This window comes from Odocoileus virginianus, chromosome 20 (assembly GCF_023699985.2).
Source record: "Odocoileus virginianus isolate 20LAN1187 ecotype Illinois chromosome 20, Ovbor_1.2, whole genome shotgun sequence".
Taxonomy (NCBI): Eukaryota; Metazoa; Chordata; class Mammalia; order Artiodactyla; family Cervidae; genus Odocoileus; species Odocoileus virginianus.
Genome location: NC_069693.1, coordinates 46,108,216 through 46,176,486, shown reverse-complemented (window position 1 = coordinate 46,176,486; position 68,271 = coordinate 46,108,216). Strand labels below are relative to the sequence as shown.

Here is a 68,271-nt window from a genome sequence, read left to right as displayed (position 1 = left end):
GCCACCCGACAGAGCTCCAGAGAGCCACATGTCAAATTAAGCCAGAAGCACAGCTCACTCCGGGAGTTGGGGCAGCAGCCTGGGGTCCTCTCTGACTTTCACAAGTTCCTTTTTTCCATCTGCAGAGAGGTGAGGTGCCTAAATTAACTTATTTCCTGACTTTCATGTGTGTCCTGGGTAGGGGGCAATAAACAGTTAACCTCCCTGTCGATGAGATGTTCCTACACCAAAAAAAGACAGAAAGGGAGCAGTTCAGACAGCGAGACTGGTACAGTGGTAAGGCCAGAAGTCTGGTAACAGGTACCCTCACTGAGCCCTGTCTTAGCTGGGGTGGGGCGGCCCAGCGCAGGTGTGCAGGGTGACCAGAGAGGTATGGAGAAAGGCCAGGACCAGCACCAAGACCTTGACCCAGCAGGCCGTCTGCAGTCATGGGAGATGCTCACACCCAGGCAGCATCTGTCTTGGAGCTCAGCCACAAGGTCAATGAGAGGGCACCCTTCCTCCAGTGAGGCCCCGTCTTCTCATCAGCCCCCATCTGTCCCTCGGCTCTCTCTGGGGACAGAGTCCCACCATGGCCCAGCTTTCAGGATGCCCTTTCTCCCTGCCCAGTGTACTCCCTCACTCCCACCTCCTTCCATCCTGGAGGTCATACTCAGGCCACCTCTGGACACACAGACCTCCTCCCAAACAAGTGTCCATGGAAAATCTGCTTTAATGGGCATCACGGTGGCCAAGAGGTAAATAATCTCAGAGGGAATGGGGCTGGGCTCAAGACGCTGTGCCTTTGTCCTAAGGAGCTTTGTGGGCAGGAGCTCAGGGACTCACCCGTGGGGGACAGGTGACCCCCTGAAGGTCTTCCTGGCCTCAGTTTCCTCATACATTAAAACCGACACAATTGGAGGCCCCCCTTGACAGGGTCATTGCCAGGGTAAAAGGGCTGCAGATAGGAGGCTGGCCCAGGGCCCAGAGCCCTCACCCATCAGTAAGGACCCCCAGGGAGTGTGGGGGGATGGCAGCCATGGACGGCGGGGTGTGGGGAGGGGGAGCAGCCCAGCAGTGGCTCACTTGGGGCTGCAGTAATCCAGACCAGGCTTGTCATGTGACCATGGCCACACGCACTCACACCAGCTCTCTCTCCTTATTGGTGGACAGCAGGGTGGGCAGCTATGTGTCCTAATGGAAGGCTGGGCATCAGTTCGTCCAGCTTAGCTGCCACCTTCTGGCAGGTAAACAGGCCAGGTCCTGGCCAAATCACGTGGTACAAGGCAGGCCACCCCCAGGGTCCTTGACCTGAGGGCTGGTGCAAGGATCCTGGGTCCTGGCCATCTACACGTGGCCCTCAGTCCAGGCTCCACTGGTTCTTGGCGTCAAAGCAGAGGTGACTGTCGTTGGTCTGCATCCCTTGAAACCACTTACCACATGGAGCAACTGCAGGGAATTGGCAGGGAGGAAACAGGCCTGAGATTCTGAGAGTCGGGCCAGGCGACTCTCCCACCAACTGGCCCAGAAACCCATCCGGTTCCCCTGTGAAGGGCTCTTTCTGCCCCCTGCCACCTGAATTGTCAATGCCTTTGGCTGCAGCGTTCCACCCAGAAAAGTGGTGAAGCCTGAGAGGAGGAAGCCTGGGGCCTATCTGTCCCACGCTGTGAAATCCCCTCCATCCCTGGATGTAGAAGGTAGTGGTCAGCAAAACGGGCTCCTTGAGGGCAGAGCTTGGATGCCTCAGGGCAAGAGGGCTCAGGAAGGCTTCCTGTTTATGGCTCAGTGGCCACAAGAAACAGCACTCTGCTTTGTTCATACCCTGAGACAGCCCCGCTCTCACATTGTGGCCCAGGGACAGAGCTCACAGGGGAGGAGGTGGGAGGCTCAGAGAGCCATTGGCAAAGGGGTGTCTGCCCATCTCCTGGCCCTGCCAGCCATCAGCAGACAGGATCCAGCTGGGGAGCAAACCGAGGGAGGGGGGAGGGGCTGGGCTGGGGGAGGGCAGCCTTCAGACCATGCTGAATCCAGGCCCCTGCTGCAGGAGTGGGGGCCCTGCTGCCTGAGGGCCAGCGGCCTCGCTCCTGCTGGTCTCTGCCTTCTGGGGGGTCTCTCGGACTGCACTGTAGCTGGCAGTGCTAAGGCTGGCCATGCGCCTCTGTGGCCCCTCCGCCCTGCACTGACACAGCTGCCGGAAGGCCGCCTGGAACTTCTGGGACATGAGGCTGTAAATGATGGGGTTGACGGCACTATTGGCATACACGCAGGTGCGGCAGAAGAGGAGCACCCGGGGGTCCAGGAAGGGCTCAGACACGAAGGAGTTGAGAAGCAGCAGCGAGCGGTAGGGCATCCACAGGACGGTAAAGGGCAGCACGACCACCACCAGCATCTTGGTGACCTGTGGGCGGGAGGGCTGGGTGGGCGACCGCCATCACCCTTCACGCCGTGGGGCCAGCAAGGCCGGTGGCCAAGCTGAGGCTGTGGCTCCTGCCTCAGGATGTCTTTGCTGAGCACATGATGAGAACATAATTGCAATATCACTGAAATTACTACAGTGTGCCCATTGGGCTCTACGCTAAACGTTTCCCGTTCAGGAGCCCAGGGCCAGCATTCAAAGCTGTGCTGGTCGACACACCGATGGAATAGCCCCACCTCAGGTGCCCACTGGTGCACCCCATCCCCCAGACCTCTCAGACCCCTAGGAAGTAAAGACCGGATGCCTGGAGCGGCACCTCAGGCATCTGTTGAGGGGTGCTGCAGGGAAGCCTGGGTGGATGCCGTTGCTGCTGGCACTCAGGTTACATTCCCTGCAGCGGGCCTTCCAGTGGTGCCATTGTCACCTCCACCTGGAGGAGGAGGAAGGGAATTCCCCAGCAGTCTGGTGGTTAAAACTCAGGGGCTTTCACTGCCATGGCCCAGGTTCAATTCCTGGTTGGGGAGCTAAGATCCCACAAGCCTCGAGGCAAAAAAAAAAAAAAAATAAGAGGAAGCAGAGGCTCAGAATGAGAGATCACACTGCCCAGGCACCATGAACCAGCTTCTCCTGCAGCCCGTCTGTGCACAGTCATGTCCCCATTCTGCACCCCATTCTGTTCTTTCAGCTCAGGAGTGAGTCACCAGGGGGCTGAGGACAGGAACATGCTGGGCTCCAACTTCCCGCTGCCAGCCCAGGGTCACGGCATCTCTGGGAGGGAGGAGGGTCAGTGGGAGGGGAACGGGCAGATGTCCTGGCCACACAGAGGAACAGCCATCACTGATCCATGCAGAGAACTTCCTGGGGATCCCAGAGCTGAGGGGAGGTCTTGGGGGTCCCCTCATCTGCTCTATCTTGGCCTCTGCCTGCTGCTGCCTCCAGAGTGCAGGGGGCAGGGGGTGGGAGTGGGAGTGCTGAAGCCAGCAAGCCTAAGCTGGGTGACCTTGGCCAGCCCCCTTCACCTCTCTGAGCCTCTGTCTCCACTTGTGGCATCAGGAGAATTGCAGTGTCCTTCAGGAATTGGTCTATGGGGAGGTGGGGGGTGAGGGATCCCCATGAAATCATTACTCCTTTGCCCCAGGAAGTGTGACGCCTGTGTGTCCATAGCTTTGTGCTGGGGCCATGCTACAGCCCACGTGAAAGCAGGCCTCGACTGCTCACGCCTCTGGTTCTCCATTTCGCTCTGTCTCCCCGTCTGTCTCTTTATGTCTCTCTCCCTGTCTCTTTCTGTGTGTATCTCTGTCTCTCCTTCTCTCTGTGTGTCTCCCTCTCTGTCTCTGTGCCTCTGTCTCTTCCCCAGTCCCTCCCTCTCTCTGTCTCCCCCTCTGCTTCTCCCCCACTCACATTTCAGCTGCTCATCCACAGGGACCCTCTCTGCTCAGCCCTCCCCCCGCCTCAGCCTCTCCACGCGCCCATCGTGGTTACACGTGGGAGCCTGTACAAGCCTGTCTTGGGCTGCAAACATGTACGGATCTCCTGAACCCTGAGATGTGGTCCCCCGTCTCAGAAGCCCCAGAGTTGCCCCAGTCAGGGCTGAGTGCTTCCAGGGCCCTCGGAGTGTCCACCCCATTCCCCCCATCCCTCCTGACCATTCGTGCACCAGGCCCTCCCTCTGTTTCTCCCCACCTGGACCACTTCCTGGGTATCTGCTTGGTCTGCCCTGCTGCCAATCTCAGATCTTAATTCAGTCGTCACCTCAATGAGGCCTTCTTGAACTTTCCCCTAAACTCTCTCTCTTCTGGGCAGTATTCTGCAGAACAAGTGTTTACTTGTCTTACCATCAGCCCCAAAGGCAGGATGTTTATCTTGTTCTGTTCTCCCCAGCTTCCAGCACCTAGAACCTCACCGAACACACAGTCGGTGCCCAGAGACACCTGCTGAGTGAGTGGGTGAACAGGGGTGGAGCCAGCACCCCCCGCCCCATCCATTCACCCCTTTGCCGAAACCCCCTGTCTCTGTACAAACTGCCCCCTCCCACCCCCCAGCCTCAGGAGACCTTGTACCTGCTTCCTGGATGAAGGGAAGCCTCTGGTCTCGCAGCAGCTGGCCCCCGCACCCCCGCCAGGCTCACGAGGCTGTCTCCCCAGGGCTCTTGCCTCCAGCTGGGCCTCACTGTCCCTGTGCTGGTCCCCAAGCTGTGGCAGGTGTGCCAGGGTGCTCCGGAACAAGACCCTTGCGATAAGTCCGGAGAGCACCGTGGCTGCCAGTAGGGGCGCAAGGAAGAAGACAGTGAAGTCTAGCAAGTAGATAGGTAGGTACAGGCTGCAGGCCACCTGGTAGCCGCACTGGAGGCCCCGGCTCCCACCAGCATCCAGGTCCACCAGGAAGAACCACAGCAGGCAGTACACGGACATGGTCCCCCAGACACCCACCACGACTCGCTTGGCCTGCACCATGGTGCACACGGTCTGTGCCCACATCGGGTGGCAGATGGCAATGTACCTGCAGGCCACAGGGCAGTCCTGTGACCCACCTGCCCTCCTGGGCTATTGGGCTGCAGTGGGGACACCTGACGCACTCGGCCAATCAGATTCCCCAATGAGGAACCAAATGCGATGTGATGGTTTAACTGGCCCTTTCACTATGGACCTGGGAGGTTGTGGAGATCTGGGGAGTGGAGTGGCCACGTTGAGGCAGCCTCGGGGGCTGGCAGAGCAAGGCGCCAATCTCAAGAGGGGAGAGCGGGCCGAGTCAGAACATACAGCCCCTTAAGTTCTGGCCAGGCCCACGAGGCAGAGGTGCCCCTTCAAAGACCTTGACCTCTGTGAAAGTTCCAGTGGGCTTCCTACTGCCCACTACCAAAGGTCTCGGGCTAAGGGGTCAAGGACACTGTGACCCCAGATGGCACAGCGGGCAAGAGGCAGGACTGGGCCAGCGTATGTAAGTCAGAGGCCTCGGTTCTGTCCCCAATCTGTGTGGCCCTGGACAAGATGCTGAGTCTCTGGGCCAATGTGCCAAAGGCCACGCAGCTGAGAAGAAGCAGAGCTGATACTGAACCCAGTCAGCGGGCTTCAGCATCTACATCCTGAGAGGTGGGATTGCCTCTCAGGTGTTAACTTCAGAGCTGGAACAGGCCCAGGAGACTGTCCTGTCCAGCTCCCACATTCCCAAGGGGAACACCATGCCTGAGGAGTGCCAGGCTGCCTTGGCATCCTGCAGCAAGTCAGAGGCAGAGGTGAGATGAGAAACCCACTTCCAGGCACCTGCCCCCTCTCCACCGGGCTCCTCCAGGGTCTCACCCAGCACCCCTCTTCATTAACGGAGAGCAGCCTCAGTTTACCAAGGATCACAGCCAGGAAGTCCTGAGCTGTTGGGGGGGGGGGGGACTGGAGATGCACATACCTCTCCACTGTGAACGCCAGGATGGAGCAGGAGGAGGCATTGATGCCCAGATACTGCAAATAGGTGATGCCCAGGCAGCTGGCGTGGCCATACACCCACTGCCCAGCCAAGCTCTCAGAGACAGTGGGCATCCCTGCAGCCACCAGCACTGTGAGGTCTGCCAGGGCCAGGCTGACCACGTAGCAGTTGGTGAGCATTTGCATGTCCCGGGTGGTCAGCACCACCAGGACCACCATGGCATTGCCCACGATGCCCACCATGCACACAAAGAGCACCAGGAAGATGGAGACCCCCTTGTCTGCAGGGCCCGGGACAGCCTCACTGGGAGCCAGGGGCACGGTGCTGGGGCTGCCTGGCCCGCTCCCACTCTCCATGGTGGCTGCTCAGGCACTAGGGGGCAAGGGGATTCCAGAAGGTGTCCACACCGTTGGCTGGGGCCTCATGCCACTGGACAAACACTTGCCTCTCCCGAGAGCCCAGCCCCGGGGACTCATGGGGACCCAGCACAGGTGACGTGACTGGTTGGCCAAGAGAAGGACACAACGGGGACGCTCCTTCCAGTCTGTGCCATAAAGGTAGTCAGCGAGTCACCGGCTCTGCCAGTCTCAGTCTCCTGGTGCATAAATACAGATGGTCGTGCTTAAGACATGAGACGGCAAGGAGACTGAACCCAGAAGGACACATGTCGCACCTTGACTCAGTGCCTCCTGGATGCTTGGCGGCCCGCAGTCCTTTCACTAGGAAGCCACATGGCCTCTCCAAGTCCCGGCCAGCTCATCTGTGAAACTGCTTCTCAGGGATGCAGTGAGATCCCCACAAAACCAAGAGACACAGAGGGTTCTGGGCTGGGAGACTGGCTCTGTCCCACATCTGTTCCTAATGTTAACATTAAGGCTTTAATTCCCCTGGGCCTCAGTCTCCACACCTGGAGACCCTAACAGTAGCTCAGTCCCAGGGGGCTGTGCAGAACGAAAGGGACAGGCACACCAGGGTGTCAGGGGCCCCACACGGACTCCACTCCCCCAGCTCTGGAAACACCAGTCAGCCACCCACCTCGACCCATCACAGGGCGATGGAGCAGTGAAGTCATGGCTGGGACTCAGGCCGACAGGTGAGGTCCTGGTGCCCACACGGCCCTACAGCACACCTACACACGCACACCACACACTACCCACTCCTCCACCCTTTAATTCTGTGGGTGTCACTGGCCAGAAGGGCCCCCGCCAGCTCCCTCAGAGTCCCGTCTGGGCCCCTGGTGGCCGAGCGACCCAGGACCAGAGTGGAGCCCTCCTTGCACAGCAGCACACAGAAACCCAGGTACACAAGCTAGACACACACAACACACACGAAACAAAATCCCCCTGTACAGCACGCCCAACACACACCGACCCAGAGCCCAACATACATACGTGTCCCCACTTTGGCGCGGACATAGACACACACTCAACTTCGCACACACAGGTACCAACCACACAGGGACCCAAATGCATGCGTGGGTACATAACTGCACATCACAACTTGCCCACAACCCGGGCATCTGTGTTACAACTACAGATGCACACTGTCCACGTTCATACACCCAGGTGCTCAGAGACACAAAACGCCACATGCCTGTGCGCCCAGGCTCCTGCAGCCACTCCCCAGACACGGAGCCCCTCACCCTCCTGAACACGAGCCTCCCTTCACTCTACCTGGAGGAGACCTTGTTGCCCCTGGAACCCAGCGGCCGGCACGATCCCAAAGGCTGCATTTCCCTCCAGCTGGCAGAAGCCAGCAGCCACCAGTCCGGGGGAGAGGGGGGTGGAAGAGAACCCAGAGCTCTCCCAGAAGTCCCTCTTCCCCCATGGGCAAGGCCCCCTGCAGCTCACCCATCTCTGCCACCTCGGCATCCCAGGGTCCCCTACCTCCCCACTTCCATCTCTTCCTCCCCTGCACACAAGACTTTTGCCAAAGAACATTCCCCCAGGCGGCCAGCAGGGACCACTCTCCCCTAGCCCAGGTGAGCCCCCAGGAGAAACTTGCAGTGCTGAGAACTTACCAGGTCAGGAGCCTCCGGGCCTTTCTCCTCCTCCTCCTCCTCCCAGGGAAAGAGGGAGGGGAGAGACGGTCCCGCGGTCCAGCGGCACAGGCTTCTGTTCTGCAGGTTGCAGTGCTACACAGATGTGCTGAGTGCTCACAGACACGCATGAGGCCCTGCCAACTTCTCCCGCCCCCTGTCGTCCCCCCTTGTCCCCCTTAGTCCCCCCTCGTAGGGCTGAAGTCAGCTGACGTGGCTTCCCCAGCAGGGAGACCCCTGAGAAGAAATCCCAGGACCCCAGCTTCCCCCAGAGCACAGGCTGGCCAGGCTGGGAAGGACCCCATTAAGCCTGCTGAGCCTCTGGAGCCCTGCAGGACGAGGCAGAGACCCAGGAGGGTGGGGGTGGACCAGTCCTTTACTCCCTGGGGGCCCCCCACTTCCATCTGCAGAGGAGGGAGCACAGAGTTGAGTGCCTCCTGCAGGGTGTGCCTGCGGGGAGACTGGGACTGCGGTTGGGGCGTGAATGTTTCAGGTGAAGGATTGGGACTGGGCCTGGGCCTGGGGGCTCCAGGGAGCAGGGGACCCCATGCTTCCTGCTGGGCTGGGGCTGCCGCTGTGTTCCCCATGGCCAACACACCTCCTCTTGGCTAGCTTTCAGGAAGAGACCCCAAAGGGGCCCCACAGCTGGCTCAGAAATGAGGAATCCTGCTATGGCCTCCAAATGGCCATGGGCCTGGCTCCTCTGAGGCGTTTAAAGTGCAGATTTCATCCCCAGGTCCATCCTCAGGCTGTGAGTCGCAGCCCACACCCCCAGGAACCCAGGAGGAGCCTGGGAAGGGTGCAGATTCCTGGTCACCAGGTCCAGCATCCAGGAGCCAGGCCCTTGAATTTCGTCTCCCAGAAAGTCCAATGACAACAAGTGTCTTATCTCTTTTTTTTTTTTAACATTTTGATTTTGGAATGTAATATACTCATATAAACATGCTTGAAATACAAAAGGACACGTGAATGAATAAAGTGGGCGTGCGGATACCATCGCCCTGCCCTGGCTTACATCCTGGTTACTGTCTGCTGCTGCGACCACCAGGTGCTTTCTGTAACCAGCACAGCGGACTGTGTCCTGCTCATTCCACTGACACTGGCAGGTGGGCATCTGCCTGATTATGACTGTCCGGATCATCCATTCACCCCTGCTGTATGGCTCTCCACCACAGGCTGGGCTGCAAAATGTCCACACAGGATGGACTGTTGGTGGACTTCTATGTCGTTTCTAGTTTGGGGGATCACAGATGCCACTGCTGTGAACTCTCCTGTACGTGAGTCCTGGATGAGTACATTTTGGGAAAGGGCGGCGGAAGAGATGGCATATTCCCTGCCCTGGAAGGGGCACCCCAGCTCCCCCAGGGCTTCCTGAAATGCTGGGAAGCCACACGGAGGGCTCCATGGTGCCTGGTGGACAGAGGATTTCTCTGCCTCTCCTTGTGACCACCCTCAGCCCAACCCCCACCCCCTCCTCCAAACTGGCCCTCCCAGGGAATTCCTTCCCAAGAGAGCTCTCGACTGCTGTCCTCCTGGCTGGTGCTGAAATCACCTGGCTGGACTAGAATCTGTCTTCAGCTTCACGCGGGGCCCTCTCTCTATATCACTCCTCCTGCCCATTGGTGTGGGGGTCCGGCTCCTCTTTTGGACAGGAAAGTCACCAAAGAGACAGAGGCATCGCCAGCTAGCACCTACGTAGAGAGCACCTCACTTTCCCTGAGTGCTCACCCACTAGCTTGCCTGTGGACAGACCACATTCCTCAGTTTCCTGTGTCCATACCCTCCATGTGCCCCAGGAGTCCTGCAGCCAGCAACCCCCTCCCCAGCAGCACAGAAACTCTCTGTGTCTTCTCCAGGTACAGGGTGGTCACAGAGCTCTTGTTCATAATAAGAGAACTCCCTGACAACTTAGATGTCCAGAGTGGTAAGGACCTGATGCTGTTAAAACTGATGCCTTGGAGAAAAACTAATTGGCACATGATCCATTGAATTAATGAGGCTTCCCGGGTGGCTCAGATGATAAAGAATCCTCTTGCAATGCAGGAGACCCAGGTTCGATTCCTGGGTTGGGAAGATCCCCTGGAGAAGGGAATGGCTACCTACTCCAGAATTCTTGCCTGCAGAATTCCATGGACAGAGGATCCTGGTGGGGTACGCTCTATGGGGTCACAAAGAGCTGGACATGAGTGAATAACTAACACTTTCACTTTTCCGTTGAGTTAGAGGGCAGGCTGCAAATAGCAGGCGAGCATTCCCTCCTGTTTGAAGAATGTATTCATGTCTAATAGCCGCCGTCCACCAGGAGCTTGGCATGTGCCAAGCATGGGGCATGGCCCTAGGCATCTTGTGTAACCATCACAACTATCCCTTCATGGTGACAACTTCATTGTTGCTGTTTTCTGGAAGAGAAAGCAGAGCCTCACAGATGCAAGTCGACTGCTCAAAGCCACACAGCTGATCAAAGGCAGAGCGGAGGTGTGAGCCCAGATCTCTCCTTCTACAAAGTCGGTGTCCTCAGCCTCAGGGTGGATGGTCACCACTGTGCCTGTGCTGTGACTCCAGAAATGCCTGGAGAAAGGGAACACCCGGTGCTTGGGAGCCTACCCTGATGAATGTGGGTGATTCTGTAGTTAGAAAAAGTGACAAAATGCCTGGCTGAAGAGCTGCCTTCCTAGTGAGATCCTTCCTGTATTTGGTCCCAAGGCCAGAGCAGGACGTGGGCAGGAGGAAGGTGACACTTCCTAAAATGTCAGCCTCCAGTCCTTGGACTCAGGGCCTTAGCAAGCGGTGTAAACATCCAGCTGGGGGGTTCCAGGCTCAGGATGTCACAAACAGCACACCCCAGGGTGCTTCAGGGCCCAGGGGAGGGATTGGTGTCTGGGTGAGACCCCAAAGAAACACCACGTATCTGACTAGCACACACTAACATGGCCACTCAACTACCCTCTGTCAATACCCAAGGCCCTCCTCCTGGCCGTGCCGACACCTGCTGGAACCGTCTAGATGTCCCCGCAGCCCAGGATCCAAAGAGTAAATGTGTGGCCCTACATCAGAGGACTTCTGGTTTAGGGCCCTACATCAGCCCTTCTGGCTGGCCAGTGGCCATGCTGTCTGGTTATCAATGAATATCTGAGAGGGATGCCTGGGTCTTGCATGATGGGGTCTACTGGACAGAAAGGAGTAGGCAGCTCCAAGCCACCTTCCGTGAGGAAGGGGTGGGATGGGAGGTGCTCCTGGGAGGTGACGTCATGTTTGTGCAAAAGGAAGCAGAGATAGAAGTTTGCATAAAGAAATGAGGCCAGTTGGTACTAAAAGGCAAAACTCACACTCAGGCAGTGAGCTCACACAGAGCCTGGCCCCCACTGTAGCAGTGGCCCTACAACCTTGGCCCTCTGGTGCCTAGGGGCCAGCCGCCCCCAGCGCAGGGCTGACACTACAGTCTCCTTGTCATCTGCTCCTCTGAGTGTGGTGAAATCTGGGGCCGGGGCTGTCCAGGTCTGGTGCTCACACAGCCAGTGTCCGGCAGAGAGGATGGGCAGGCTGGCCAGGGCCTCGGGCTCTCGAGGTCCCTACACGGCAGCTCCGTGCTGGTCCTCTGCACCCAGCGGGGACCAGCCGGACTAAGGGACTGCTCAGGACCATGAGTCTTCACAGGTGGGCTGGTGGGTTCCTGGCGCCTTCCCGGAGCCTGGCCACCACAGCTTACTTGTCTTCAGGATAGGACCACAGTGGGGCCTGCGGTTTCACGCGAGCTCTGCTGGTGGCCTCACGGGTTCCCTGGTGAACTCAGTCAGTAAAGAATCTGCCTGCAAGGTGGAAGACCCAGATTCATCCCTGGGTTGGGAAGATCCTCTGGAGAAGGGAATGGCTACCCACTCCAGTATTCTTGCCTGCAGAATTTCATGGACAGAGGAGTCTGGCGGGCTCCAGTCCATGGGGTCACAAAGAGTTGGACATGACTGAGTGGCTAACACATGCAAGGTGAAGGAGGGTGTTGGGGTGAGAAAGTGCTGTGCCTGGATCACCACTGTGGGAGGAAATCCGGGACCCTTGATGAAGGCCTGCAAGTGGGAACTGAGCTGACCTTAGTTCAATTTTCATTCATTCATTCATGGAAACATTCTGCCCAGGCCCTGCTGTGCAGGTAGCCCTGGGGCCACAGAGACAACAGAAGCCCACAGCCTCAGCCAGGGAAGGTCCCAGAGCCCTTCCCCCTACCTCCTGGGGCCTGCAAACCTCCTGACACCAGCAGGGACAGGGGGCCACTCCTCAGTGGGTCTCAGGGTTGCCCCTGGATGTCTCCAGGGAGGGAAGGAGGCCAGGTGGAGTCCGTGCCTCAGAGGACAGAATGGAGCCTGTAGGAACAAGGACCCCAGTGGGGTCAGCACCCCTGATGGTGAGCCCACCGTTCTGCAGCCTCTCACTCCACCTGCATGGGGGCTGAGATGTGAGTGGGGTCTGGATGAAGATGGGGTGTGTGTGCATGTGTACACAAGCCTGCACCCACCCGTGCCCCTCACCACCTGACTGTGCGCCAGTGCAGGGGATGGACAGCCTGTGAGTGTCTGAGAGTCTGAGGCCCACCCAGACGGGACCCCAAATGCTGGGGTCTAGCTAGGGCACTCTCTGGTGACAGCATGAGGCAGCCACGCAAGCCAGCGGGGGGTTGGCCACTTGAAGAGGTGAGATCTCCTGGTTCCCACCTCTGGTGGATCCTTCCAGCAGATCCACTTTCCCAATTGCAGCTTTCAGACAGTTGCCCTCGTGGGGAGCTCACCTGTGCCCCTGGACATATTCATAAGGACACACACGCATGCGCTGAGGCACTTGGAGGCAGGCAGTTGGGCAGAGGAGCAGCAAGGGGATGAGCGCTGAGCAAAGGCAGAGGACTGAGTGAGCACAGAGAGCATCAGGCACAACTTGCTGGCATTGGGCACAGAGAGCATCAGGCACAACTTGCTGAACTGAGGAGGCAGGACACACCCTCGGGGGTTCAAGGGGAATCTCCCACCCTGGGGAAAACCTCGGGGACAAGTGGAAAGCCCTAGGCAGGGCAGGTGGGAGCAGAGCCAGAGCACGTGGCCCTAGGAGAGACAGACTGCAGGTGGAGCCTACAGAGAGGGAGGTGGACCCAGAGGCCCCCTCCAGGGAGCACAGATCAGCCCTGGTGACGCCTAGAAGCAAACTCACCTGGGCCAGCGACATTCTAGAACCACCTGCTGGGAAGAATAAAGCCTCACCTTCTTTGGGAGTAGATAATTCATCCACAAAATTTACATTTGTCTTACCCAACAGCCCCAGCCAGGGCACCGTGATATGGTCACTTGGGTTTTGTGATTGGGCTGCCCAGGCTGGAATCCCAGCTCCACGATGGTACAGCTTCTATTTCCCTGACTGTACAATGGAGAGAATGTGGGGGCTGCCTCCCAGGGCTTTCGTGAGATGCGGGGCACCAGGCAGGCAGTGATTCAGAGCTCCACACAAGGACAGATGCTTGGCACCTCTTGTCTCTTCCTTCATCCTGAGAGGGAAGCAGCAGGTGTGAACTGCCCCACTTCGAAGACCTGGAACTCTGAGGCCTAGAGAGCGCTGCCTGCATCCTTCACCTGGGGCCTCAAGGTCACAGGATTTGGACTCAGAGAGACCTGGGCTCTGATCCCACCTTGGCCACTTTCAGTCTTTCTAAATGCACCTTCCCCTGCCCCTGCTATACACACACACTCTGGCTGTTGTAACATGGTGCCTGACTTGGGGTTACGGACAATCCAGGAGCTCACAGCCCAGCTGCCAAGACAGCCAGGGGCCTGGGAGGAGGTCCATCGAAGGTGTGACCTGGAGAAAGGAGTGAGCCCGTTGGAGGAGGAAGGCTGTTCCAGGCGGCAGGAGTGGCTCCTGCAAAGACCTGGGAGCACAGAAAGACGTAGCGAGTCCAGGGTGAAGGAGTGAGCACGCAGGTGGCGGCTGAGGGTACAGTGTAGGGGTGGCATGCTGGGGGCAGAGGGAGTTGCTGGAGAGACCTCAAGCTGGAGTGATGAGACCGGAACCAACCTGAGATTTAGAAAGGTGGTTTCTGAGTGCCTGGGAGAGCCTGGGAGTCAGAGGCTGTGACGAAGCAGGAAACGGGGGAAAAACGGGAGGACACTTCGAGGTTCAGCAATGAGGAGTCCCCCCTTCAAGCCTCTCCCACTACCTCTCAGCTCCCAGTTGGTGTTTCCTGTCCCTTCCTCTACTATCTCTCTTCTTTTCTTTTCTTTTTTTTAAATAATAGCTGTATTGAGGAATAACTCATACACCATAAAATCTACCCTTTGAAAGTGCACAACTCAGTGGTTTCTTATACATTCATGAAGTTATACAACCATCACCACTACCTGACTCCCGAATATTTTTATCATCCCTGAAAGAACCTTTGTTCCCATTAAGCAATCACTCCCCAGCCCATCCCCCCGAGTCCCTGGTAACCTCTCACCTACTTTCTGACTCTGTGGATTGCCTCTTCTGGATAGTTCACGTAAATGGAATGTATTAATCAGCCCAGGGGACCATAACAGACCCCACAGACTGGGGGGCTTAAACAAGGCACCTATTTCTCACAGTTCTGGAAATCTGAGATCTGGGCTCTGGCAAGAGCTTCCTCCCACTTTCTTGCGTCCTCTTCCCATTGGACTGTGGTATCTCTTCTTAGACAGACTTCACCCTTCTATACTGCTGAGTAGTATTCTACCGTATGGATAGCCGCTTTTGTTTTTTGTTTTTTTGGCCACACTGCATGGCTTGTGGGATCTTAGTTACCTGACCAGGGATTGAACCCAGGCTGTTAGCAGTGAGAGCCCTGAGTTCTAACCACTGGACCGCCAGGGAATTCCCTGGACCACATTTTCTTGGCCCGTCGTCAGTTGATGGACACCTAGGTTGCTTCCACTCTGGGGCTGTTGTGAATAACACTGCTGGAAGATTCATGAATAGGTTTTTGTGATTCATTTCTTTGGGAGTGACATCATAGGTCGTATGGTAGCTCTATGTCGATGACCTCACTTTCTTCCTATCCTCATTTATTCATGCAGGGCCCATTACAAGGTGAAAATGCGGGCCCTTTTTTCAAAAATGATACAGTATTTTAAGGCAAGGACAGCAAAGCATTTGGCTAAGCCCAGGGCCCCTCTAAGTGCAGGTTTGTATTCTAACAGGGAGAGTTTGAAGCTCTGCAGGATGCTTGGTGGGGCTCCATCCGGAGGACTGTGAAGGCAGTTGGTTAAAATGCTCCAAATGCCACATAACGTCTTTCTGATCAAGGAAAGGTGACATCATATTAAGCTGATTGAATTTACTAAGATGCAGAGTTGTTGATCCCCATGGAAATGGTGTAAAATTTTAAGCTCTGATATTTAAATGCAGTATCTAAAAAATTATTAACTTTTGTGTTGAGCTGATTATTTTTTTGTTTCTTGAGTTAATTTTTTAAAAAGAAATCGGTGTTTAAAAAATTCAACTGAGTAAATTTGAAGATCTAATTAGCTTTATTCAACAATTTATGAATCAGGCAGCATCCCCTTTAGGAAGCAGAAAGACTTCTAGAAGCTATACAAAATAGAGATTTTTACGGGCACAGTTCAGTTCAGTTGCTCAGTTGTGTCTGACTCTTTTTGACCCCATGGACTGCAACACGCCAGGCTTCTCTGTTCATCACCAACTCCCGGAACTTGCTCAAACTCATCCCCATTGACTCAGTGATGCCATCCAACCAACTCATCCTCTGTCATCCCCTTCTCCTCCTGCCCTCAATCTTTCCCAGCACCAGGGTCTTTTCAAATGAGTCACTTTTTCGCATCAGGTGGCTAAAGTATTGGAGTTTCAGCTTCAACATCAGACCTACCAATGAACACCCAGTACTGATCTCCTTTAGGATGGACTGGTTGGATCTCCTTGCGGTCCAAGGGACTCTCAAGAGTCTTCTCCAACACCATAGTTCAAAAGCATCAATTCTTCAGTGCTCAGCTTTCTTCACTGTCCAACTCTCACATCCATATTGTGACTACTGGAAAAACCATAGCTTTGAGTAGATGGACTTTTGTTGGCAAAATAATGTCTCTTCTTTTTAATACACTGTCTAGGTTGGTCATAACTTTTCTTCCAAGGAGCAAGCATCTTTTAATTTCATGGCTGCAGTCACCATCTGCAGTGATTTTGGAGCCCCCCAAAATAAAGACTTTCACTGTTTCCCCATCTATTTCCCATGAAGTGATGGGACTAGATGCCATTATCTTAGTTTACTGAATGTTGAGTTTTAAGCCTACTTTTTCACTCTCCTCTTTCACCTTCATCAAGAGGCTCCTTAGTTCTTCTTCTGTTTCTGCCATAAGGGAGGTGTCATCTGAATATCTGAGGTTATTGATATTTCTCCCAGCAATCTTGATTCCAGTTTGTGCTTCATCCAGCCCAGCATTTCTCATGATGTACTCTGTATATAAGTTAAATAAGTAGCATGACAATATACAGCCTTGACATACTCCTTTCCCAATTTGGAACCAGTCTGTTGTTCCATGTCCAGTTTTAACTGTTGCTTCTTGACCCGAATATAGATTTCTCAGGAGGCAGGTAAGAAGGTCTGTATTCCTATCTCTTTAAGACTTTCCCACAGTTTGTTGTGATGCACACAGTCAAAGGCTTTGGCATAGTCAGTAAAGCAGAAGTAGATGTTTTTCTGGAACTCTCTCGCTTTTTCTATGGTCCAACGGATGTTGGCAATTTGATCTCTGGTTCCTCTGGCTTTTCTAAATCCAGCTTGATCATCTGGAAGTTCATGGTTCATGTACGGTTGAAGCCTGGCTTCGAGAATTTTGAGCATTACTTTGCTAGTGTGTGAGATGAGTGCAATTGTGCAGTAGTTTGAGCATTCTTTGGCATTGCCTTTCTTAGGGATTGGAATGAAAACTGACCTTTTCCAGTCCTGAGGCCACTGCTGAGTTTTCCAAATTTGCTGGCATATTGAGTGACGCACTTTAACAGCATCACCTTTTAGGATTTGAAACAGCTCAGCTGGAATTTCATCAACTCCACTAGCTTTGTTCCTATCGATGCTTCCTAAAGCCCACTTGACTTTGCATTCCAGGATGTCTGGCACTAGGTGAGTGATCACACCATCGTGATTATCTGGGTAATGAAAATCTTTTTGTATAGTACTTCTGTGTATTCTTCCCACCTCTTCTTAATCTCTTCTGCTTCTGTTAGGTCCACACCATTTCTGTCCTTTATTGTGCCCATCTCTACAAGAAATGTTCCCTTAGTATCTCTACTTTTCTTGAAGAGATTTCTAGTCTTTCCCATTCTATTGTTTTCCTCTATTTCTTTGCATTGATTGCTGAGGAAGGCTTTCTTATCTCTCCTTGCTATTCTTTGGAACTCTGCATTCAAATGGGTGTATCTTTCCTTTTCTCCTTTGCCTTTCACTTCTCTCGTTTTCTTAGCTATTTGTAAGGCCTCTGCAGACAACCATTTTGCCTTTTTGCATTTCTTTTTCTTAGGGATGGTCTCGATCACTGCTTCCTGTACGATGTCATGAATCTCTGTCCATAGTTCTTCAGGCACACTATCAGATCTAATCTCTTAAATTTGTCACTTCCACTGTATAATTGTAAGGGATTTGATTTAGGTCATACCTGAATGGTCTAGTGGTTTTCCCTACTTTCTTCAAGTCTGAATTTGGCAAAAAGGAGTTCACAATCTGAACCACAGTCAGCTCCCAGTCTTGAATTTGCTGATTGTATAGAACTTCTCCATCTATGGCTGCAAATAATATAATCAATCTGATTTTGGTATTGACCATCTGGTGATGTCCATGTGTAGAGTTGTCTCTTGCGTTGTTAGAAGAGAGTGCTTGTTATGGTCAGTATTTTCTCTTGGCAAAACTCTGTTAGCCTTTGCCCTACTTCATTTTGTACTCAAAGGCCAAATTTGCCTGTTACTCCAAGTATCCCTTGACTTCCTACTTTTCCATTCCAGTCCCCAATAATGAAAAGGACATCTTTTTTCAGTGTTAGTTCTAGAAGGTCTTGTAGGTCTTCATAGAACCGTTCAGCTTCAGCTTCTCAGCATTACTGGTTGGGCCACAGACTTGGATTACTGTGATACTGAATGGTTTGCCTTGGAAATGAGCAGAGATCTTTCTGTTGAGATCGCACCCAAGTACTGCATTTTGGACTCTTCTGTTGACTATTAGGGCTATTCCATTTCTTCTGATGGATTCTTGCCCACATTAGTAGATAAAATGGTCATCTGAGTTACATTCACCCATTCCTGTCCATTTTAGTTCACTGATTCCTAAAAGGTTGATGTTCACCCTTGCCATCTGCTGTTTGACCACTTCCAGTTTACCTTGATTCATAGACCTAACATTCCAGGTTCCTATGCAATGTTGTTTTTTTACAGCATTAGACTTTACTTCCATCACCAGTCACATCCACAAATGTGTGTTGTTTTTGCTTTGGCTTTGTCTCTTCATTCTCTCTGGAGTTATTTCTCCACTCTTCAGTAGTATATTGGACCTCTACAGACCTGGGGCGTTCATCGTTCAGTGTTGTATCATTTTGCCTTTTCATACTGTTCATGGGGTTCTCAAGGCAAGAATTCTGAACTTGCTTGTCATTGCCTTTTCCAGTGGACCACGTTTTGTCAGAGCTCTCCACCATGACCCGTCTGTCTTGGGTGACCCTACAGGGCACGGCTCATAGTTTCATTGCATTAGACAAGGCTGTGGTCCATGTGATCAGTTTGATTAGTTTTCTGTGATTGTGGTTTTCATTTTGTCTGCACTCTGAGGCATAAGGATAAGAGGCTTATGGAAGCTTCCTGATGGAAGAGACTGGGGGAAACTGGGTCTTTATGGGCACAGAGGGTAGAAAAATGAAGCTAAGAGGATAGGTTGCTCCAACAAGGGTGCCTTACCTTAGGGAGGGGAGGGGGTCTTACACAGATCACCTCCCTAGTGCTGATCAGACTGTTGGGTTGCAGACTGATGGGTTTAAATTTCCACTCTCGGGACAGGCTGCAACATCAGTTAGATTAGGTATTAAGGCTTGATAGAGTTATCATAAGTGATTAGATCTTGGACCTGTTGATACTTTTTAACAGCATGGGGATTAGTTTAAAACTTTAAAGCTTTGACATTTAAACTCAGTATCAAAAAATGATTAAATTTTGTGTTGGACTGATTATATTTGATAAAGCAAGAGCTATTTAGTACCACAGAAATAGTTTCTAAAATGTTTAAACTTTGACATTTAAACTCAGTTTTTCGAAAATGATTAATCTTGTGTTGAACTGATATTTAACAGAGAGGGAGCTGTGTAGTCCCTAGTAAGCAATTTAAAAAGTCTAAGTTTTGTTATTTAAACTCATTTCCCAAAAAGGATTAACTTTAGGCTGGGGGCTCTTCAGCAGGGCTGGAAAAGGTAAGCTCTGAGCCGTGACGTCGCGGGACCCACCTCCGCCTGGTCGGGTCCAGCAGGGACAGCGGACCGCTAGGCGGGAACCTGGGGCAGCACGTCACGTGACCAGGCGCTGAGGACAGCCCTACTTGCACCTCGATGGGCGGTGCGCGCGCTCTGAGCCCCGCCCCAGGGGCGGGGCCCCGGCCGCGCCTGCGCCGTGACTGGTACGGGCGGGCGCGCCCCGAGGGGGCGGGGCCGCGCGGGGGCGGGGGCGCGGAGGCCGGAAGGAAGCAGGTGGGGGGCGTGGCAAGCGAGGGAAGCCCGCCGGCCCGCAGATAACCGTCGCGGCCTGATGACGTCGCACAATGGCCGGCCCCCGCGGCTAGTGGAGCCCGTTTGTTCCGCCCGCGTCGCGCCTGAAGCCGGAGACTGTGAGCAGCGGAAGGGCCGAGAGACGCCTTCTCCGCGCCCTCCCGACCCCTGCGAAGCCGTGGCCCCCTCTCTGCCCTCGAGCTGAGGTAAGTGGTGGTGGTGGCTGGGAGGCCTGGCCGGCGGGAGAAGGAGGCCGAGGCGGCCGGACAGGGAGCGTGGCGGCGGCATTGAGCCGAGGCCCGGAGCCTCGCCGCTTCTGCCTCCGGGGAGCACTCCAGGCTGCCCCCAGCCGAAGCGTGACTCTCGGGCCCCGGGAAGAGGACGCTGAGCTAGGCATGATCCCAGGTTCCGTCCGGGCGAGCTGGCCGGGGGTCCTGAATCCCCCTAAACTCGAGTGCTTGGCGGCTGCCTCCGCACTCCGTCGTGGGGTTGATCTCCCGAGGCTGTCATTTCTCTTCCGGGACATTCGCGTGGTACTGCTTTCCGCCCACAAAGATGGGGGTGCTGAAGGAGGCACGCAAGTTCGCCCTCCGGACTGAGGATAGGCTCTTTGGGAGCTTTGAGCTCTCTGGATCCTCTTGGAACTTGCTCCCTCGACTTCCTGGGCGGCACAGGTTGGATCTGTTGGCCGTGCCCCAAGACGCACGCCACTCTTTGGATAAACTTCCCTGTGCCCCTTTGGTTAAGAGCCCATAGGATGCCGGGTCATTGCTGGGAGTACCTAAGACTTAAGAACTTCCAGCCTTACTCCTGCTAAAACTTAAGTGTTCCTGAATACTTTATGATAGCTGACTTTGCCAGATAGAGTGGTTGATCATCTTATATGAGCTGTTCAGCTCTGCTTCTGTGAGAGCAGATCAGTCTTTAGATTCATTTGGGGAGAATGGAAGAAGAGTGCGTTTGGGGGCATAGCAGTGGCTTTCATCCTTTCTCCTTCGTGTCGCCTGTGGAGTGGTCCTGTCCTAGAGCAGAGGTTGGGATTCTCAGGGTGAAGCTGAGCCCAGGTCAATTCCCGCTTCCCAGGCAGGGGCATCTTTGCCTGATGATGTTACAATCTGAGCACAAGTGTGGAACCCACCCAGCTCTGGAAACCAGTCACATGTGTCCTGGAGGCTAGAATTTCTCTCCAGTTTTTGGTGGGTAAGATAGCTTTGTGAAACCATTTCTAAGAGCAAAGGAGGTGTTTTCCTTTTTCACAGATCATCTCGAGGTGAGTGCTTCCTCCCTGGGAAGTCATTTGGTGTCAGGCTTAGTCGGTTTGGGGATGATGTCTATCACCAGTCTTGACATCTTTCCTTTGGATGTTGTAAGTCCCTGAAGTTCTGAACGTGAATTTTAACCAGATGTACCAGAACTTGGGCATTCAAATAGGGACAGCTCTGTTAAAAATTGTTGTCCTTGAAAGTTAGACTTGTATTTCATTGGTGCTCTTTTGCCAGAATCTCTTTAGAAGTCCTGTTTTGGTAGTAAATATGCAAGCCATAGGGGAAAAATCAGTCTTGTTCAACAGTCACACCACATGTTTGACCCAAAATCATCTTACCTGGCTTGGGAACTCACCTCACTTAACCAGACCAGGCTTTTGAAGAGCTTCATGCTGACCCACCTTGAGAGAGGGAGGATTTGCTGCCACTGAGTGCCCGGGGATTGTTCTGCATGTTCTAAAGTTCTCTCAGAAAGAAAAGTTCCCAAATGTTCTGTACTTTAGCGGTGCCCTTGGAGTCAAGGTGCAACCTTCCAGAATGACCACTGGAAAACGAGGCAGCACCACTCTGTGTCTAAGTTCCAGAATAGTCTTCTAAAAAGTAGACACTTATTTCAAGTTTCTTTCTGGCATGCAACAGGTATTTACAACCAAGGAGTCTTTGTGATTTATTCGACAAGCATCTATCAGTCTCCGTCTGCCAGTGTACTACGCTGTGGAGACACAATGATGGACACTGTTATTCTCTTTTCCAGGCAGTTTCACTATCTTGTGGATCAAAGGCCTAAAGAGTTACAAACTTTGCCAAGAATGCCCGATGATAGGGTGATTGTGTGAGAAGAACACACTAAGTAAGAGTTGTGAGCCTGGGAGTTGTGAAGACGTGCCCGGAGGACCCTGTGTTTCACTGTGTGCACTCAGTAGACCGCATGTTTTCCTGGCTCCTGACATACAGCACTTACTCAGATATTTGCCAAATTGAGTTAATCTCGGAATAGGACACTGATGCCCAGAGAGCCAGTTAACTCTCCCACAGTGGGCTTGGAACACAAACCGCATTCTGACCCCCAGCAGTACTCCCCTCCTGCCCAACAAGTTGTCACTCAGGGTGCTTCTGATAAGCAAGTCAGTTCTTTGGTATGTTTTCCTCTGCAAGCTGTTCACCTGGATGTAGCCTCAGATTGTAAAATCCCAGGAGATTCCACAGGGAGAGAAAAAGTGGGTCTCCTTTCCCCAGGAGAATGTCAGTGCCCCCTGTGGGTGACTGTGTGTCCTGGTGTGCCTAGGAAGGCTGTGACTCTTGCATGTGGTAGTTGTCAGCAGTGCCCCCAGGTTCAGACAGTAAGTTGTGTGGTAGCCATTTGCTGAGCTCAGAGGACCTGGGAGAGTCTGAGTCCTTCCACTCATGCCCTTCATGGGGAGGATGTCTCCCAACAGACTTTGCAAATGGATAATGGTAGTATAGCATGGTGAGTGTGGGTACATGGTAGAATACTGCACAAAAATACTCTGGGCAGTAGCTCTCAGTCTAGGGACTGTGGGTGGACCTCAGGAGGTTTTGAACTCCCAGAAATGGGAGCTAAATTGCTTATGTTCAGGTTTTTCTAGGGAGAGGAGTCATTCCCTTACTCAGATTCTTAAAGCAATCCATGTCTGCACCCCCCCCAGCCCCCCGCCAATGGAAGGCTGACAGCACTTGTGCACCTGGATAGAAGCAGGTGCACGAAGGGCCTTTTGCTAGAAATGGCCCTTTAGAGGAGGGAAGATAGCGCTGTGCTTGGGGAGGGGGGGTGAAGTGATTTCCATAATACAAACTGGGGGCACATTCAAGGATCTGCGAGGACTTCTTTCCACACACCATCCAGCAGCCTTGAGATTTTAGTTTGAGGCAGCGTTTCCTGTGGTGTTGGTATAGAAGTGTGCACCTTTGGGGGGTTTCTTTTGTTAGATTTACTTTTAGTTTTAAGTGCCTTGAGTTTCAAACTTGGGACACACTTAAAATAAGTGGTGTCACAGATTCAATTTCCATATGATCATCACTATTCTTTACCTAATAGTCTGTGTGGACCATATAGTAACTTTTCCATCTCTGTAAAAACCTGCTTTTGGGTTCTAGAAGGGCTCGGGCAGGAAGCTAGATGGATCAGCACAAAACTTGAGAAGGGAGAAGAGAACAACAGACAGATCTCCTGGGTCAGTGTAAGTCCCCGGTTGATGTGAGGGCTGTATTCCAGAACAGAATTTGTAGAGTCATTTGGCGCTCAGGTCCCATTTTCTTGTAGAACAATGGTGATGTGTGGCAGGTAGTCCCAGGGCAGGTAGCAGGAACTGATGTTCTGCATCAGGCCGGCTCCGGGACTGGGCAGCAGAGTAGACTCCAGCTTGGACTGCACTCAGTGGCTAGGTGGCCTTGGTTTCCTTCCCTGTGAGGGGTAACATCATTTGTCTAAAAGGTCGATGTGAGAGACTAGATCCAGTGCCTGGCAGAGTAGTAGTCTCACCGCAGGTACGGTGGCTGTTGATTTCTCTGCATAGTTGTTGTAAAGACGTGATCGTGCTGAGTCCGTTCTCTGGTGTGTGTTGGGTGACTGGCCCCTGGGCAGTCTCGTGGGTAGTGGGACACGGGTGTTGGAAGCCATCAGCCTCAGTCTAGGGACTCATCTTGCTGCTGCAGTGACTTCTAGAGTGGCTGCTGTTTTCCCATATTTCAGATAAAGAAACTGGAGTCTGGCAAGTTTACGTAATTTGTCCAGGACCCTAAGGCCAGGAGGCAGTGGAGCGAGGATTCGGGTTCTGACTCAGAAGCCCACACTGATCCCCATGTCCCAGAAAGACACGGTCCGCTTGCTTGAGTTTGTATATTTGAAGCTAGGAGCTCTTTTTCGTCCATTTCTTACCCTGGGATTTAAATCCAAGTTTGCCAAAATGCACAGAGCAGTTTGTTTGGACCTAATCATGACAATGGAACCTTTTGGCACCTGGGCCCCAGGAAGGGGCTATTATCATGTTACTTGCAGGCAGCCTTGGTGCCAGGAACAGTGAACAGGATAGTATGTTGCAAGGCTCAAGTAGCAGTTGTGTGGATTTTAAGCTAGTTTAAGAGGACACTTAATTTTGGTTACTAGCTGATTAATTTCAGAGGCAACTTGGTTCCCAAGGTTGCCATTAGACTGTACGATGTGACAATCGGAATTTGAGGCTCAGTGACAGTTGTGTGTGACTGCCTGCCTTCAGGGTCCCGGGGGCCAGCCTGAGCAACTGGGGAGTGAAAGTCCCTGCCTCTCTATGGAGAGGTTTCTTACGCACAGTGTAGTAAAAGCTGTACAAAGGTGGGCCTGGGACATTGTTCACCAAGGAAAATCTCACACATTTCACTGACATCATCAGCTAAGGTGAGGCGAGAGGCTGCTGGTTTGCCACTGGCCCCCGACTGGTTGCTGTACACCCAGCGCTGTGTCTGGAGGAGGCGAGGATGTGGGCCCTGTCTTGGTAGCTTTCTCACCTTGCTGGTTGCCCTGGACTGCCAGAGGAATGTATGTGGTGACAGGCTCTGCCCTGTGCAGGGAGGCAGCAAAATACAGCACTTTAGGACTGACTTTAATATTAATAATTCCTTCAGTAGGCCTGCCTCTGGACAGTGTCGTTAGAAGGCCGCAAATTGAATCATTTTCCAAACTGTCTACTTTTAAGTCACTTTGAATGGATTGGTTTGTAAATTCCTTTTACTGCTGACTATTTATAAGGTGATGACTTTGAAGTGATTTGTCCTTATGTTTGCTGAATTTTAATAATTTCCATTATCAGCAAAAAAATTTTTTTAATTATGGGTTCAGATACCAACTCTTGATATGTGCATCTTTAAACACAGGTTCTCCCTTTGAAAGGGTACATTTAAAAGATACATTTTAAAATATTAGTTACATATAAATGCATAAGTAATTTTATATAATTATGCAAATACAGTTATGTGTGTTTTCAGGTTTCATTAAGGTATCATGTGACATGACTGGCATACATTGTTTTAAATAAAAAACCTTGAAGACTCAGGTGAACATTAAGCCTTTCACTGTTCCTGCTCTTTCACACCAGCTTGATGGTGACCCCTGGCCTGGTGGACAGTCAGTGTTCGCTTGTAGGCTGTGTGGTGTTGGTTGGCTGTGTGGTGTTGATTTCACACACACACGCACACACACACTCTGTCACCCCAGTTTATGCAGCCTGCGTTTAGAACAATTGGGACAATTTTCTGTCTTTGCACATTAGGGTGGGAAAACCAGGAAAAATAGTCACTTTATAATTAAATCTAGTTAGTAAAAATAGAAAAGAAATCTTCTAGGATGACAGTCAGTGTTTTTATATTCAAAACTACTTAAACATGTACGATTTTCTGCCAGAGTTGTTTCCTGCAGCATGCCCATCCTGGAAAGGTACTTCTTGAGAATCAGGGTGCATGGAGGCCTTCTGGCGTCCTTTGGTGGCTCCAGAAGGGCCTGCGGTTTAAGGATCACCCCCAGTGATTGTGACTTGGTGGTCAGGGCCAGGCCTGGAGAGATGTATGCAGGAATGGAGACAGCCTGCATCCTGGGGACTGTCTGAAGCAATCGGGCTTGTGTTCCAGACCCTGTAGGGGGGCTCCAGACAGTGGTCAGGCGTGTTGCCTTCTGTGTTGCCACGGTGTTCCTAATGCACATCATCCTGAATTTCAAAAGAAATTACTTTTAAGAACCCAAAAAGCTGTTGCTTGTGGTGCCCATCTTCCTGCTCACTGGCTGATAAGCTTGGGTTGCCCTGGGAGGAGGGGGGTGTGCAGGGGCTCTTGCCACCCAGTGGTTCTGGGTGTGGGGCTCCTGATGCCCAGCTCAGCAAGCCCGGCCTGGCCCCATGGAGGCCTGGGCTGTGGTGCCTGGTGCTGCTGGTCTGCAGAGCACAGTCTGGGATGTGGAGGAACTGGGCAGCCATGGGTCCTGAGCCCTCCTGCAGATCAGGAACCCGCCTGGGGCTGGGAGAGCCGCGCGGGACTGACTGGCCTTTCTGCTGGATGCTCTGAGTGTGTTCTCTTTCTTTTGCAGAACCGTGGGTACTGATGGATGTGGCCGAGAGCCCTGACCGGGACCCTCGCTCTCCGGAGGACGAAGAAGAGCAGCAGGGGCTCTCGGACGATGACATCCTGAGGGAAAGCGGGTCTGAGCAGGATCTGGACGCGGCGGGTGGGAGGGCTTCTGACTTGGAGGATGAGGAGAGTGTGGCCCCAGGACTGAGCCAGGAGGACGAGGAGAGTCGTTCCGATGAGGATGACCGGGATTCTGAGGCTCAGGAGCTGAGCAGGGGCCCAGCCAGCCCCCCACGAGCCGAGGGGGACCGTGCCAGCGACCTGAGGGACGAGGCCTCGTCGGTCACCAGGGACCTGGATGAGCACGAGCTAGATTACGACGAGGAGGTGCCCGAGGAGCCAGCCCCTGGCGCTCAGGAGGACGACGCTGAGAAGGCTGGGCCCGAGGATGACGAGGAGCGTGGAGAAGGGGCTCCTGGGGAGGAGGGGAAGGCGGGGGGCCGTGCCATGGAGGACAAGGAGCCCCCAGAGGCTGCCAAGGAGAAGAGGAAAGAGGATGATGACGGGGAGATCGACGACGGGGAGATTGATGTGAGTAGGCCTGGTGGGCACCCCGAGGAGGGGGTGGGGGGCCAGCGCTGGGGCCGTTGCCGTGGTGGTGAGGGGACACTGAAGGCAGGGAGACTAGCTTGGCCTGGAGTCAGCAGCTGGCGGAAGTTCCACAGACCCTCACTTGTCTATCTGGTGCTGTTGGTTGGATCATATTTTTTTTTTAAAGAGGTCATTTTCTGCCTTTTTTTTTTTTTTTTCTGTCTTTAAGTACTGTTTGAGTTAGTGTTCAACTAGAACCATCGTGGATTTCAGTTCCTGTTAGATTCTTGAGACTGAGGAAACTTCCTTCCAGTTTTGTCTATTATTTTGGCCATTTTTCTCTTTGTCCTCTGCTGAGGGTCTCCACTAGGCCATGCTTCCTTGCAAGTGTCTCCTTGGGACTGCAGAAAAAGGGATTGTGTTGTCAGAGCACTTTGACTTTTGACCATCACATTCTTTTAACTTTATTTATATTAATCTGGCCTTTCAGGTTAAGGAGAAGGTGTCTGGTAATAATCGTTTTAGTTGTGAGCAGTTGGGTTTTTATGACAGATAATCTGATGAGAGAACTTCCATCACCATCTTTTTAAGAGGTTGAATTTTGAGGAGGGAAGAATTTAAAGTCCTGCTGAGAAATGCTTTTACTCAAAGGAGGAGAGAGAGGGACAGAACAGATTGACAGGAGTTTTAATGTCCCAGGAAGGAGATTCTGCTCATGGGAGAGGCACTGACGTGAGAGGTGTGAGGAATAGCTCTCAGAAATGCTCTGGGTTGCTGAGGGGAGGGGGTTGTTGGTTAAGTATGTGAGCTGGATTTGCTTGACACGCTGGCTTCTCCAGCAGCTAGTACGTATGCCATGTCTTGGGGCCATGGTTGTGCCTGGTATTGCTTCTTGAACTTCATGAGAACAGAACTTTGTGAGGCGTTACAGGCTCATGTGTGTAGTTACAAGCTTAGAATTTTAGATCTTTTGTCTTCTCACAACTAAACGTAGCAGATGGTCTCCTAAGCTAAGAGCCACTGCTTGTTAGTATTATACTTACTTACAAGGGTGCTGTTGGGACGTTGTCTGTGAGCATTCTTAGGTTCTGCCAGCTGTGCTTCCCTTGCAATTTGGAAACTTCTTCTCAACCAGAGGGTTGCCAGAGGAAAAAAAGATGCCACGAGACTCCAGTTAATCAGTTTGGATGACATTTGGGGCAGAAGACGAAATCATTGATTGAGATTGCCCATGAGTTTGGTCTCTCAGTTTTCAAAAAGAAAAGCTAAGCCAGTGTCTTGCCCATAGGACGTGGGGCTCCTAGTGACGGGACATGCGGCCGGCGGGTCTGGGCAGTCCTCCCCCATTAAGAAAGGACGAGGTGCAAGCTCTTCTTGCTTCAGCTGTGAATAGTCCACAGGGGAAGTTCATCGACTTCTCAGCCTTTCCATGCTCACATGCGGTCAGATATCTCCCCACAGGTCCTGGGGGCTCTCCCACTGCACTGAGTTAGATGTGGTGGCCTAGGACGTGACGTTGACCTGAGCTGGCCCAGGAAAACACCTGTTGTTTGGAGATAGCTGGTTTCTTCAGAAACAGCATGAGAAGTAGAAATCCAGGTTGACTTTCTTGCCCACTTGACCCTAGATGGTTGTTTGGTTTGGCTTGTGCCTGCCTGGTCTCTCAAGAGGGCCCTGGAGCCCCGCTGGCCCCAGGCCCAGCTTCATTCAGCCACAGGGTGGCATGTCTGTCCACATGCATCCCCACGGGTCCTGCAGTGTGCTGCTGGGCTCTTTGTGACACAGGGGCATGTGACCGGGCGGAGCAGAGCCTGTAACCCCTCCAGACAGGCAGACCTGGACAGGGGTGAGCGCTATGAGTGGAGACTCAGACCCTCATGGGAGCCCCTCTGGTTCACTTGTGCCCAGATGCCTGCATTCCAGGCTCCTCCCCATTCTTTGATCACTTGCTTAGATGTTACGCTCTTTCTGAGGGCTCTGCCCCTGACTGTCGCGTCAGGCTTGGTGCCTTTGCTGTGATTCCTATCTGAACTGACTGGGTCGTTAGTGTGTGTGTTCCTGTTGCTCTTTAGCACCCTTACTTCCAAGAACACAAGTGATTTACCCTTCTTTTAACTGAGAAGTGCTTTTCTCTGTTGGAGTACACTGACCTGCTTTTTTCCCTTGTAGGCTTTGGGTCAGTGGGACAGATGAGCTGGCTTGGAGGGAGGCAGGCCCCCTCTCCCCAGCTTTTCCACTTTCTTTCCTTGGTAGTGACATCAGTTTGTACAATGAACCTTTGACATTCTTCTGTTTGAACCAGGTGGTTTATAACTCAGGCCTTGAATGACTTGCACGTGTTTTGGTGAGCTACCTTCAGATACCAGTGCCCTTCTGGAAGTGCCACTTGCCTGTTGCAGTGGGAGGGGATTTTGCAAACAGGATTGTGGGCCAGCTATTTATAGCATCTAGCTTATTTGTGGAGGGGGCCGAGGGTCCCCGCCAAGTGACAGCTGAAGCATGGGTGAACTTGACTTAGTCAGCGGTCTCACCTGTGCCGGCAGCTCAGACAGCCAAATGGCGCGAGCGGCCATGTGTGCCTTGCATGGTCCTGCACAGAGCCTCCTCCCTCGAGGATCTATGACTTGCCTTTGCAGACTCCAGTCCTTCCATCTTTGGCCCTCCATCGTCTCCTCCGCTTTGTGACTTGGTTCTGTTTTTGTCTCGCATGTTGTCTGGTTAACGAAACTTTGGCACCTGGAGCGTCCCATCCACTTGGGAAGGGCCAGAGTATTCTGTTCCCTCCCTCCTTTCGTCAGTGACTATCACACTGGTAGGGTGGCTGCTCAGAGATGGCGGGACCGGGCCCGCACCCTGAGTGGACTGTCCACACAGCTCCTTGGGCAGAAGTGATGGCTCTTGGCCGAGCCAGGGATGAATACACCTCGGAAGCCTTTTCTTTACATGTGGGCTTTGTCTTTTCTCATGTTCACATCTGCCTGCTCCTTTCATGTCTGGACACATAGTATCTTCTACCAAAGGATTTAGGGGCTTAGAAATCTGGGGCATTGGCAGCACTGCCCTCTGGTGGGAGGCGGAGAAGCAGCCACGGCAGCCTGGCCCCCAGGGATTCAGTCAGGCCTCCCGCCTCCCTCTGCTTGGCTAGTTAGGGGCTGGACCACTGTGCTTGCTTAGCCAAGCAGCCCAGAAGCTCTGGGGTAGGAAAGCTGCCTTCCTGCCAGCACCCAACATGCTGGAACCTGTTTGTGGTTTGTGTTTATTGCTTCGTGCACAGGTCCTGGGTCCCCTCACAGGTGCTGTTCCACACCCCATCACCGTTTTGAAACCAAAACATCATCTCTGGCCCCAAAGGGTGTGCATGCAGGATTATAGACCTGAACTGCTAGCTCGCTATACAGGTGCAGAATCGGAAGTTCAAGGAGCCCCTGATTGGCCCAGCGGCCCCTGGGCCTCTGCTCTGGGGTGCAAGCCTGCATCTTCTTCCTTATCTGCTGTTGCCGGGGAGGCGCTGAGTTGGAAATGAGCTCTTTTTGTTGTTGAGGTCATACCCCAGCTTTGTGGTTTTGTGTTGTTTTAAGGAAAATAACCCACACAAAGGAGAAGGTAGAAGTCACCTGTGCTCCCCTCGCTCACATCTGACGTGTTGCCTCTGAGGGGTTTTTCTGTCAAGATGCTGAGCGCTCACCATGTGCGTCTCCTGAGGCTCGGGTGGAAGCTCTGGCTGCTGGAAGAGTAGGGAGGAGGGCACGGCTGGGGCCGGGGAGGTGGGGGGGGGGGGCGCCAGGTAGCAGGAGGAGAACCCAGGCCACCCCATGCCCTACGCCCCATGCATACTCACCCCAAAGACATGCTGCCTGGTTCTCCCTAGATTTGTAAACTGTAGGGGGGCCTGGCACAAGCTCCAGTTGTTGTTAGTTAGTTGTTGGTGCCCTTTTTAGCTGTTTATAGACCCACCAGTTTGCTTCTGGGGACACCTGCTCTCTACTGGCTCTGTTCTAGGTCACGGGATCAGGGGCCACCCGCCAGAATTCCTGCCAGTTACAGCCCTGACCTGGTGCTGGGAACTCTGGAGGGCTGACTTTAGAGACATCCTTCTTGAGTTGTATTTGCTTGAAACTATAAGATCCCAGAACACCTTGTGTTCGTCACTCGAGAGGCCATTGTGCTAAATGAACAGTTAGTTGATGATTGAGAATATTCTCCTGCTGGGTGATTTATTGATGCTTTCGTCTGTCTGGCATCTAAGAAGTGGCTGAGCTGGGCAGCTGGCTCCTGATGGCTCTTGTGAATATCGAGAGTAACATCTCCTCAGAAACAGATCTGTAACCTGATCGAGTGCACTGGCTGTGAATCTTGGTTTCTTTCTTTCTTTTTTTTTTTTTTTTTTGGTGAATCTTGGTTTCTTAAAAGCAGTTGCTCTGTGCTCATCATTTCAGTTCCTGTGCATTGATTTCCAAACAAAACAGAAGAGTTGAATGACTTCTGACCTCACAAAAGAGTTTTGTTTTTCTAATGAGAGCAAACAGAATCCACTCTCAGCTCCGATGTGAGCATCTGTATGACCCTAGACAGCACGTGAGGTGGTAGTGTAGGACCCAGTGCCTGAGGAAAGCAGGAAGGAGGACAGGGCTGGGAGATGGGGGTCGGGGGACCAGGGGATGATGTTGTTCACAGGGTACAAACTTTCAGTTATTAGGTGAATAAATTCTCAAAACCTTTAAAAAAATTTGTTACTTTCTCTAAAAGAAATCATTCTGCTGGTTCTCTTAAGAGAGATAGCTCTCAGGCATCTGTTCTTTTTTCTTACAAAATACTTCTTAATAACTTGGTGTTTTTAAGGCAGAAATTTTACAAATATTTACGCTTTGGAATAAGTCACCTTAAGTCCAGGGTTTGTCTCCAGTGTTTCTTCACTCAATGAAGACTGTTTACGGTGAGTCCGATGCTGCACTTGGAGCAGCAGCAAGTGAAAAGCACCATCTGGTCAGCAGCCTCGGCGGCTGGGGCCTTGTCCTTGGTGGGGGGCTGTGGGGCCTCTAACTCAGACTGTGTTACCCGCCGGGAAGGAGAGGCGAGAACATGGTCAGGCCGGACTCACCGCGGTCACAGAACTCTGGGGAGCATGCGGAGGGTCACGGGTGTGGGTGCCCATCCAGAAGCAGTCCCCAGGCTGAGTGGGATGGGCAGTCATTTGGACGAGGGCAGTGCTGCAGGAGATGAGAGGAGGGTCTCCCAGACCTCTGCCCTGCTTGTGGCTCCCTTGTGTTGACTACACAAGGGCGCTCTGGAACAGGCGCCCGGAGGGGCTCTATCCTGGACTTAGCATCTTAACTACATCTACAGGGCTCTGGATCCCTGCTTGGGCTAGGGGCCATCCTGGGTTGGGGTTTCAGCTCAGGGCACAGGTGGGGGGCTGGGGAGGGTGCAGAGCAGTGGTCCAAGTTGCTCTCTGAAGTCCCTGGAGGAGAGACCCACCCCTACTGTGGTCTTGAAACCCTCCTGCATTATAAAACCCAAGGTTGGGAACTCTGGGCCAGAACAGGAAGTGAAGGCCCAGGTCTAAGCTGAAGTGGATCCGCTCGCTGACCTGAGTCGCCTAAATTCCCTCCTCCTTGGCCCTAGACTTGTAAATTAGAGAAAGTGCCTAGTTGTGTCCTTTAGACACAAAATATTTTTTCCTGTAAATTTTAAGTGCAAAAAATATTAAAAACCTGAAGTGTGGCCATTTCCTGCCCAGAATTGCTAATTAAGAGAACTATGATGACATCCTGGCTTGTGTTGCATGTCACATACATCACAGAACATTGTTTCTTGGTGATCACTGTGATGCTGCAGTCTGTGGGTGAGCTTCGATCATCCCCATAGCCCGGTTGGGGGAGTCTCAGGTTTGGAAGCATGTATGAATGTGGCCGCGTGAGTCGCAGGGCTGTTCCCTGTCTGGTTTAGGGAGTGCTGTGCGCGTTGGTAGGCGTCCCTCCCGCCTCATCACCTCATTCAGGTGAGTCTCTCTTCAAGTGACTCTGTCTCTGTTTCAGGACGATGACCTGGAGGAGGGTGAGGTGAAGGACCCCAGTGACAGGAAGGTGAGGCCTCGTCCCACCTGCCGATTCTTCATGAAAGGTAATTGTCTGCGTGAGGGGCCTCTGCGTGGCCCGTTGGTGTGACCTCAGTTGTTCCCGGGACAGAGGTGGTGGTTCAGCCCTGGGCCTGGGCAGGGCTGTCCTCAGGGCCACAGTGACCATCTGTGGCGGTGGCAGCGGCAGAGCCTCGCTCTGAGCTGTGGGCCTTTCCTGGTCACTCTCGTGCCTTGCTCGGAGGGCAGCCAGCCTGCTTGTTTCGCCCTAGGCTCCAGCCCATCCACCCAGCACAGACCCATGTCTCCACTGTAGACATCATCACTCCTCGTCTGAGTGGTCCCTTTTCTAAGACCACGTGCCCCAGCTGTGACAGTTCCCAACTTTGTAAGGAGAGTTCCCACTTATTACCAGGCGTCAGAGGCTGGAAAGGAGCCTGTAGAAGGGTCGGCCTCTGAAGGCAGCAAGGCCCCTCCCTCCTGCAAAGCGGATGGAGTGAGTTGAGTGACTGTGACAGAGAAGGTGTGACAAGGGGCTCTCAAGCCCAGGGTGCGTGTGTCGGGGCTGCTCCGGAACAGCGCCGTCCGGCGTGTTTGTGATGGAGTGGCCCCTTGCACCAGAGGAAGGTCTTCTCCTGCCCGGGCTTGCTGTGACCCCAGACGCCTCGCGCACTGACCCAGCCCACCCGTGCCCCCTAACGTTCACGAGAGCTTCCTGTACTTCTTTTCCAGATGTTGTGACACCATTGTCCACTCCTCCACCAATATCAAATTCCATACCATTCAGAGGCCAGGTTAAAGGTACAAAATATACGATATTCGTCTCTCTAGTACCGCACAGTCCCCCTGCTCCGGAGGCCAGACTCCTTTCTTCTGGATCCAGAATCCTGCCGTGATGCCAGGGGTAGGGGGAGGCTCTGAGGGCAGGCCACGGCCATGATGGGCTCGCAGGGGCCGCGTGCTGCCTGCGGGGGGGGGGCGGTGGTGGAGCCCCGTCCTATGAGTGGCCGTGAACAAGCCCGTCCCTCATACTGAGGTGACCCAAGGATTCAAGCGCCTGGGAACGCTCGAGGCCCTGGTCAGCACGTCCTGGGGGCAAGTCCTCTTGGCTGTGCTGTTTCTGTGCTGCTCGTTGCTGCGCGATGGCTCCTCTGTGCGGCCACATGCACCATTCCCTGGATGGGAGCATAGCTGCCCTAAGGATGCAGATGAATACGCAGCACCTTCTAGAAAGTAAATGCTTACAGCTTCTCAAAGCCTGTGGTATTGGAAGTGTCAGTATTTCAGAAAACTTAAGCCAAAGACTTCCTTGCCATAAAGACTTCAGTCTGTCTCTGGAATTTCTGGAGTAAATCAGTGGAGCCCAACACGCGTGCATGCACACACATGTGCTGCGATCATTTCCAGTTAGCACTGTGCACAGACCCTGTGGTTAGAAGTCTGGCCACGGTCAGGACCTGCCGGAGGCCCTGTGGCAGCAGGGCGGGAGGCTGCAGCACCCACCTTTGAGGGCACAGAAGCTCCAGTCAGGTGCTTGGTGTCTCACTGCTGAAGGACTTGCCAGAATTTAGCTCCAGAAGCGCACACACTACAAAACGAAGCTGGTGGCCGTACACAGAGGAGCACTGGGGGGTGCTGGAGGGGATGCCCTCTCCAAGGATGTCTGCAGCGGGTGGGGGGGGGGGGGCGGTCATAGCACAGCAGGGGAGGTGCCTCAGATCCCACTGAGCACCCGGGTGGGGTTTCAGGGAGTGACACCGCCCACCACCACAACGTGTCAGGCCTTTCTTGGTAGAGAAGTCAGAAGCTACTGGTAAGCAGCGTTTTTTACAGTTTACTTGGGCACATTCAGTAACTTGTTTCAGAAATAAACTGTTTAATTTATAGTTTCCCTTCCCCCGATATTCTGTTCATTCTACAGAATAATGTGATAGATACTTCTTTGGGTGTTCTGGGACAAACCTCTTGCCTTTCCTTAGGAAAAAGATTTTGGGTGTAAACGTTTTTGCTTGTATGCAGTTTAAAAGATTATAAGCTGAGATGGATGCATTTCGGTTCTCTCCAATAGCAAGAGTCACTAAAATACAATGAAGTTTGCTGTGTCTGGGGAGGATGTGGAGAAACAGAACCTTACTTACACCCTGGGCGCAGCCTGCTCAGAGTGTGTGGTGGAGAGGGCTGCAGCTAAGCCAGCCACTCCCCCCCGGTGTATCCTGAGCCGCACGGAGACCTGTACACAAGTGTTCACAGCAGCATGGTCACAACAGGCAGAAGGTAGAAACAGCCCCAGTGCCCATCGGCTTGTGAGGGGATAAACAGGATGTGGTCCCTCCATACCAGGGAATAATAAAAGCAGTATGGATGAACCCAAGGACACTGCTGGTCGCTAACAGCCCATATTGTATGATTCTGCTTATGGGAACTATCCAGGGTGGACAGATCCATAGAGACAGAAAATGGGCTGGTTATTGTCCAGGCCAGAGCAGGAGGGGCAGCCATTGAGTACAGTGTTTCATTTAGGGAGATGGAGTGTCCTAGAATTATGTAGTAGCAATGGTTGCACAACTTTGTGAACATACTAAAACCCACTGAATGGAGCCCTTTAAATAGGGGTATTTTACAGTATGTGAATTATATCTTAATTTGAAAATTCTTAAACAGTGTTTGTTAGCTATATTTCTATTACAAGTTGTGATCTGCAGATTAATTGTTAAGTTGCCCAAATGGACACATTGATCTTTGTAACCAATGACAACAACAATGTACTTAGGAACACAAGTTGAAACATTTTAAAGCGCCAGTACTTTGTTTATGGTATATTTTCACCTGTCACCTACTTAGGTTGAGTCATCAAAACATGAAGTTCTGTCCATAAAGGCATAAATAGCATTTTCTTTAAATTGTCCTGCTCCTGGGTCTCTGATTACTTGGCCGTCAGTAGCACCAAGCCTGTTCTGCAGACCAGGCCTCCTGTATCTGCTCCTTCCTGCGCCTGCGCCCCCGCCCCCCCAAAACACACACACTTTCTTCCTCTTGTTAAAATTGTGGTAAAAAACACAACATAAAATTTACCATCTTAACTGTTTTTAAGTGTCCATTTCATTGGCCTTCATTGTGGCCATCACCACCATGGGCCTTCAGAGCTCCTTTCATTATGGAAACTTGAAACTGTCTGTGTTAGACAGGAGCTCCCAGCCCTACACCTCTGCCCCCCTCATCTCCATGAAGTTGAGTACCCTGTGTGCCTAACAGAAGTGCAGTCTCGTCCTTTTGTGAGGGGCTTATTTGACTCAGCAGTGTCCTCAAGGTTCATCCACGCTGTGGCAGTGTCGGGATTGCCTTCTTCTTCAGGATGGAGTAACAGTCCACTGCAGGGCAGATCACACTGTGCTTGCCCGTCGCCCATCAGTGGGCGTCTCGGTTGCTTCTTTGCTTGACCTGTTGTGATAATGCTGCTGGGAAGATGGGTGTGCAGATGTCTCTTTGACACCCTCCTCTCCAATCTTTTGCGTATACACCCAGAAGTGGGATGGCCTGGTCGTGTGGTACTTATGTCTTTAAAGTTTTAGAGACTGCCCTACAATTGTCCATGTGGCTCTACCGTTTCGCATCCCACCACGTCGCCCGGGGTTTAAGCTCTTTCCTCGTGGACGCCCATTTTCTGGTTTTGCAATAGTGATTGTCATCATGGGTGTGGGGTGGTGTCTCCTATGGGTTCTGATTTGCATTTCCCTCTGATTAGTGATGTGGAGCATCTCTTCAAGTGCTTTTTGGCCATTTGTGATTATTCTTTGGAGAAGTGCTTACTGCCCATTTTTTAATCCCTGCATCCTCTGGTGTTTAAGGCAGGAGGTCTCCAGGTATGTTCTTGCCACCTAGGGGCCCCTGAAGTCAGTGCCTTAGTGAGACTGAATGCACCACTCGGCAGGGGCCACCTGCTGCACATGCTGTGAAACAACGTTCATGATTAGTTTGAGTTTAGGTCTTTTCGTAAATAAATTTATCGAGGTATAATTGCCCTGTCATAAAATCCACCTATTTTAAGTGTCCAGTTTAATGATTCTTATTAGTTTAGCAAGTTGTGCAGCCAGCACCAAAGTCCAGGTGTAGAATATTTCCTTCGCCCCACCACAACCCCTCAATATGTGTCTTTTTGCTTTTCTAACAAAAGTGCAAGCATTCACGGAGCTCCTTTGCTGCCCCTGAGGCGTGAAGGGTGCCTCCAGGGAGGGCATGCCAGGTGTGGCCATGAGCCCAGTCCTGTTGACTCCATGACATCCAGAAAGCCAGGACAGTGGCTGCTGATAAGGTCAGCCTCTCAAGTGAAAAATCAGAGTGGTAGGAAACTTGACAGCTTTGCAGTATTTGATGACTTTTCCAAGCTAACGTTGCGTGATGTCACAAAATCCTACCTGGGTAGAAAGCCATTCACAGTTCAAGGTGGACCCGCCTGGGAGTCAGAGAAGTTCAGTGGCAGGGCTGGGGGAATTCCTGGCCAAAGCCTCGGAGGGCACACAGCGTCGGGAGAGGCCTCAGGGTCTCCCAGCGGCTGCACCTCCTCCCCAGAGCCACCCCCAGAGCAGGCTAAGTTTTCTCAAAATATGTTCATAAAACCTTTATGTTAACAAATATTGTTAACATAAATTACATGTGTTATATTTTATGTCTTTAAATTTTCTCAGTTTTAATATCAATAGATATAATCATTACAGAGACTCTGGGATCCTGAGACCGAAAAGTTACACAAACCACTGGTTTCAAGTCTGTCATTTATAAAGAAGCAACCCAGAAACTATTTTTATTCTTTCAACTACCATAATGAATAATGACTATTCCTGAAGAAGTCAAAGCAGCTCAGCACAGATGACCTGGTTGCCTGTGTCTGTCACAGTTCTGTGAAGAGGGGAGCACTGACTTTTGTGTTCTTACATTAAGTTTGTGTTCATTGAGTTTTATGCCTGTTAGAGGAAGCATTTGTAGAACTTGGGTTGGTCTTTAATATTTCCTTATTAGATTTTTATATATTCTGTCTTCTTTTCAAAAATATTTTTTTAAAAAACCATGAAGCACTTTATTTTGACAATCCCTATTTTTATTAGTTATTCTGAGTTGTTCAAATTAACAGGAAATGGGACCAAGGAATATCTAAATAAGACCACTGTGTCTTATTTAGAAACAAGGAAGTCTTTGTTTAAAATTCTAGTGCGCAGAAAGCATTTTGTGTGGAAGCTAGAGAAAGGAGTGTAAAATCATCTCCGCTGTTGCGGGAGGCACCACAGGTGCCGTGCCATGCAGGTTAGAAATGCCAGCAGAGGCGCCTCACTGACCTCCAGTCGGGCCAGCAGTCAGAGCTGCTAAGGCCTGGTGGTCTTTCTGACCAGACTCCTGGATCTGCTGTGTGGGGCGTGCCTTCTGTCGTCTGTGTTCGTGTCTTTGGTTTCTGCTGAGACTGAGGCAGGGTGTGTGTGTGTGTGTGTGTGTGTAATAGGCACCTTTGTTTACATGTATTCCTGTGACCCTCCCACCCACCACCACACTGCGTCCTTTTTTTTTTTTTCTTTTGGCTGTACCACTTGGATTACAGCAAAGTCCTCTGCTTGCTCCCTTTGGGCTCCTGTGCCTGTCCATGCAGACCCCTTACCGAATTGTAATCCTGTTTCGTCATACAGTCACAGTCCACATAAATTTTCTGGTAGTGAAATTTCATTTAGAAGCAGAGGAGAGTTTTTAAACCTGTAAATCTACTTTTGCTTCCATTTCCTGGAGAATTTTTTTTTCCCCAAACAAATTGCTTTCTTAAATTATGAAAGTAATGTGTGCTGACAGAGAGTCAAAACAGTATCAGTTATCCTGATACAATTGGAGTGTATCCTCCCATACTTCTTTCTGCATAATTGAAAATTCACTTTTCAAAAGGCTGGTGGGATTGCACTGTTCTTGCCACTCTTCCTGCCTGCAGGCGCGGGACGCCTGCCCTTGCATGTATGTAGACCGCCCACACTTCCTGGAGCAGCCACCTCCTTCTCTTTGGAGGCCCTGGGCCCAGACACAGGCAGTCTCAACTCCTCTCTCTCTGCTCATTCTCCGGCTCCTCCTCCCTGCCCTTAAAACCTGAGGAACCAAAGAGCTTTTTTTGTTAGTGGTCAGGGGTGATATTTTTGTTTTGTTTTGAAAATTCAAATACAAAAAGAACAAAGAATAACACATTCATTTACCTCCTACCCATATAGGTATTTTAGATTTTAAATATTATGGAAATGCTGTGCTTTATTTTGTTACTTTTCTGTGCTTACAATTTTTTTGTTACCTTTTAACTGCATGAGCAGTGCGAACTGTGATGTGAATTTATGAGAGTCAAGCGATGAATAAGTGCATATTTTGGAGTTCTTTATTTAGATGTATGACTGCACATTCTTTTTTCTTTAAAACTGTCTGAGTCTCTGGGGTTTTGAACCCCCTGGAGTGTGTTACTTAGCCTCTGCTTTGTATGTGATCTCTCAAACACTTTTAGAAATTATAAACTTAGTTGATTGTTTTTGCATTCCCAGAGAAAAAAATTTTTTAAGTATCCTTTATTCTATATTTAATTCGGAGCCATATATTATTATGTTGGTTTTAATACAAGTTGAAATGCTCATAATTTTTAAAAGGTAAAATTTAGTGTTTCTTAAATATCAAATGATTATTTCTCTTTAATTTACGTGATTTAAGGAAAAAAACATTTTTTTGACAGAAATAGTCAAATGAAATACTGTGTTTAGGAGTGAATGTATATTAAAAGATGGCTTACAATTTAACTACATGCTAACCAATTGAAAATGTTTTCTGAAACCACTTAGATATTGTATGCCATATTTATTTTTTAAGCCTGCACACATATTACCTATTCAAAAAATTAAATTAAAAAAAAAATTCACTCACTAATTAAATTTAAAATGTAGTCTTCTTTTCTGTCCTGAAAAGTCAGGTGGTTTTCCTGAATCTTGGTGTTCTGTTGCTGAATAATGCTAAAGGTCAGCCTCTTTAGTTCTTTGTTGTAAAGTATAAACACCCCATTTATTATAGTTGTCTATGTGTTTTCTCTCTAACCCTTTTTTTTTAAGTAACTGGAAGTAGCCTGCAGTGGCTTGCTAGGAGAAATGCAGGTGTACAGAACTGGTAAAGATCACCCTGGCATAAACTGGCAGTGATCGCTATTGTGCTGCTCTTTGATTTCTGTTTCAGTATGGGGCTCTCTTGAGTCAGAATCATGACCTTGTCAGTGCACCTTCGGGTGTGTATGTCCTGAGCCGTGAAACCTGAGGCAGGGCCACCCTGATCACTGGGATGCTGTGGGTGTCTCTGTTTAGGGGAGATGAACTACTCTTATGGTGACTGTGGGGCAGGGTCCTGTGTGGGCCCTTAAGTGCTGCTTGCAGGGCGGCCCAGACTGTCCAGGCCTGCCTTCATGGTCTCGTGGGATGGACAGGGCTGTGCTCGGCCTGCTGCCTGGGTGTCTTGCCGGTCGCCAGTGGAGCAGGGGGAGCTGAACTGTGCACATGGGCCAGGCCCCCTCTGACCTGCCTCTTATTTCCACAGGGAACTGCACCTGGGGCATGAACTGCAGATTCATACACCCTGGAGTCAACGACAAGGGCAACTACTCCCTCATCACCAAGGCTGAGCCCTTCCCACCCAATGGGGCCCCGCCGCTCGGACCGCACCCCCTGATGCCTGCCAACCCATGGGTACGTGAACGCCATGAATGTCATTCCTTGCTGGCAGATCACATCTAAACTCTGTTCGTGATGTTCCAACTCAAAAACATGACTGTGCCTTGTGTGTAAGACATTTCTAGGCTGCCACAGAGGCCAGAGCTGCCTTCCAGCCCTCTGGTTGTCCCCAGCTAGGGGCCCCCGGAGGCTTGGGACAGCCGGTCAAGGGAGGGAGGCTGAGAGAGGAGAGCAGGCAGGGCCCGCTGGGGTTTCACTTGGTATTTTTGCGCCCCCATTTCTAAGTTTTGCTTGCTGTCGTAACTTTTGGCTTACATTTTTTTATAGGGCGGGCCTGTAGTAGATGAAATTTTGCCGCCACCCCCTCCAGAACCCCCCACAGAGAGTGCCTGGGAACGAGGACTCCGGCATGCAAAGGAGGTAACAGACCAGTGGAAAGCCTATGAAGAAAAGTACTAGTGGTGGTCCTTGCACAAAGCCAGCATTTCTCTCTCTCCGAGGCTGCTAGGTCATCCAGAGGCCAGGGGGGCCATGCCACTTCCCCTGTGGCCTCTGTATCTGGAGAAGCCATCTTTCCTGGGGAAGCACAGTGTTCACCCACCTCCCCCTCCCTCATGCTAGGCCACACCTGGCACCTGGCTCCCAGTGCCCGCGCTTACCCCTCTTGGCTCTGGAGCTTCCCTTTAGGGAAATGACCAGCGAAAGCAGAGCCGTTCCCACCCACTCCCCCAGCCCTGCCCCACTCTGGGTGCCTCTCCTGCCTGGAGCACCTTCCCCTGCCCCCTCACTGAGTGCATGTCTGGAACCCCCAGTTCAAGGCCAGGACTAGAAACAGGAGGTCAGACATAGGTGAGCTCCTGAGTGCAGGGTGCACTGTGCCTGCAGGGATGGGGCCCTTGTGGGGTCCCGTGTGCATCCCAGCACAGAGCTTCAGCAAATCCCTACTGGGCGCTTGGTCATGCTCCTCTGGCACGCCAGCCCAGGCATCAGGGGTCAGTCAGGGTAGGACCCCCTGTGTTTGCTTAGCAGTAACAGTGTTGGCTTCTCTTTTTACAATGATAGGTTTTGAAAAAAGCAACTATTCGAAAAGAACAGGAGCCTGATTTTGAAGAGAAAAGGTTTACAGTGACCATTGGTGAAGATGAGCGAGAGTTTGACAAAGAAAATGAAGTTTTCCGAGACTGGAACTATCGGATCACGAGAGATGTCAGAGACACAGCGTAAGGAGTGGTTCTGCCTCTGCTTCCCCTGTTGAGAGCTCAGTGTCCCCGGCAGGGTGGGAACCGGGCTCTTGGGAGCAGCAGCACAGTCCACACCCGTGGGCTGAGAATGGCCTTCCTGAGGTGCTGCAGACAGTTTGCAGCTGACTTTCCTTGTTTTTCTTCTGGAAGGATATGTTTGAGTGCCGTGCCAGGGCCTTGGGATTGTGGAGGGCTCACATCCATTGGGATTCCTACAAGCTCTGAGGGGGTTTACAGCTGTTCCTAAAGCCCCTGGAACCCACGTCTCTCCCACCTTCCCCCAGGCTCCCCAGCAACCAGGAGAAGCTGTGAAATTTGTCCCAAAACCCGGGAGTATGGCAGGTTTCTTCATTGTTGCTGCCAGACATTTTATCATGGGCCTTTTAAATGGATTGCAGAAGCACATGTGGCTGAAACCCCCATCAGCCCTTGAGGAGCTGTGTGGTGCCCCACCACATAACCCGGGCCCCAGCGCCTACTCCACATCAGCCCAGCTCAGCTTCAGGCAGGGCAGTCCAGGTCTTTCCCCGGCAGGCAACTTCAGCAGCTCCCTGGTCACACAGCAACACCATGCAAGGGGCGTTCCTGCTGGAAAGCACAGCCCTGATTTCCTGCTGAAACAACAGTCAGGGGCGCAGGTAAAGGCTGTGGGGTCAGCTCTATGTTTCCACAGTCACCGCCACAGCCGCCCATGTAGGCCTGAGACTGTGGGCTGGAGGGTGAGGAAGCTGTCTGGCTGTTGGGAGTGATCAGGCTGTCACTTGGCAGTACAGCCCCGAGTTCACCCCACCAGGGCCCCAGGAGTGTGGGGGGAGATGCCCTAGAAAGCAGCCACTGAAGGCCTTGTGGAGGCAGTGCAGGCTGGAGGGGGCCTTGGGCCTCTCTGAGCTCTGGGCACCTCTGGGTTAGTCTGGAGTCAAGAAATCTCTGAAAGAAGCTTGAGGGCCCAGCTGCTGTTGGGTGACCATCCCCTTCTCTCTCTCTCTCTCTCTCTCTCTCTCCCCCCCCGCCCGAGCTGCAGGTCCTCTGGGTCAATGTGTGGGGAGGGCCCTCCTCTTCCAGGGCGTAGGAGCCATCATGTCCCCATGGTTGAAGGCCCACCACTTTCACCCACACCAGGCTCTGTGCCCAGACCTGTTTTATTCCTCGGGTCTGTTTCTTTATGACCTGGGCCATCTGTGATATCGTGAGGTCTCAAGAGGGTGTCTTTTTTCCCCCTAATTTTTGGCTGTGCCATGTGGCATGAGGAATCTTAGTTCCCTGCTCAGGGATTGAACCCATACCCCCCTGTAGTGGAAGCATGGTGTACTAACCCTTGGACACCAGGGAAATCACACAGAGGGTGTGTCTTATTTTTCCCAGGGTTTCTTGGCTGGTCTTGTGTGTCTTGTGTCCATGTGAACCTGAGGATCAGTTGTCTACCCACATGAAGAACCTCATCAGCATTTTTATTGGGATTGCCCTAAATTTATAAATTAATGAAGGGATTTGTAAATTAACTGACTTCTTGGTGATGTTTAGTTTTCCTTTGCGATGATGAGGGATGTGATCTTATTCACGTGTGCTTTTGTGTCTTTCAAGAGTGTTAAAGTTTTCCTCAAGTAGATTCTGCATGTTTCTGGTTAAGTGTATTGTTACCTTGTTCCTCAGTATGTTTCCTTCTTTCTTGCTGGTTAAGTGGGGTTTTCTCTACCCTCTTCACTGGTTATTATCTAGAATTATCTATGTGCCTTACTGGGCTCTTCTTACCACTTGAATTGACTTCACCATGTCATGGCTTTCACATATGATGTCATTTAATTTGCACATTGAGGTGGCTTGGGGGCTCCTGGAGTCTGGTTGCGGCAGTGCCCCCAGCACAGTGTGGGTTATCTCAGAGGCACTGGGCTTTCTTGCCCATTGGGATCTTAACGGGAACACCTCCCTGTTCCCAGCGAATAAGGTGCTGGCTTTAGCTCTGAAGTGTATAAACATCAGTATCTATCACATTAAGAAAGTGTCATTTCCTCCTCTCATTGGGAAGGGGTTGGGTTTTTATCACAAATGTTTTCGCCATCTGTAGGTGTTATCCTTTGATTTCTCTGTAGGTCTGTGATTTTGTTTAGTATATTCAGTTTCTAATATTGACTCAGCCTTGCAGTCTCGTTTTTTTTTTTTTAATGTGGTGTCTAAATCTTGGCAGATATTTTATGTAATGTATTTGCATTAATGTTCCTAAGTGATAAGCTTGACTTTTACTTGCTCTTTTTCAGACTTGAGCCTTACGCAGACCCTTATTACGACTATGAGATAGAGCGCTTCTGGCGTGGCGGGCAGTATGAGAACTTCCGGGTGCAGTACACAGAGGCCGAGCCGTACCATAACTACCGGGTATGTAGGTTGGAACTTCACTGGTGGACCCTTTAAATCACCCCGTTTTTATTTATAGGACTTTATAAAAGCTTAATTGTGTGAGCATGGTGTACTGATTTCAAGTCCCAGTTGACCATCTGTGGAGAACGGATTCTGGTCCGGGGACTGACCTTGTGGTGACTTGAACAGCTCCTTCTCTGAGCTGGTCTATGTTCTGGCTCTGTTTTCCCCAGAGCCATGGGGTGGGTGAGCAGTGCCAGCGGCAGGGGCTGTGCCTCTCTCCGGCTCAGGACCACCCTTGGCAGGTCGTGGCCATTCCTGTTGGCACTTCTCTGAGATGTGGTAGGTTTATGAATATATGTGCTTCACCCTCTGAGCCCCTGACCCTGTGCTTCTGATGTGAAGCTGCAGCTTGGAAGAGGTCGTTAGAGGTAGGTTAGTGGTTTCTGTGCCACAGCTTAAGTGATAGTCGTGAGTTTTTAGGGCCAGAGGGGAGTGACTGGCTGGGGACCACATCAGATGGTGAGCCTGTGGCGAGAAGAGGACCTGGCTGCTGGCCCTGCTGTGCCCCTTCTCCGGGCAGTTAGAGCAGACTCCTCACTCACTGGGGCCAGGCCACAGGGCTGCAGGTGCCTGGTGCCAGCCAGGGCAGCCTCAGAGGGTGTGGGACCTGCTGGGGTGCCCTGAGCCCCAGGCCGGGCTGCCTGTGCACAGCCTTGGTGTCTACCTCCCGAGGCAGGAGCTGAGGTCCGGGAGGCCTGCCAGGCCCACAGGCGTGGTGCTGATGTTGGAGAGCCTGCTCTGCGCCCCCCCCCCCCCCCATGTGGCCTCAAGTCCATTTCCGGTGCAGAAATGAGACCCCCACCCAGGTGTTCTGTCTCCTCCGCCTGCTCTGGCGTCCCGCCCGCGCCTCCCCTTCTGAGGGTCTGATCCCGCCTGTGCGTGTGTTTGGCTTTTCCACGAAGGAAAGGGAGCGAGAACGGGAGCGGGAGAACAGACAGCGCGAGCGGGAGCGGGAGCGCGAGCGGGACCGGGAGCGGGAGCGGCGCCAGCGGGAGCGTGAGCGCGAGCGGGAGCGCGAAAGGGACAAGGAGCGGCAGCGGCGGAAGGAGGAGTGGGAGCGCGAGCGCGCCAAGCGGGACGAGAAGGACAGGCAGCACCGCGATCGCGACAAGGAGCGCGAGAAGGACAAGGAGAAGCCCAAGGCCCGCTCCCCGCAGCCACCCAGGTAGGAACCGCGCCGTCTGGAGCCTGGGAGCGGGAGGGCTGCGGGAGGGGCAGCGGCCCTGCCCACCCCCCACCCCCCCCCCACCACCACCACCCCGTGCTGCTCTCCGGGGAGCCGTGCTGCGCGCCCAGATGGAGGACCTGCCCGCACTGTGTGGATCGCTCCTTTGGTTGTGAAGAAGCTTTCTGGTTAGATGCAGTCCCACAGGTTTATTTTTGCGATTGCTGTTTATGCTTTAGATGTCGTATCTAACATTGTTAAGACCTACATCATGAAGCTTTTGCTCTGATTTCTTCTAAGAGTTGTGTGGTTTCCCATCTCACATGTAAGTTTTTTAATCCATTTCAAGGTAGCTTTTATTAGTGGTTGAAGATAGGGTCTAATTTCATTCTTTTGCATGTGATTGTCCAGTTTTCCCCATTGAGTGTTTTCGACTCCCTTGGCAAATATTAGTTGCCTGGGTGTGCAGGGCTTTGTTTCTGGCCTCTGTCTCCCGCTCACATGTGTGCTTCTGTTTTGACACCAATGCCACACTGCTTTGATTACTGCAGCTTTTAGCACAGCTTTAATCAGGAGCTGTGGTGCCTCCTGCTCTGTTCTTTCTCAGGATTGCTTCGGCTATTCAGAGTCCTTTGTGGTGCTGTACAAAACTGTAGGTTGTTTCTTCTGTTGTATGAAAAGTGCCGTTGGAACTTTGGTTAGGCCTGCAGTGTATCTGTAGGTTGGTGTGGGCGGCACAGACGGTGTAACCGTGTTTTCTAATTGGTGAGCGTGGTGTGTGTTTCAGTGTTTTCTGTCTTCTTCAGGTCCCTTCATCAGTGTCTTGTGATTTTCAGTGTACAGATCTCTCACCACCTTTGTTAATTCATTCCTAAGTATTTTATTATTTTATATTATAAATAGGATTATTTCTTTTTTATGTACTTCGTTGTTAGTATATAAAAACACAACTGGTTTTTGTACGTTGATTTTGTATCCTGCATTTGCACTGAATCTTGTTCATTATTTCTAACAGTTTTTGGTGGAAAAGCCAGACTCATATCCCTGATTCCTGTCCTTGCCATTGAGCAGAGTCCTGTCTTGTGTTTCTGAAAGTAAACGTCAGAACCATATAGTCTTTCATTCTTGTCTTTTGTTAAATGTGGGTTCTATACTCATCCTCTAGGTGACAGTGAACTGACCTCCCTGAATTCGCTCTGTTTTTTCCTAATATTGGGCAAAGTGATATACTTTAAGAACAATCAGAGTAAATCATATTTTAGATGCATTGAAAGACTTCCTTCTTCAATTTTTCTGTTGTGGGGCCCTTTGAAGCCCCTTTTTGGTAGACACTTTGCCTTCTGTCCATACCGCTGGCGGGCCTCTGCCTCTTCTTGGCTCACCTCAATCATTGCTCTGCCATTCCCCTGCCTCTGGGCTTTACCTGCTACTCAGAGAGATCAACCCCCCCCCCCCCCCCCCCCCCCCCGCCCCACCGCATTCCAGCTTTATTTATTGTTCTTAACACCTCTAGTCTCCTCCTGACTTCATTGTACTTGCTTATCTATTGTCCTCTGTGGTCTTTGTAGAGTGGAACCCGGACAGGGCACTGCAGTCTCAGGGCCCGGCACAGGGGGGCGCCAGTAGTTAGTCTGTGTGTGACCCCAGGGCCTACCCAACTTAGGAGAAGTCTTGTCTAGAATGACCCATCAGAAAATGCATCTGATCTACTGAACAGTGTAAAGTGTGGAATCTTTCATGGAATTTATGGAAAGTTGTACTAAAGTGGAAAGCTGAAGGGTTTCCTGGTTCCAGAAGAGCTGTTTGGTGTATTGCTCGTCTGCCCTGTGGTCATGTGGGTGACAGAGCTGTGGCTCACTGCCCAGTAAAGATCAAAATGCAAAATTCAAAGCACAGCTTCTCCTGAAGGCATGCCACTTTCTACTGTTGTAAAAGTCTAGCCATCCTAAGTCAGGGACTACCTGTAGCTCATGGACAGATGCCTGTGTTCACTCTCTATGGGGAAGCCTGGGGAAGTCAGACCCACAAGGAGGGTTTCTTGAAGGCAGTGGCAAGTCTTGGCCTGGCCCCCAGCAGCGGAGCACTGTGAGCAGCCGCCAGATCTGATGTCTGCACAGCCACAGGGGCTCCTATGAGGAAGGGCTCAGCAACAGCACAGCTGAACTAGAGGGTCAGGGTTCGGGGAACTTTGTGAATTCCTCCTGAAGTCAGAGGCAGCTTTTGTCGTGGACTGGTGTGCTCTGCTGCCAGCCTCTGACCTGGTTCACTTCCCTTCTTTGGGCTCAGTTCTTCCCCTGCGGACCCCTCTCTGCCCTCAGCAGAGGGGCATATTCCGTCAGTCTGCCTCAGTTCAGCCTGGCTCACTGGTCTTCGGAGTCTTGAATTTCATCTTTGATTGCCCTGGCTGGGGCCCCGCCAGCCCTGCCACCAACTTGAAGGGTGGGGTTTCACCAGAGCAGAATTTCCAACACGGCCTCCTGTTTCCTTTCCTTTGATCAGCCCAAGCTGGTGTGACCACTGCGTCAGGAGGTGGCCAGGCTCCCTGCCGTAATTCCTTTACCTAACCTCCCTTTTATGGGAGAGTTTGTTTACTTAGCCTCTATCGGGTTGGGAATTTTTCATCAGCAGCTGGATGGAGAGAACGTGGTGGCTTCCCAGCTTGCACAGTGGTAAAGAATCTGCCTGCCCACGCAGGAGATGTGAGAGATTCGGGTTTGATCCCTGGGTCGGGAAGATCCCTTGGAGGAGGAAATGGCACGCCACTCTGGTGTTCTTGCCTGGAGATCCCATGGACAGAGGAACCTGGTGGGCTACAGCTCATGGGGTCACAGAGAGTTGGACATGACTGAGCATGCAGCATGCATACACCTGAGAGAGGAAATAGGCATAGCTTTTTCCGCCACGTGTGGGTTCTGGACGGGGCGGCATCTGTTGGGGAAGGTCCCACACGTGGGAGTAGGGGATGCTATTGAGCGTGGTGCTGGATCTTCCCTTACATCCACTACCAGCGAGAGCTCCCAAAACCCAGCTTGTGGCCGGGAGGGGGCTAGTAGCACACAGGATGGTGGGTCCTGGCTCTGCCAGGCCTGGGTCCCTCTCATACCCACCCCTAACCTGCCCAAGCTGCCTCCTGTGGAGCGGCTGCCACAGAGACCACCTGTTGGCACTTCTGCAGGCCTCTGGGCCAGCCCCCATGTTGTTCGTTTGGAGTCAACACCCCTGCCTTCACTGAGGCTTACCTTCATGATTGGGCCTTTCCAGACATCTTGCCCACTTCTATAACTGGGTTGTTTTTAGAGCGAAGCCTGTAGCCAGTTCTGTGAGAGAATCGCTGTGACGGAGGAGCACTTCCATGAAACCTCCTCCCAGTGTGTACAGCCAGGCCAGCGGGCGTGCTTTGTGGGTAGGGCGCCGCAGAAAGGATGTTCTCAAACATGCGGATGAATGTCATTCCAGACACAAATAGTAACCGGGACCTTCCCGAGGACTCGCCCAGATTGCCTGTTATCTTCAAAGCTGTTTACTGAGCATTCGAGCACAGTGAGAGGTTTGGGGCCCCTTGGGGTTGAAATGGCCAGCTTCTCATCTCTAGGGACCAGGGTTCTTCATGGGGCAGTGCTGTTCCCACTTCCTCACACTCCCCGCAGCCTGGCGACTGTCACCTGGATGCCAGGGAGGTGACCTGCTCAAGTGCACCCACCCAGGAATCTCGAGACCCTGGGAGCACGGAGGTTACTGTTAGGCTGACCAAGCCATGGCTGTGTCACTGCCCGCGCACTTTGTCTGGCTCGGACTGGTGCTTGGACCAAGGGTGATGGCCGCTCGGGTCTCCTCTGACTCTTCCGTGGGACACTTTAGGTCACCTTCTGCTTTCGGTGGCTTTTTCCCTCCCTGTTTCCTCGAGCACCTCACCTCTTGCCATGGCAGCTCCACCTTCAATGCCATCTGTCTGTCTTGTGGAATTCATGGGATCCCATAGCGGTGTTACCCGCCTTTGCTAAATAACCCCGAGGGTTCCAGGTGCTCACACCCAGACAGCTGCCATGCTGGCCAGGCCACAAGGGCCTCCCGTTCCTCACTGGCTCCATCCTTGCACTTAAGGAGTTAGATCCCAGCTTGGACTTTCTGCTAGCAGGAAACACGCTCCCTGGGAGCTAAGGAACCTTGTTTATCTTTCTCATCTCATTCCAGTCTTTCCTGGTCATGGCTTATTTCCTCCTCTGGGAAAGTTGTGCCCAGGGCATTCTCGAGGAAAAGTGGATCCTGTGTGGATCCTGTGTTCTAACTTCTTGACTGACACACAGAGTTACAGAGCATGTCCCAAAATGGAGAGACTTGTGGTCTCTCTCGAGTTCTGACCCAAGTGCCCACAAGTGGCCTTGGTGGGAACTGCATCAATGCACAAGGTCACGAGAGCAGTCAGGCTATGGCTACGCTCCACGATGGGAACGCGCTGGGTCAGGGCCACCCCAGACTAATGCTGCTCCTCAGCATTAATGGCCTTGGGAACGATGGGCCTCGCTGTGGAAACAGTCTTCGTGAACCCACCCAGAAATTAAAAGTCCAGCCTCACGGTGGAGTCAAAATTTGTTTTCAAGTCTGAGGAATAAAGCGATGGGTCTGTGATCCCAGATGCCCCTCCCTGGGAACCACCCTCACCTTCCCAGGCCCCTGCGGGGGAAGTCGGGGGGCCTGTTCACTCCTTGCTCATCTGTGCATGGCTCCCTGGGAGCCGCTGGCCTGGAAGAGGGCTGCTGGGCAGGTTGTTCAGGCTCTTGGCATCCTGGGAGCCAGCTCCACGTCCGCAGGGACCCAGGGTGACCTTGTCCAGAGTTCAGAGGTGAGCAGCTCGTGGGGAAGGGCCCATGGGAGGTGTGAGCGAGTGCAGCGGGTAAACCCACTGACATGCTGCCCATTCCCTGTCTGTGCGTCTCTCCAAGCTCATCACCCTTCCATCTTAAAAGAGAACCTCCCTCCTTTTCATCTTTTCTTGCCTTTGACCCCAGGCTAGGCCGCTGCTCAGGGGTTTGCAGGCACCCCCACTGTGGCTGCCGTACCTCACACCTCTGCCCTGGTGTCTCGAGGGGACTCAGGCCCTTTCTTGTGACCTTTGCTCCTCAGTGTCCCTCTTGTGTGGCCTTGAACAAAGGCTCAGGAGCCTGGCAGATAAGATTGCTCGTGGCTTTGGCCGCGGGGGAGGGCTGCCCAGAGATTATGGGAAGGTGTTTTCCCCTCTCTGTTCAGAGGGTTTATGCAAATGCCAAGTCTGTTCTGTCCGCTCTCAGTGCCAGCACGGCTGACGGCGTCCTTCTCCCAGCTGTCCCTGCTCACGCAGCTTTCCTCCCGTGTGGCCCCAGCTTCCTGTCAGCGGGTAGCCTGCCGTCTTGGTTCCCGTGTAGTTGCTCTTCCGACTGCCTGGTTTCCCGGGTCTCTTTCCGCTCTCCTCGGTGTAGTCGGAGAGCAGGACAGCCCAGGCTGTGGCTGCATGTCGGGGTGCCAACTCGGCCCCGTGCTCTGTCCCTGCTCCCCAAAGCCTGACTGATAGCTGACCTGCCTGGTGTCCCTGCTCTTCCCCAGTCGTCTAGGGACAGCTTCCCCAGACAGCATTGTGAATGAACTCTCTTGATTGTTCATCCAGTCCTTCTTCCCAAAACATCTGTCTTTAAAATGGTTGCTTACAGTTTGTATCCAGGTCTGAAACCACTTCTTCCTGGATTGAGACCCCAATCGGGGGAAGCCATTTGGTGCCCAGCTGGCTCATTCCCGCCCCACTTTGATCTGCAAAGTGCCCTGTCCCACAGGTGTTCCACCTGCGTGATTTTCTGTATCCAGGTACCACCTGCTCTATTCATTCATATTTTAAGATATTTTCCAAAAGTTCCCTGGTAGCCCAGTCATTAAGAGTCCGAGCTCTCACCACCCAGCACCCAGGTTCAGCCCCTCACTGGGGTACTGAGACCCCACATATTGCGTGGTGTGATCAAAAAACCTTCATGGGGTTAAAAAAAAACTTCCACCTTTTAAACTTAAATACATTTTAAAAGGAAATTTTACACCTTTAACATGTAACAGACACCGATCACTTGTCCTGGTGAGTCACTGTAGAAACAAAGTAAAAAATAAAAATAGTTTTCTTTAAACTAATTAAAGTCAGGAGCCCAGTCTCCCACATTTTGGGGAACATGGGCAGACTTGCAGGATGGGTTCCCGCATGTCCTGGGGTTGTTGTCGAGCTGAAAGAAGGTGGCGCTGCCCTTCAGCTCAGTCAGTGCAGGGCCTGCTCTGGCCCGTCCACGACACTAGCTGGAGAATGTGGGGCTCGAGGGACACCTCCAGGCCTGGTTCTGGTGCTCATAAGACAGCCAGACCATCTTACTGCAGCCAGAGTGAGGAAGCCTTGCCTTTCAGAGGTTGGGGGGCTGCGCAGCCACCTGTCTGGCCACAGGTGCTGTGTGCCGCGAGGGGAGAGGATCCAGCATTCTGCTTCCCCATTGCTGACGCACAGCCCTCAGTACTCACATGGCTCCAGTGTGAATCACGCACGCCCTTGGTGCCCAGCTGTTTCTCTCTCCCTATATTGGAAGAGCCACAGGTTGACACTGCTGGGCCATTTTGATGACTCATGAAAATACCTGTGACCAAGGTGTTCCCTTTCCTGTTGTCTTTTCAAAATGAGAACAACACAGGAAGTGTAAAGGTGAAAGCAGCCTGGGATGGCCTGGGACTGGCACAAGTCAGCACGCGGGTTTCACTTCCAGGAGGACACACTTCCAGGAGGACACGCTGGGAACCAGCAGGGCAGTGGCTCAGCGTGTGGGGGCCGAGTTACAGGGTCTCATGCCTCTGTTCATTGTGTCCCTGGGGCAGTTTTAAATGCTGGATGTTGTTGCTGGTGGGGGCTCTTAGCAGATGGTCAGTATGGAGTCTGCTCATTGGTGGATAGACTGACTGAAAAGTTCTGAAGATATCAGCAGGTGGTGATTGTTTTATGTTGTGTAAATAAAACTGATGTTTTGCTGACACTCACGGAAAGTGGGGATAAATGTCAGGACCCTGTTCATACGTCCGACGTGGTTCTGATCCAGAGCCCAGTGGGTCAGGCAGGGCTGACAGTGCTGCTACAGTTGTTCTCTAGGTAAACAGGCAGGACACTCCAGAGACCTCTGAGAATTAGCATGTCTGGAATTGTTGTGATGTGGTCTTGTGTGCAGATCAGATTCTGAAATAAGAAAAGGCAGATGAATGAGGGAGCACAGCCCCTCTGAGGAAGAATCTGTGCCTGGAGATGGCATCGCCCACACCTTCTGGAGGGGAAGCAGGTTCCCGGCCTGTGGGCTCAGGTGGAGGTGGCTCTGTAAGCCTGAACGAAGCTATTAACACTTGGAGCAAGTCACCAGTGAGTGGAAGCCAGTAGCCTGGGAAAACACCTGCCAGCGGAGGGTTCCCATCGTCATACCCCAGGAACTGCCCGGAAAACTGGCCAAGCACGGGCATAGCTGAAACCCCCAGGCGGCCTCCCGGAAGCGCTGGCTGTGCTCAGGGCTCTCTGGGTGTGGTGGTGCACCTGGTGACACAGGACCCCAGGCTCACTTGGGCAGGGAGTGTGGCAGGCACCATGCTGAGCCCAGTGTGAAATGCTTTCACTTCCAGGGAAGATATTTGACAACTTAGCAAGAACCTGTTAAAGGGTTGCCTCTTTTGGCCCACTGATTCCACATCTTAAAAATTTACCCTTGAAAAGACAAAATGTTCATAAAGACTCAATAGAAAGGGTGATTTTTATCGTTTGTGTTTTTTAAACACAGAAATAGCTAACAGAGAAACATTCAGATTATGTAACACCTGACAGTGAAGCACTGCTGTCCATGGTCAGGGAGGGCCACTCCAGGCGGGGCAGTCCCCGAGCAGCCCTGGCCGTACCTGCAGGGTCCCTGGTGGAGAATGAACATGGGCAAAGGGGACACTCGGACATGCTAGGAGCGGCTGTGCCAGGAGAGCTGGATGACAGGGGTTATTGCCCTGCTTCACTTTCTGTGATTTTTATCTGATCGACGTGTCAACAAGGCCAGCAGGTACCTTGGCATTGAACTGCTGTAGGCCTGGGACCCTGTGTTCTCGGTGTTGCCCTGCCGAGCTGCCGCCCCCCACCCCCCAGCCCGTTCACACCCTCAGGACCCAGCTGTGATCCCACCCTCCTGGGAGGTTCAGCCGTGTGTGTTTCTGACTGGTGGTGACCTGTGGTGGGGGTGGGTTGTTCTGACCTGCTAGCGTTTGGTCTGGACACACATCCCTCACACTGTTGACTTGCCCTGCCTGAGAACAAAGGAAGTATCTAGGGCTTAGGTTTATACTTAGAGTTTCTAACTCACTTGGAAACCAGGATTTCTTCAATCATGTTAGCATCCTAAATGCTGGTGGTGCTGCCACCATGCGCCCAGCTCTAGGGCACACACACACAGGCCCCTTCCTCGCGCCCCGCCCAGCACCTGTGTGGTGGGCAGGGTGGGGATTCCGAGGGCACTGCTGGGTGGCCAGCTCCCCCGTGGCTCTGTGAGACAGCGCTCGTGGAGAGAGCCCTGCATGTCCAGTTCCAGGGGAGGTCTCCCATTGCCAGTGTCTGCTGCCTTGTGTGTGTGGCATCCCTGGAGTGAGCTGTTAGGTCATAGTCTCTCCTCCCACACATTTTCTTTCACCAAATGGCAGAGTTGTCTGGTGGGAGGTGGCCCCAGACTTATTAACCCCTCTGTGATTTCAGCCGTCAAGCTGAGCCACCAAAGAAGGAGACGGCATCCACAGGACCCCAGGTGAAGAGAGCCGACGAGTGGAAGGACCCCTGGCGCCGGTCCAAGTCTCCGAAGAAGAAACTCGGGGTGTCGGTCTCTCCGAGCCGTGCTAGACGGCGTCGAAAAACATCAGCCTCGTCGGCCTCTGCCTCCAATTCCTCCAGGTAAGGGAGGTCAGCAGGACTGTGTCTGTCTCCTCAGCAAGGCTGGGTTCTAGAGCATCACTGGCTAACAGGACTGACACTTAGCACCAAGGCAAGGCCTCCATGAACCCCAGAATAAATGGTGAGGTGAACCAGGGTGCAGGCAGCCCAGAGCAGAGCACAGGCCTGGGCAAGGGTCAGCGAGGGAAGAGGCACTGCTGGCAGAAGAGCCAGGAGCAGCCTGACCTGGTGTCCAGTCAGTTCACCTGTCTCCTGCGAGCTCAGGTCGGCAGCTCTGAGATGTGTGTGTGCAACAGGTCTCCCAAACAAGTGAGGACGCTATGGGCAGTGAGAGTGGGGGCGCTCCCTGAAGAGGGAGGAGGCTGGAAGTGTCTGTGGACTCAGTATTTCCACTACCTGCCCTGGTGGACACACAGATACACACGTGTGTGTCTGCCTAAGTCAGGCTGGTTCATCAGCATGCATGAGCATGTGTCCTGGCTCTGCCCGAGGGCCTGGGAGCTGTGTCACTCTTGACTGTGAGTGTACCCGGCACCTAGAGGTTCTGAGCACCTCTCCCATGAGAAGGGGGCTGGACTTCAGAGCGTCTATGAGGTGCCCCAAGGGCGGAGTGTCTGATTGTGGGGGCGCGTCTGTGTGAGTGGTGCGGGGGAAGATGCCTCACCTCTGCTCTCCCCGGGCCAGGTCCTCCTCACGGTCGTCATCCTATTCCGGCTCCGGCTCATCCCGTTCCCGGTCCCGCTCCTCGTCCTACAGCTCCTACTCCAGCCGGTCCTCCAGGCACAGCTCGTTCTCAGGCAGCCGGTCCAGGTGAGCTGTGGGGAGAAACATGGAACCCAGCTGAGGAACCTGGGGGTTCTGGCGATCCCAGGGTGTGGGGCTCACCCGCAGCCGGCCCTGTGTGAGCAGTGGGTGATGCTGAACCCACGACAGAGCCCTGTGTCTGAGCTGTTCTCACAAGGTCAGGGGCAGTTTCTTCACTACTGACCGTTCCCCCATGCTGTGTCCGAGAGTCCCATGCTCGGCGGCCTCCCCGCCAGCTCCCCTGTGACAGCTGATTGGGGTGCTGCGTGCCCCCAGCGTCTGTTTTTCCCCAGAGGTGCATTTTAGGAAATGACCAAGAGCCACCCCAGGCTGAGCAGTTGCCCCTCGGGGTGTGGATGGTGGGGTGCCCTCCTCACACCTCTGCTCCCCGCCAGGTCCCGGTCCTTCTCGTCGTCCCCATCGCCATCCCCGACGCCCTCCCCACACAGACCTGCCAGAGCCAAGGGGGAGCCAGCTCCGCCTCCCACGAAAGCAGGGTGAGTGCTGCCAACGGGCCCTGGGGAAGAGGGGCAAGCCTGGCCTTTCGATTCCTGGGCGTGGACCTCAGGCCACGGGCCGCATCTCTTCTCCATTGGGGCCCCAGACAGGGGACCCCACCGCAGTGCCGGGCCCCGGCCCTGAGCCTCACAGATGGGGTCTGCATGTGGACTCAGTCCTGCTGCCGTGCTGGGCAGCTGCCTGTAACCCAAACGCTGTGTCCCACTGGCGGGTTTGCTCTGTGGCCCATCAGTCCCGTGCATGTTCAGGGTGCTCGACACTAGCAGGGTGTCTTCCCCACGCAACAGTGAAGAACTACTTTGGGGCCATTTTCCCACCTGCCTAAGGTCCCCACTCACGAGCACATCCAGCCTTCCCCAAGGGCCGCCGCCCCCGCCATGCAGGGCAGGGGTCAGGGTGCCATTACTGAAGCAGTGTGGCCTGGCTCGTGGGCTCTCCTCCAGAGCTTTCCTGATGGCCCCATCTTCCTCCCTCTCCTGCCTTTGAGGAGGAGGCAGGGTGATGCTTGGTGTGGGGTGGGGTCTGCAGGAAACAGTGCCTCAGGCCAGGGCACAGGGGACGTGTGTGTGTGTGTGTGTGTGTGTGTGTGTGTGTGTGTGTGAAGTGCATGTGGTGTGTGTGTGTGTGTGTGGTGTGTGTGTGTGAAGTGCGTGTGGTGTGTGGGTGTGTGTGAAGTGCATGTGGTGTGTGTGTGTGTGTGTGTGTGTGTGTGGTGCCCATGCCCCGAGGTTGGCCTGCAGGGCTTAGGCCTGCCCAGGTGCGTCTGAGCTCCCTGTGTCCCACATGACAGAGAGAAGCTGCTGAAGAAGCCAGCCCCTCCTCCAGCCCTACCGCAGGCCCCCAAAACCGCCACCACTGCCCCTGAGCCCACCAAGCCTGGCGGAGACCCTCGGGAAGCCAGGAGGAGGGAGCGGCAGGCCAGGAGCCCCCCCAGGAGGTGAGTGTACCACCTTCCAGAGCTAGGGGAGGGGTGCTCCCAGGGACTCGGCATGGCCCCCAGCCTTGGTGTCCTAGGAGCTCGACGGCGAAGTCCCCTCCTGGTGGTGGCAGGGGAGTGGGGACTGGTGGGGGTGTGGTTGACTCACTTTTGGGGGGAGTCCTCTATAGAAGAAATCCGAGCCCCGCCTGATTTCGGTGGCCAGTCCCTGGTGGATTGTTGGTCTTGGACCAGCGAGCCCTGGCTTTGGGGGCGCCCGTGTGTTGAGGCCCCAGAAACGTGAGCTGTGGCCTCTTGGTTGTGTTGCAGGCGCACAGTTAGCGGCAGTGGCAGCGGCAGCAGCTACAGTGGCTCCAGTTCCAGATCCAGGTCATTGTCATGTCTGTCCTTCCCCCGTCCTGTCCCGCAGCTTCTGCCCACGGTCAGGGTCCAGGAAACCCCACAGAGGCCACCTCGGGTGCACACGGCCCCTCGCTTGGGCTGGCCCTGCCACTCCGCAGAGCTTAGGCAAGAAGGACAAGCAGGCCGAGGCAGCTGGGGGATGGCCTATTGAAAAGATCTGAGACAGGAACAAACAGAAGAGAATTCTGCCATTTAGTTTAAAAAGATGGTATCAGGTCAGTCCTGAGATTCCTTGAATTCAGTTTTCTCTTTCACTTGTAAGCAGCAGGTGGTATACACATTTGCCTGACTCTGAGTAGGTCTGTGGTCTATTAAATACCTAACCTTTCAAGAAGGCTGGGCTCTGGGCTTCCCTGGTGGTGCAGTGGTTAGGAACCTGCCCATCAGCACAGGGGACACGGGGCAACTGAACCTGTGCACCACTAGAGAAAGCCCGAAGACACAGCACTGCCAGAAATAATACGTATGAAAGGCTGCCTCTTGCCTTCCCTGCTGGAGCTCGGGACGTGGGGCTGGCAGTTTTCTCAGAGAGCGGAGCCCTTGTGTAGCCTGGGCTGTGACCGGACTGGACCGAGGAGACCATCCGTGTCTCAAGCCTCCTGAGCCGGCCCCTTGGGGCGTCTCTGACGCAGTGTCTGCTCGTCCTGCAGCCCATCCCCGCCCTCTGTTGTGTGTTGGTCACATGCAGTTGTGCATCCCTGCCCAGCTAACAGTGCGGGAACCATGAGCACGAGGGCCTGGCCCCGGCCTTGCAGGTGTCCCCTCACTGGGTGTCACCTGTAAACTGTCCAGAGCCCCTAAAGCCTCAGGCTGGGGGGTTCCCCTTCCCTGGGGTTCAGGGCCGTGTGGGCACAGACATGTCTGTCTGTGCAGATCACTGAGCGTGAGCAGCGTGTCCTCAGTGTCCAGCGCCACGTCGAGCAGCAGCTCAGCGCACAGCGTGGACTCGGATGACATGTACGCAGACCTGGCCAGCCCCGTGTCCTCGGCTAGCTCGCGGTCGCCCACCCCAGCCCAGACCAAGAAGGAGAAAGGTAGGTGCCCACAAGGTGTGCCAGGCCTTGGGGTCCCAAGAGGAGAGGTGGTGTGGGCTGATGACACCTCCCCCAGACAGCATGCAGGCAACTGCCTCACTGGAAGAGAGGCTATGAGAGGCCGTTTTTCCTTGGCAGGAAAATCTAAGAAGGAAGATGGTGTGAAAGTGGATAAGCGGAAACGGGACTCGTCCACACAGCCGCCCAAACCCTCAAGAACCCCTGCGGGCGGCAGGTCCTCCCAGCAGCCCACCACCCCCCAGCAGGTGCCACCAGGCCAGCCCCCAGCAGCCACGTTCATCGCCCACAAGGAGATCAAGTTGACGCTGCTGAACAAGGTGGGGCTGTGGGCAGTGCTGTTGGGGCCCCAAGACCCATGGCTGGGCCAGGTAGCAGCTCTCCACACCGCCTGGCTTGTCCTGCCCTGATGGACAGCCTCATGGGCCGTGCCGCGTGGGCAGGGGGTTGACAGTGGGAGAGGAGCCAGTTACCACAGGACAGCCCTGGGACCTGGGTTGGGGGGCAGAACAGACGTGGCCTCTCTGAGTTGGCGGCCACAGTGCCCAGGGGACTGGAGGGCCTGAATCCCATCCCTGGCATGGCGGCCCGGAGACCATGGGCCCTGCCTCACTTGGGGCCACGTGGCGCAGGGGCCCCAGAGGAGGGCCCGCAGGAGCTGAGAGCAAGTGGCTGCCTGTGTCCACTCAGGCCTTGGTCCTGACTGCACACTTGTTGTTCCAGGCTGCTGACAAGGGGAGCAGGAAGCGCTACGAGCCCTCAGACAAGGACAGGCAGAGCCCACCACCAGCCAAGCGCGCCAACCTCTCCCCGGACCGAGGTGAGCCTCTGCCTCTGGAGCTGCACTTCGTGTGCCCTGAGAAGTATTGAAGCCCCCAGGGGGCTTTTGACCGGGTGGTCCGCATCTGTCAGCATTTACAATTTTAGAAGTGAAAACCGTAATACTTTGACAGTAATAAGATATTGTGTTTTAACACAAAGAAGACTTTTTTATGGAAAATGTGTCTTCAGAAACAGAAGCTATCAGGAGTAGCACTGTTTTTTTGTTTTGTTTTTTCCCACAACCTCCTTACAGCTGGGGTCATCTCTTGTTATCACACAAGTTGCTCAACCTAGGAAACCCCACCTGGGCTTGTGAGGCTGTGAGCTTGTGGGCTTGTGAGGCCATGAGCTTGTGGGCTTGTGAGGGGGTGGCGTCTCAGTGCTGCAGGGTGTGCCTGGCTTGCTCCATTAGGAAAGTGAAACCCCAAGTGTTGCCAGGCCATCTTCCCCCTAAAATAGAAGGAGAGGGCCCAGCACACCCCACCAGGAGCAGGAGGAGGACACGGCACACCCCTGAAACATACACCCACCCACCCACCCCAGGCTGCCCATATGCCTCTTAAGTGGTGGGACCCCTCTGTGCACCCTCACTCAGGGCCCACACTCACAGGGCAGCAAGCACTCCTGTTCTTGGTCTTGCTTGCGGTCTGTAAGCAGCCGTGTCTTTTTGTTCCCCACTTGACCTGCACTGAGTTTCTTCCAAGTCAGAGGAGGACGGTTTTGGTCTGCTTGGCCTTGCACACTGGAAGCTCCTTGTTTTGAATGACGCTGATGGTGGTTCAGGAAACCAAAACCCAAATTAGACCTGGGCACTTTTGAGAATGAGGAAGCTGAGCTGAATGGCCGCCGTTCTCTGGCGTGGGGTCACCAGGGGCCAGAGAGAGGTTGCCCCTTCCCTGCCTGTACCCACTAGCCCCTGTGCAGCTGGGCCCACGTGGAGCTGGGACCCTGGTCTTATGCTGTCCCCTGTCACTCAGGTTCTCGGGACCGGAAGTCAGGTGGGAGAGTCAATTCCCCAAAGCCAGAGCGGCAGAGGGGCCAGAATTCCAAGGCCCCCTCGGCCCCAACAGACAGGTGAGTGTCTCCCCACAAACCCCCCTGCCCCCACCCTGGGTACAGCATATCAGGTTCTTGGCCGCAGAGAGGGCCAGCTGAGCTTCCTCCCCAGGTGGAGGCCTGAGCTGTCAGGACTAGCTCAGGGCAGTCTCAGAGGTGCTGGGAAGGTTTTGCTGGCCCATGTTTTCACCCTGGGCCCCCAGCGGGTCCTAGAGTACAGAGCGGCCTGTGAGCGCGTGGCTTGTGGCCGGAGGGCCAGGGGCCAGTTGGCAGCAGCTCTTCCCTCCCTCCCACTTGGCTCAAGAAGAGGGAGCGGGGCTCACCTTTTCCCTGGAAACAGGCTGAGTCCCTGAGCACCGGCACCCCGGGTTCGGGTGGAGGGCCAGGCAGGAGGGGCATGGGCACAGCCCCACACCCCCAGCCCTTGGCACACAGTGAGGACCAGAGCGGGACGACCAGGTCAGGGGGCTCCAGGTGAGCCCCGGAGCTGTGCCCACCACCTCCCAGATGTGCTCCACACGGGGGGCCATGCTGACTGTGGCCAGAACCCGAGCTGGGCCCCGGACGCTCATCTGTGGTGGGAACCTCGTTCGCTGGGGAGGGGGTGCCTTCTGCCTAGCAGGTACAGCTCCTGGGGCCCAGGCCCTGACAGGAGGCGGCTCTCAGAGAGCAGCCCTGATGGCCTCCCCACCCCTGCAGGAAGCGCCCACTGTCACCCCAGTCCAAGAGCTCCAGCAAGGTCACCAGCGTGCCTGGCAAAGCCTCGGACACCAGCACCACCGCCGCCGCGGGCACCAAGTCAGGGAAGGCCAGCACGCTGTCACGGCGGGAGGAGCTGCTGAAGCAGCTCAAGGCCGTGGAGGACGCCATCGCCCGCAAGCGGGCCAAGATCCCCGGGAAGGTGTAGCCCGGGCTCTGCTCCCCGAGGCAGGGACTAACCTGTTTTTATAAATAGGGTAAGCGCAGCCATTTTGGATTTTGCAGTTTATGTCTTATTTTGGCTGTGATTCTTTTTAAAAATTAAAAAAGAAAAAAAAAGTTTCTCAGCTGGAAAAGAAGCCACACATGTAATGAAGATGACGCTGAATCCCAAACTGAACCAACCCCTTCCCAGAGCAGAAGTCCTGCGAGCCAGGTGGGTGGGGGCGTGGCGGCAGCGAGGACCAGCTCCGATTTTATGTCAGTTACGAGTCCTCCCTCCGCTCTGGCAGGCGTCCTCAGCTCCGCCCTCCTCTGTAACCAGGAACACTGAGTGCTGCCGAGCGTCTTCCCCACCCCGCCGTCCCCAGGATCAAAAATATATATTCTTGACTGAAGTCTGATTGGAAAATACTCCTGTCTTATTTTAAGCATCAAATTGTTTTAGTTGATTTAAAATGGAAAAAAAAAAACAGAAAAGACTGAAAAAAAAAAAACAGGCCGAGGGTATTGTTGGGCATCTGTCAGATGTGGAGGGTCTTTTTTTGAGGGGTCTCCTAAAATAAAATATTTTGATAAACAGCTTTGTTGCCCTGGTGGTGATGTTTGCCTGTGCCCAGCCCCCCTGCATCCTCCCCTTGGCGTTGCCCACTGGGCATCGCTGGCTGAAGGAGGCCACCGAGATGCCCCCGGAGCTGCTAGCCCGGCCCCGTGGCACCCCCGCCTGGTTTCCTTGTGGTTGGCTGGCCCAGCGGGGCTTCCTGAGGGCTGCCATCTCTGCCTGGACCGGAGGCCACCTTCCCGGTGAGCCCTGGACCAGAGATACTCCAGCCTACAAGCCAGTTCTCCACAGAGTGCCTCACACAAGGTTGGACCCCACGCAGACATGCAGGTGTCTGTGTGTGAGATGTCCTGGCGGGGCCACGCTGCCATCCCAATGCAGGGCAGCAACGCCACCACACCCTGCTTAGCCCCTGCTCCCCTCCCAGAGGACCAGGACCACTGGAGGGAGACCCTCCCTTGTGGGTTGACTTTGCAGAGTGCTGCCAGGGGCCTGAGAGTTCCCCTACCCAGACCGATAGCAGGGCCTCTGCCCTCAGAAGACTACCTTTAAAGCAAGTCCCATGAGTCCTGGCAGACAACTCACGTCCCAGAACTTCGCTGTGGGGGTGTCAGGAGGAGCCACCTAGGGCTCTGGCCTGGGGTCGTGACCCTGGAGCTGCGTGCAGTGACCAGGTCCTCTGCCCTAAGGCTGTGTGGCCCTTCAAATGTGGGATAGGAGAGCCGGGCGGGAGCCAGCGTCGTGGGGCCTCCAGTGGCCTATCCGCAGTGCTGGCCCCGCAGCACAGCACACGTAAGGCCTCTTGCACCACCGACCTCATCATGGCGTGTGTCTGGGTAATTTCTCAGGTCTTATCTGGTTTGCCATCAGGTCACAGCCAGGTGCAGAGGGAACTCCCATTCTCCAAATGGGCGGCCTTCGAGGACACGGGGCAGGAATGCAGAGCACCGTGACAGCCTGGCTCTGCACGCTGGGCCCCAGGTGCTGGGCCCCACCAGCCAGCCCGGCAGTGATGACCTCTGAAGCCAGGAGTCCACAAGTGAGCCCCCATGCAGCCGAGGGGCTGGCCTGACCCGACCTTTCATGCCTGGGCTGGACCTGTGGCCTTGGGTCCCTGGACTGGGGCTGGGTTTAAACTGGCATCTTGCCCTCTGCCACCTGGGGGCAGGGACCTGTCCCAGGAGGGCTGAGAGCACACCCAGAGCCAGCTCCCCCACAGGTCTAGTGGAAAGAACATTCCAGGCCAAGCATCTGGGAAAAGGGAGGCTCTGTGGTGTAATGGGTTCTCAGCATCTCTGCCCTCCAGGGAATGTGCAGCCAGGCTGTTCACCTGCGAAGATGGGAGCCACGACCTGTTCCTCAAGCCCAAGCTCTGCTTCCCGCCCCTCCTCCAGCCCTCCTCCTCCATGGCAGGCCCTGCCCCTCCAGCCTCCTCCTCTGCAGCAGACTGCCGAGCCTTCCCTGCCCACTAGTGTTCCTCCCACCCCAGGGCCTTCGCACACACTATTTCCTGTTCCTGGAACTCTGACCCAGCTGCGCCCCACACTTCCTCTCGCAGCTCTGACCAGGCTTGCAGCTCCGACCAGGCCTGCTCCGTCCCCTCCCTTGTCCACTGCCCGAGTGCCATCTTCGAGCTGGCTCTCTGGAGGGTAAACTGAAACCCCAGCCTTCTAAGTTTTCTCATGTTGACCCTCCTCTTCTCCAGGGAGGGGGTCAGGTCTCATTTACACATCCCCACCCATGAGGAGCAGCAGCCCTCAGGACCTCTGCCCACCAGCCCACCCCACGGGTCCCACCTCCAGCTTCAGGTGAGGCCTTCTCTTCTCTTGAAAGGGTAAGAAAAGGAAGACACCATGTTTTTAGTTTATAATTTTTCTAACTCAAATGTGAAGTATAGTCTCCAACGTACGAGTGAACACATCAAGCTAATGGGGCAGCTCAGTTCAGTAACAGTGAAGTTCCCTCGGGTTTCTCATGGTGGGGGTCACACCTGCCTGCCGCCCCACGACCCTGCTGTCATCTACCGCTGACTCGGACACACCCTCCCGCCTTGTGCCAACTGTCCAGCAGCCCCTGTGACAGTCCCACCAGCACCCCAGCCCCTCAGGCCTGTACACCCCAGATGACGGCAGTCCGCCTCCATTGGCAGGAGGAGTTGGGCTGAAAGGAGGCACAAGCCCTGGGTACACAAGCTGCCCCACCCTGGTCAGCCAGCCCCTGAAGGGCCATGGACTAGGACAAGGCAAAGAGATTGCTCCTGACAGCGCAAAGTTTGGGGAGCACAAGAAAACTGGACTGTGGCATAGACTCACCATGGGCAGTGCTGCCTGGGCCCAGTGGTCAAGAAGGCCACACTACAGGAGGGAACGGGGAGGGGATTTCCACCCCCACTTTACAGATGGTACTGAGGTCTGCCCCTAGGTCTCCCCATAAGATGGGGGAGAACTTTGAGCCTGGAGTTGCAAGAGCCTAGAGCAAACCCGTCCTGCAGGCCACCTCCCCAATTCCAGCCACGGCTGCAAGGGCTCCGAGTCATGGGCAGGGACAGAGGGACTGTCCCTGCTGAGTCTGTCCATGTGTCTCCTGCCCTGGATCTTTTTCTCTCTCTGCTGCCTTCTGTCCTCAGCGTCTGCATTTGTCCGGGTCTCCTTGGACCTCTGTGCCTATTTCCTTCCATCTCTCCTCCCATACCTCCATTTCCCACTCTGTCCCCCCTCCATCCCCTTTCTGCATCTCTCCAGGCAGGGACTTGGGAGCATGGACCTGTGGGTGCAGTCTGGGGACAGAGATGTGGTGGGTGTGGTTTAGTGGTCTGGGGGCGGAGCCATCCAGGACATCTCCACAATGCCCTCTGGCCTTCCTCCTGCAGCCACCTTTCCAGTCTTACCCAACCCGGTACTGGTGTGCTTGCCTCAGCCACCCGCAGGAATGAGGCATTGCTGGGCCCCACCCTGTCTTTCCGGCTGGTGCCCAGGACCCCGACCCCAACCCCAACCAGCCCGCCAGTGCCCACAGAACAGCTCAGGGCAGCGGTGAGGGAGGCACATGGCCTGGCCTCAAGACTTGTCCCTGACTCGCCCACTCACTCAGCTGTTCAGAAAGACACAGAAAATGCCAGAGCTCAGCCCTCAGCGTAGGGACCACTGCACAAGCGAGTTCTACAGCCTTTCACTTCCAAAGACCCTGTGTGGAGACCCCAGCCGCTTGAAGGCAAGGCCACTGCTGGGGCCACCTCCCCGGTCTCCAGGTGGCTTCTCCCCAGGGGCTGTTGCCAGGCACAGGTACCACTTCCCCTCACTCGTGGGGCCCAGGCAGGAGGGACTGGAATTTCTGAGGTCCCAGTACCCTGCAGAAAGGCGGGGTCTTTCTCAACCTGAGCATCAGGCCCAGGGGAAGGTATAAGGGGCTCTGTTGTTTCCCTAAAACCATGTTGAGGTCCTAATAGCCCCAGTGCCAGTGAGGAATGTGCCTGAGAAAAGGGTCTCTGCAGCCGTGGTCAAGGTGAGATCTTGATGATGTCTTCCTGGATTTGGAGAGTGTGGAAGCCGTGGAGAAGGAGAGACACCTGGGGAGAGAGGCACCCACAGAACTCCAAGGACCACAGGAGCCACCAGGGCTGGGAGAGAGGCCCTGCCTACACTGACCTGGGGCTTCCGGCCTCCAAACCTGAGAAAAGACACTTCTCTTAAGGCCCCCAGTTGTGATGAATACAGGTGGTGAGCTCCCCACTGCAGGAGGTGTATCAGCAGAAGGTGGGTGGCCATGGGCAGGGGTGTGGTAGGCAGGAACAGCCTGGGAACTCAATGTGTCCATCCATTTAATGGGAAGAAGCCGGGAGAACAGCTATGAAGCAGCGCCTGCTTCAGGAATGTTTACTCCAGATCAAGGCAGGGAGGGAGGGTGGACTGGAGGCCCAGAGTCATGCACTGCCCAGTAGAGGCCCTGGGAGGGCCCAGGTGTTACCCCGCCTCTCCCAGCGCTGTCTCAGGGGTCTTCCCATCCACCGAGTCTGGGCCTCCAAACTCAGACTGGTGCCTTGATGGTGTACATTCTGCCTCCTGTGGGCAGGTGGGAAACCAGGAGAGCTGACCCCATCCTCCACAGCGAGGCCCTCCTCAGCTGGATATGTGGTACAGATAGATTCCAGAGACCAGGGCAGACGGGCCCTCCCAGGATGGCATCCAAACCTAGCATTCAAAACTTTGCAGAATCTGGCTCCAAACCGTCTCCTTTCCAGGATAACGAAGCCCCCCACCCCAGCACCCCCAGCCAGCTGCACAGAGTTGCTACAGGTGGGCTCCTGGGGCCTCCTTAGAAAGCTTCCTAGGGCACCCTGCATCTTAAAGTTTCCAGGGCATCATCACCCCCTCACGCTTAGACTTACACTTTGTTGATAAAACCACAAAAACCCAACAGAGAAACCTGAAGATGCTCACCAGCCCCTGTTCCTTCTGGAACCTCCCCTCTGGCAGGAGGAGTGGATGAGAATCAAGCCTGGTGGGGGACTAGACAGCAGCGCAAAATGAAGGAGCCCCCTGCCCCCAGGGCACCAGGTCCAAACCACAGAAACATACAGGTGGCTAGGACTCAAGTTTACAGAAGGTTCAAGAGTGTCACAGACAAGACCCTTCATTGTCAGCCACATTTGCAAGTGCTTGGCCCGAGGCAGGGTCCCCCTGGGGGGCGCTGGGGAGGGATGGGGGAGAGGTGGAGGTGGCGGAGGAGGGAGGGAAGTGGGCCCACCCTGTGGGGGGAGGGAACGGTCACAGGGAGGGAAGGAGGAAGCGCAGCCAGGCACTTCCCGAGGAGGAAGCGGTGCCGGATTTTCCCCAGGTGTGGCCCCAGGTATAAAGGGCGCCACAGGCCAGCAGCCGCCAGGTCAACCACCAGGGACGCGTTCAGAGCCGGGAGCCCAGAGCCCAGCCCCTGCTGCGATGGTAAGACGCTCCTCTCCCCGCACCCCCACCTGCAGGGGGCCACCTGGCCCCGAAGGGCTGGTGGTTCACTGACCCCCAGGCTGAGGATGTGGGGGGTAGGGTCCAGGAAACCCATCAGATCTCGGGGTCAAAGGGAGCCAGGATCCTGGATGCCAGGTTCACTGGCGAGCTTGGGCTGAGAGGCTGGCCCCTCTGGACCTCCTGTTCCCTCAGCTGTAGAGGGAGGCTACACCTCCCCCACCCCATCCTTCCACCGGGAGCAGAGCCCACGGGTGGCAGTGGAGGGTCCCGTCCCTGACCACCCCTGACCACCCACTGCCTGTTCCACCAGCTCCTCCCTGGCCTCCTGCTTCTGCTCTGGCTTCCCGCCAGCCTGACTCGCCACGCCCCCTCACTCCGGGTGGGGGCCCACCCCCACTCCCAGAGCCCTGGGACCCCGCACTGCTACTCCGCTGAGGAGCTGCCCCTGGGCCACGCCCCCCCACACCTGCTGGCCCGAGCTGCCAAGTGGGAGCAGGCATTGCCAGTGGCCCTGGTGTCCAGCCTGGAGGCGGTGGGCCGCAGGAGGAGGCGCGCAGGGGTCCCGGCCGGGACTCAGTGCCCCGTGCTGCAGCCAGGGGAGGTGCTGGAAGCTGACGTCCACCAGCGCTCCATCTCGCCCTGGAGATACCGGTGAGGGCTGGCTCCCGGGGCCTGGGCGCTCTTCCCGTGACCTGCGGCTGGCCGTTCCAGCTCCATGAGGGCAAGGGTGAAGCTCCACGTGAGCCTATCCTCGCCCCATGTCTCAATTGCAGCCCAGACCTGGGACACCAGGGTCCTCTGGGTTATTTGGGGGCCCCTATCTGAGCCCTTGCAGGGGTGAGACTGGGACAGGTGGGGAGAGAGCAGGCTTCCATGCTCTGGGAGGCCATGGGGCACGTGCATACTCGCACTCAATTGGGCACCAGCTGTGTGCCACGTGCTCTCAGCGCCCCACACCGCAGGCCCTGGGCCCTGAGTGCATATGGCTTGTGGGCGTGGAGCATGGGCAGGGAGGGAGGCGCCCTCCAGGCTCTCTGACACCTGCTTCTCCCCGCAGTGTGGACACTGACGAGAGCCGCTACCCACAGAAGCTGGCCTTCGCCGAGTGCCTGTGCCGGGGCTGTATCAGTGCCAAGACGGGCCGTGAGACGGCTGCACTCAACTCGGTGCCGCTGGTCCAGAGCCTCCTGGTGCTACGCCGCCGGCCCTGCTCCCGGGACACCACGGGGGTGCCCACACCAGGGGCCTTCGCCTTCCACGCTGAGTTCATCCGCGTGCCCGTGGGCTGCACCTGCGTCCTGCCCAGGTCAGCCCGGTGACTGCCACTTGGCTCCTGAACTGGCCTGCGGGGAGGCCCTCCTATTTATGTGTATTTATTGGTTATTTATGTGCCCCTGGGGTCTTGGGCAGGTACAAGGCTCCAGGAAAGGCTGGCTCCAGAAAAGGCTGGAGGGGGGTGGTGGGGGCCTGCGCCGGGCAGCCCCCACCTCGAAAGACACAGTTTACCCTTTCACAGAAACAGCCGGGCTAGAAGGAACATCTTCACTGTTCTAGGACTTGTTAAAACACCTACAGAAAAGGGAAACTGTGTTCTGATGGCTGCCTCCACCTCCAGGCCCCTGGGCGCCCCTCACCGCAGCCCCTTGGGAGGAACAAGTACCCCTGTGTTTCTAAAACAGCTATTTATTTTCCATGTGAATCTATGTTGTTTACTTGATAAACCACCCCCAGAACACAGACCTGGATGGCAGAGAGCAGTGGGTGAAGCTCCTCTCTCACTTTCACCCCCGCCGGGCCCTCTATACCCATCTGGTGCCCAGGGGGCAATCACTGGTGTGGTGTGTCCTTCTAGAAAGATCTGTGCATGAACCCAGGTGCACCCAGGGCGGGGTGGGTTTCAACAGAGGAGTCCAGGTGTGCCCTGATGGATGAGCAGTGGCTCCCGGGCCTGGTAGTGGGCCACACTCCCAAAGCCCAGCCCTCTATTCACAGACATGGCTGTGGTCCCTGGGGACACCCTCCCCACCCCACGGACAGGTGTCCTTAGGGTAACTTCTGGGCAAGTGGTCAACTCAGGGGGACATGTCTTTAACCTGGCTGAGTCATGCTCCCCCAGCCCCAACAGGGTACAAGAAAACTCTAGACACCCCCTAGGGCTTCTGTCTACTGTAGGTGACCTGCCAGAGAGGGGCAGC

The 68,271-nt window shown here is 54.0% G+C and overlaps 3 protein-coding genes and 2 long non-coding RNA genes across 6 annotated transcripts; 2 read left to right on the top strand and 3 right to left on the bottom strand.

Moving 5' to 3' along the window:
* Positions 1-1,990: 1,990 nt before the first annotated feature.
* On the bottom strand, positions 1,991-6,168 carry LOC110149320 (thyrotropin-releasing hormone receptor-like). Its single transcript, XM_020911697.2, has 3 exons — positions 5,795-6,168; positions 4,456-4,894; positions 1,991-2,377 (listed from the first exon to the last, which is right to left on the bottom strand). The coding sequence occupies exons 1-3, from the start codon at positions 6,166-6,168 to the stop codon at positions 1,991-1,993; spliced, it is 1,200 nt and encodes a 399-aa protein (XP_020767356.2).
* Positions 6,169-19,620: 13,452 nt separating this feature from the next.
* Positions 19,621-61,138, top strand: ZC3H18 (zinc finger CCCH-type containing 18). 2 transcript variants are annotated; one of them, XM_020911701.2, is made up of 19 exons: positions 19,621-19,794; positions 25,922-26,493; positions 32,529-32,613; positions 33,299-33,367; positions 40,145-40,293; positions 40,606-40,698; positions 41,341-41,498; positions 43,772-43,889; positions 44,837-45,099; positions 53,855-54,046; positions 54,731-54,856; positions 55,246-55,347; positions 56,160-56,306; positions 56,616-56,675; positions 57,582-57,742; positions 57,881-58,080; positions 58,484-58,580; positions 59,560-59,656; positions 60,338-61,138. In XM_020911701.2, exons 2-19 carry the CDS (start codon positions 25,936-25,938, stop codon positions 60,543-60,545), a joined length of 2,883 nt encoding a protein of 960 aa, XP_020767360.1. In that variant the 5' UTR covers positions 19,621-19,794; positions 25,922-25,935; the 3' UTR covers positions 60,546-61,138. The 2 variants fall into 2 exon arrangements, with proteins under 2 accessions (XP_020767360.1, XP_020767362.1); XM_020911703.2 differs by lacking the exon at positions 33,299-33,367.
* On the bottom strand, positions 26,645-28,250 carry LOC139029937 (uncharacterized). The gene is made up of 2 exons (XR_011482266.1): positions 27,537-28,250; positions 26,645-26,894 (listed from the first exon to the last, which is right to left on the bottom strand). It is a non-coding gene; the product is annotated as an uncharacterized lncRNA (long non-coding RNA).
* Positions 51,118-54,796, bottom strand: LOC139029936 (uncharacterized). Its single transcript, XR_011482265.1, has 2 exons — positions 54,711-54,796; positions 51,118-52,318 (listed from the first exon to the last, which is right to left on the bottom strand). It is a non-coding gene; the product is annotated as an uncharacterized lncRNA (long non-coding RNA).
* A 5,003-nt stretch (positions 61,139-66,141) lies between the features above and the next one.
* IL17C (interleukin 17C) lies at positions 66,142-67,945 on the top strand. The gene is made up of 4 exons (XM_070451894.1): positions 66,142-66,150; positions 66,387-66,727; positions 67,134-67,382; positions 67,593-67,945. The coding sequence occupies exons 1-4, from the start codon at positions 66,142-66,144 to the stop codon at positions 67,942-67,944; spliced, it is 951 nt and encodes a 316-aa protein (XP_070307995.1). The 3' UTR covers position 67,945.
* The last annotated feature ends 326 nt before the right edge of the window (positions 67,946-68,271 follow it).

Coding starts and splice junctions, on each gene's coding strand:
- IL17C (XM_070451894.1), top strand. Junction 66,728..67,133: donor ATCTCGCCCTGGAGATACCG/GTGAGGGCTGGC, acceptor TTCTCCCCGCAG/TGTGGACACTGACGAGAGCC. Junction 67,383..67,592: donor TGCACCTGCGTCCTGCCCAG/GTCAGCCCGGTG, acceptor ACCCTTTCACAG/AAACAGCCGGGCTAGAAGGA.
- LOC110149320 (XM_020911697.2), bottom strand. CDS start 6,168: ATGGAGAGTGGGAGCGGGCCAGGCAGCCCCAGCACCGTGCCCCTGGCT. Junction 4,895..5,794: donor CTGGCGTTCACAGTGGAGAG/GTATGTGCATCT, acceptor TGTGGCCTGCAG/GTACATTGCCATCTGCCACC. Junction 2,378..4,455: donor TCCCTTCATCCAGGAAGCAG/GTACAAGGTCTC, acceptor TCCCGCCCACAG/GTCACCAAGATGCTGGTGGT.
- ZC3H18 (XM_020911701.2), top strand. CDS start 25,936: ATGGATGTGGCCGAGAGCCCTGACCGGGACCCTCGCTCTCCGGAGGAC. Junction 40,294..40,605: donor TGATGCCTGCCAACCCATGG/GTACGTGAACGC, acceptor ATTTTTTTATAG/GGCGGGCCTGTAGTAGATGA. Junction 56,676..57,581: donor GGCTCCAGTTCCAGATCCAG/GTCATTGTCATG, acceptor CTGTCTGTGCAG/ATCACTGAGCGTGAGCAGCG.